Source organism: Lathyrus oleraceus, chromosome 3 (assembly GCF_024323335.1).
Source record: "Lathyrus oleraceus cultivar Zhongwan6 chromosome 3, CAAS_Psat_ZW6_1.0, whole genome shotgun sequence".
Taxonomy (NCBI): domain Eukaryota; kingdom Viridiplantae; phylum Streptophyta; class Magnoliopsida; order Fabales; family Fabaceae; genus Lathyrus; species Lathyrus oleraceus.
Window position 1 is genome coordinate 7,912,028 of NC_066581.1, and position 72,089 is coordinate 7,984,116.

The following is a 72,089-nucleotide window of genomic DNA, read 5'->3' on the forward strand; positions in this document are numbered from 1 at the left end:
GCTCTGGGCAGCCATGAGTGACTCCATTAGGGCAGTCAATCTGGCCACTTCCTCTTTCAGCTCGCGGTTCTCTTGCTCTAAGTGATCCATCAGTCTTGAAATGTTGGCTCTAGTGTAGTACCGGTGAGTCAGCTTGTCTTCAAAATAAATGAAGGACACAGAGTTAGACCACAGGGCAAGGGACCGGAAACAAAACCTGCTTATGCATATGATGCATGCAATGTTTGTGCATATGATTTGTTTTTTATTTCAAAGGAACTTTAGAGTTTTATTTGCAAATTTTGGAAATATTAAGCATTTTATCACATATGGAAATATCTCATCAAATAATATCATGGAAAAGAAGTGCGGCATCGTCAATCATATACAAGAGAAAAGGAAAATAATCATCCTATGGATCCATAGAAACAATCATCCAAAGCTCGGGACACAGGAAGATAAGATGCGCGAAGCCTTTTCACCTCCCTCTCGTAGGCTGCCTCCATATCTGCCTTCTCTTTGGCGAGTCGATCATACCTCCTCTTCCAGAACTTAGAAGAATGAGGAAGTAGAGAAGTCCATACATCATCAGGGTCATCAATAACCTGATGCTCAAGAAACTCAATCAACGCATCCTTCTCCTTAATCTGCTGAAGCAACTCTTCACGTTCACGGATCCAGGCACGTGAACGGTCTTCGTCTCTCAACTCCTCTACTCCTTGATTAGGGAGGGTTGAAGGCCCAGCCATAATCATAGGTGTAGGTCTCGGATACTCGTAAGGCATGAGGTACTCAGACGCCCTCTTCCTAACCCAAACAGTGTAAGGCTCCAAAGTGATGCAATTCTTAGGACCCAACTCTTTCCTTCCTTTCCTATAAATCTTGCGCCAAGCACGGACCATCCTAGCTTTCAAGCCTTGAGGATCTTTACCATCCTGAAAGAATACACCCTCTAACAGAATGTTATTGGGTTTATCCTTTAAGGGGAACCCAAGCTGCCGACGTGGCAAAACAGGATTGTAGTTAATCCCACCACATGTACCAAGAAGAGGTACATTGGAGAATTCGCCACAAGAGTCAATAATCCGCACACCATAATACACATGGTTATACAAGGAGATATCACCATTAGTGAGAGACATAAGTCTCGTGGACCACCGTAGACATTCCTTGTTCTCCTTGAAAGCGACCGTCTGAGGTAAGTGAGAAATAAACCACTTATACAACAGAGGCAAACAACACACAATGGCGCCACCACCCTTTGCATTCCTCATATGCAAAGAGAAGTAGGTATCGCCCAACAGAGTCGGAACGGGATTAAGAGTAGAGAAAATCCTAATAGCGTTCACATCCACAAACTTGTCGATGTTGGGGAATAACACTAGCCCATAGATGGGAAGTACAAATATGGCCTCAAAGGCGTCCTCACTCATGGCCTTCCCATACATAGTAGCTTGAGCAATGAGGAACTCAGAAGGGAGACCTTGAATTCCTCCTTTGGTAGTTATATGAGCATCAACCAGAGATTCATCTATGTGTAACATGTCTGCTATCTCTTGAGAAGTAGGAATACTCTCCAAGCCACTGAACGACAATTGGTCTAGAATAGGTATACCCACAAGGTAAGCATACTCCTCAAGGGTAGGCAAAAGCTGGAAATCCGGAAACGTGAAGCAACGGTACAAGGGATCATAAAACTGCACCAATACACTCATCAATCCTTCATCCACCTGGGTGGTCAGAAGAGGAAGAAGCTTCCCGAAACGAGTCTTGAAACCCAAGGGATCTAATACATAAGATGTCAAATTCCTTAACTCTTTCAAGTCTGGTTGTCTGAAACTGTACTTCTTTGTATTCCTTCTTTGTCTTTCCATGTCTAAATTTTTTGCAAATAAACCCCTTAAGTTCCTTGAAAATTTTCTCATTATTTTGATGATATGGATGCAAACGGGTGCATGAATGCATGAATGCAACAATCACACTCAAGGATCAAGCAAAGCACACCAAACAAAGGTCATGGGATGGATCATGTTATCCTTAATATCAATCATCCATTTTGGTGGATTATGGTTTACACCTTATCAACACCCAAGTTCCATTGATATTAAGGATTCATGAACGGATCAACCATGAATCAAGGGTTTGTTGTAAGTCACGAGCATGGAGTTAGGTTAAGAACCACCCAAAAGGGAGTATACTAGGGTTTAAACCTGCTAAACATGTTCTACAAAAGGTTCCCATAGTCATCATCCCATCTTTTGGATATTATCGGATAAACGACTACTCGTATTCCAAAAATATTCTCAAGAGAGACTCTTATGAGTGTAGTATCGTGTAACAATCGTATCAAATCTTACACTTGAACAACTTTCGCACTACATTCTAAGAATAGGCCAAGATGGGCTTGGTAAACTAAGGTCCTTGGCTTCTAAGGTCTATATTGGAAAGAGTAATGTCTAACCACAACTTACTTGTGTGACATTATTGATCCCAACATGACCTCCACCAAGTGAATGGGCTTGCAAGTCAACTTGCTAAGGAATAACTCCACACAAGTCAACAAGACTACGCCATTCTCCTATCCTAAGTGCACTCGAGTCCGGGTATAGAACTCATCTCACAAAGATCACCAAGCATACAAGGAATTAATATTCAAACAATTCAATCATTACATACAATACAGTAATCCCAAATTGCACAAAAATATGTCACATAAAGAAAAAAATATACAATACAATACAACAAATATGAAAAGTCGGCAAAACCCACTAGGCAAATACATATCCCCAGTGGAGTCGCCACTTTTCTGTAGCGGGGTATTCGTTACCATTAGAGATATTGACTAAATCCAAGGTAAATCATACAAGTCGAGTCGCCACCGCACTTCTATTTATCCAAAGGAATGGTTAGAAAGCGAACAAAAACCTAAAAGTTTTATCGAATCAAAAACTAGTAAAAATGTCAGAGATTTGGGTAAGGGGGTTGGTTATGCAATGGGAAGGTGTTAGGCACCCAAAACATCCTAGGTACTCCTAGGGAGCCCTTTTCACATTTGTTGCAAAGGTTGTTGTTTTTTTTTTGTGAAAATCTATTTGTGCAAACATGATTGAAGGAATGGAAAAGTGTGTATGTTTATCTAATGTACTACTTACTAAAAGAGGGGTCAAAAGAAAATGACTCACACGGATGTCGCATCCACTGCATACGTATCTCATCTGAATAGGAGAATCAGAGTCTTCGTAGCTCGGCTACCTATGGGTTAAAGAGGAGTGTGCTCGCTAAGACATCGCATCTTATGCCTACGTATCTCATCTGGAATGAGAATCATAGTAAAATGTAGTTCGGCTAACTACGAGGTAAGGGTTGTGTTTTGGGGTGAATGACGTTACTATGCAATCTACCGGATGCTCGACCTTTGGAGACTTACTCGCCTGTAGTAGAAGGAGATAACGTGTTCTTAGGAGAAGAAAAATCAATGAGTTTGGGGTGTTTAGGGATGCTCATGCAAAAAGGAAGTCCTAGATGAAGGAACCGCGCTACCTTAAATGACATGCCACGAGAGGCTATACGAAACCTAAGAAATCGGTAACATGCGAGAAAAGTAAAGGGATCGAGAGATCTACCGTACGGATAAAGATCCGAAGTAACAACAATTAGATAAATAAGAAACCCAAAGACTCTTCCAAGCTTAACACCATCAAAGAAAGCGAGTCAGTACAGATAATCGGAATAAACCTCCAGGTGGTATCCCACAAATAAAGTGGAACACCAGGCAAGCCATCTCTGCAAGAGTCATATGAGCCCTCACAAAATAAAACTCAACAAACAGGTTAGAGAAACAAGATAGGGTAATCAAGAGTTGCCCTTAAATCAAAATGTAACCACATGAATCATGCCATTAAAATTCACAAAAAGCTCACAAAAAGCAACCAAGGGTAGGAGGCCTAAACCTCTTGTCAAACACATGCATCAAAAGGGTATCAAATTCACCCATAATACCTCATACATTCAGAGCATTCAAATTAAAAGCATAAAGTAATGGGAATAAGGCAAACCTGACTGGAGAGATCGAATGAAATTGAATTGCCCGGTTGGGTTTGCAAAGCAATCTGAGGGTTTATATGAGAGGGAATTGGTTCTTTGCCGATGAGTTCCCTTCAGTCTCTGGAGGTTGCTTTGAACTCTGTTAGCTCCTCTCTCACTATCTTTTTCCCTGCCAGGGTAATAGGAATAGAATGGCCTTTTGTTTCACTAAAACTCTGAATTTATAACCTGATTTTTGTGGACCTGTGGGCTCAAATGAGAGAGGCCCAAGTCCAAAAAATTTTTGTTATATTTTATTTATTTATTTATTTATTTATTTATTTTCGTTTTTCGTTTTTTTTAAACACGTGGGCTTCGCCTAGCGAGCATGACAGTTCAAGAAATTCCTCTGAGCGTAGGTGATTCTGGTGGCTTTTCTTGGGACTCGCTAGGCGACCCATTCTGCTCGCCTAGCGAGCATGACAGCTCATGAACAAACTTTTGCTCCTTCAAGATTAACGTTTTGACTGACGAATAGACCCCATTTGAACCTGTTGGAAGTATCTCAAGCCATTCCCTTGTGTTGACTGGTCATCTAAATAGAACCCACAAAGTGTCTTGGATGATACTCAAGCTTCAAACAAAAGATGTTAGTGACACATTTTTGTGCTTTTGGTTAGTAACCAAAAGTAAAAGAAACAATGATGTATAATTCAAGCATGCTTGGTGATCTCAAACCAATCACAAGGAGTCCCACCCAAAGGCAAAGGGAACCAAGATGCTAAAGATCTTTGAGGCAATGCAAATGCAATGTTATGATGCCATGAGGGATCTTAGGGTCAAAATTGGGGTCTTACACATATTACTTTTCAAGTAATGGATATCCACCCGACCTATAGCTGTTTATTGGAAGACCATGGATTCATGAGGCTGGAGTTGTAATGTCCACTCTGCACCAGAAGTTGAAATTTGTGAAGAACAGCAAGCTTGTCGTTGTTAGTGGAGAGAAAGCGCTTTTGGTGAGCCATCTGTCATCTTTTACGTATGTTGAATCTGAGGAAGAGGTTGGAACTCCGTTCCAAGCCTTGTCTATTGTTGAAGTGAAGAAAATTGGGGCACCCATGTCTTCTTTCAAAGATGCTCAGAAAGCTATTGAGGCAGACAATACATATCAGTGGGGTCGAAAGGTAGAAGTTGCAGAGAACCAGAACGGGGTCGGATTGGGATTTCAGCAAGGGTCGTTTAATGTCAAAGTTGAAGAAATGCAACCGAGTTTCCGTAGCGGAGGGTTCATCCATGGTAATGAGCAACACTCAACTGTTGTAATTGAGGGTGAGGAAGATGAAGACTGCGCCAACTTTGTGACGCATGGCAAGACTTGCAACAATTGGGTTTTTGTTGATGTTCCCGTTATTGTCCATCACTCTAAGTAATTTTCTTTTTCATTGTTTTAAGAAAAGTCCTTCTCCTATGCCTAAGTAAGAAGTGAACATTGTTAGGCATTTCAATTATCATAAATAAAATGCAATTCTATTCATCCACATCTATGATGTTTTATTTTTACTTTTCGCTTTTCTGAAAATGGTAATCACAAAAAACATAAATAAATAAATAATAATTGTCCATCTGCATAATATTTGGTCACAATTCACTTCTCTAAAAACAAAATATCAAATCACTAAGCAGGTTGGTTCCCAAACCCACTGAATACAATGATCCTACTCACTCTCCAAACTTTGATTTCCCTGTGTTTGAGGCCGAGGAAGAGATTGATAAAAAAGTATCTGATGAATTATCTCGTCTACTTGAGCATGAAGAAAAAGCCGTTCATCCATTCGAAGAGCAGATTGAGCTAGTCAACTTGGGTTCTGAAGATGATGTGAAAGAAGTCAAGATTGGATCTCAACTGTGTCCAGAGGCTAAGAAGGGGTTGATTGATCTTCTTCGAGAATATTCAGATGTGTTTGCTTGGTTCTATCAAGACATGCCTGGTTTGGATTCTGAGATTGTGGAACATAGATTGCCGTTGAAGCCAGAATGCCCGCCAGTCAAGCAGAAGTTAAGGAGGACTCATCCTGATATGGCAGTAAAGATCAAAGAGGAAGTGCAAAAACAAATTGATGATGGTCTTCTTGTTACCGCTGAATATCCGTAATGGGTGGCCAATATTGTGCCTGTTTAGGAGAAGGATGGAAAAGTCCGTATGTGCGTTGATTATAGAGATTTGAACAAAGCTAGTTTGAAAGATGATTTCCTTCTGCCACACATTGATATGTTGGTAGAAAATACAACTAAATTCAAAGTCTTTTCATTTATGGACGGATTTTCCGGATATAATCAGATAAAGATGGCACCCGAAGATATGGAGAAGACCATATTCATTACGCCCTGGGGAACATTCTGTTATAGAGTGATGCCTTTCGGTTTAAAGAATGCTGGTGCAACATACCAGAGAGCTATGACCATTCTTTTTCATGATACGATGCATAAAGAGATCGAGGTTTATGTTGATGATATGATTGTCAAATCAAGTGATTAATAAGAACATGTTGACCATTTGTTGAAGTTATTCCAGCGTTTGAGGAAGTACAAACTCCGCTTGAATCCCAATAAGTGTACTTTTGGTGTTCGTTCTGGTAAGTTGCTGGGCTTTATCGTCAGTGAGAAGGGTATTGAAGTTGATCCTACCAAGGTCAAAGCAATAAAAGAAATGCATGCACCCAAAATTGAGAAGCAAGTCAGAGATTTTCTAGGCCGCTTGAATTACATCTCAAGATTTATATCGCATATGACTGCCACATGTGCACCTATATTCAAGCTTCTTTAGAAAGATCAATCTTGTGATTGGACCGAAGATTGCCAGAAAGCTTTTGACAATATTAAAGAGTATCTGCTTGAGCCTCTGATTTTGTCTCCACCTGTTGAAGGAAGATCGTTGATAATGTATTTGATTGTGCTTGATGAAATTATGGGTTGTGTTCTTGGTCAGCAAGATGAAACTGGAAAGAAAAATATGCAATTTACTACCTTAGTAACAAATTCACCGACTGTGAGACTCGGTATTCTATGCTAGAAAAAACTTGTTGCGCATTGGCTTGGGCTGCTAAGCGTCTGCGTCAGTATATGTTGAATCATACTACTTGGTTGATATCCAAAATGGATCCAATCAAGTATATTTTTGAGAATCCTGGTTTAATTGGGAGGATTGCCCATTGGCAGATGCTGTTATCTGAGTATGATATCGAATACCGATCTCAAAAAGCTATCAAAGGTAGTGTCTTGGCTGACCATTTGGCTCACCAACCGATTGAAGACTATCAGTCAGTGCAGTATGATTTTCCTGATGAAGAGATCTTGTATCTGAAAATGAAAGATTGTGATGAACCATTGCTTGAAGAAGGGCCATAACCTGGTTCTCGTTGGGGCATGGTATTTGATGGAGCTGTTAATCAATATGATAATGGCATTGGGACAATGATTATTACCCCTCACGACACTCATTTTCCATTTACAACTAGATTGACTTTCAAGTGTACGAACAATATGGCCGAGTATGAAGCTTGCATTATGGGGCTTGAAGAGGCCATTGATCTCAGAACCAAGTATTTGGATGTCTATGGAGATACATCTTTGGTTGTGAATCAGATCAAAGGTGAATGGGAGACTAATCAACCCGGTTTGATACCATATAGAGATTATGCGAGGAGGATATCATCTTTCTTTACAAAGGTTGAGTTTCATCATATCCCTCGAGATGAAAACCGGATGGCAGATGCTCTTGCAACGTTGGCTTCAATGATTATGGTAAAATTTTGGAATGAAGTTCCTAATTTGACTGTGATGTGTCTTGATAGGCCAGCTCATGTGTTTGTTGTTGAAGAAGTCAAAGATGAAAAGCCTTGGTATTTTGATATCCAATGTTTCCTCCAAAGTCAAATTTATCCGCCTGGGGCATCTTTGAAAGATAAGAAGACTTTGAGAAGATTAACTGGAAACTTCTACCTGAATGATGATGTGCTTTACAAGAGAAACTTCGATATGGTTTTGCTCAGATGCGTGGATAGACACGAAGCAGACTTATTGATGACTGAAGTCCATGAAGGTTCCTTTGGTACTCATTCCAATGGAGATGTTATGGCTAAGAAGATGTTGAAAGCAGATTACTATTGGCTGACAATGAAATCTGACTGTTGCAAGTTTGTGAAGAAATGCCACAAGTGTCAAATTTATGCAGATAAGATTCATGTTCCTCCGACACTATTGAATGTCATTTCCTCTCCATGGCCCTTCTCCATGTGGGGAATTGATATGATTGGCATGATTGAGCCCAAAGCTTCGAACGAACATTGTTTCATTCTGGTGGCTATTGACTACTTAATAAAGTGGGTTGAAGCGACATCATAGGCGAATGTAACCAAGCAAGCTATTGTAAGGTTTATCAACAATCAGATTATATGCCGGTATGGTGTGCCAAGTAAGATCATTACTGATAATGGATCTAACTTAAACAATAATATGGTAGAATCCCTTTGCAAAGACTTCAAGATTGCACACCATAATTCTTCTCCCTACAGACCTAAGATGAATGGGGTTGTTGAAGCTGCAAACAAGAACATCAAGAAGATCATTCAGAAGATGGTTGTGACATGCAAAGATTGGCATGAGATGCTCCCATTTGCTTTGCATGGGTACCGTACATCTATCCGCACTTCAACAGGGGCAACCCTGTAACACCTCAAAATTTGCCCTCCTCTTCTGGAGACTAGTTTGACACATTGCATTTCATAGTGTAGAGCATTAGGCATTGCATTTTGCATATCATATGGAAATGAGAAGGTCATCCTCCAAGGTCTTTTCAAAAGATGGAGAAGTTACGTGCTTCAAGCCTGAGGGTCTCTATGAATTGATGATCAACCATCTGAGGGCATGGGCTTCAGTTAGGGTTTCTTGATTCTTCAAAGGTCTTGAGCAATCATCTCACCTGCAAAGATATATTACCATTATCATGGTTCTATCATCATCAAGGGTTTCAGAGTTCTTCCTCAAGTTCCTCTGAATAAGGGTTGTGACCTTTGGTCAACCCTAATCAATGTCATTCTTCCAACTAGGGTTTCTCAAAGAGATGAGGTATTTTCTGGGTATGAGGATCACATGATTGTTATGAAGAGCTTACATGAGCTAGGGTTTCATTTTGAAGCAATTTCCCTAAGTGGTAGAGGCTCAAGCTGATCAGGGCATTTCAAGGTCATCTGAGGACCAAAAAGTCAACTGTGCAGTCAACTGAGGGCTATGAGGTGGGGAAATTAGTTGAGACACCTCAATCATGTTCAAAGGAGGTTCATTCATCATTCTAAGCATCCATCTTGAATATTCAAAGGTCATGGCAAAAGTTATCAAAAATGGAAAGTGATCTATAATTCAAAGTTTCCAAATTTGGCAAGTTTTTGGTCCACATTCAACTTGACTTTTCAATATCAAGGATGTTTCAAATGGATTTTTGGTGAACATGAAAGTTGTATATCTTTGTCTTCCCTTTCTAAAAAGTCCTAATTCATGTCCATATGATGAATGATTGAGGAGTTATGGTCATTTGATCACAAGGTGTGCATGGAAATTCAAAATGGCATAACTTTTGATACAAAGCTCCAATTTGGTCCATTCTTGTTGCAAAATGCTTCTCATGATCAAGACATCTCAAAATATCCTTTGCCATGCATGGGAAAAGTGTGTATGCTCATCATTTCTCATGTGTTCATTTTGGAGGGAATTTCCATAATTCAAATTTGACTTATGATACAAGCAAAATACCAATTCCATCATGACCATAGATCATATTTGAGTGAATTGAAAGCCTTGCATGGGAAACTATACGTGCATTATGGCCATGAAGTGTCACTTTAATTTTTTTGCAAATTGCTTGAAATCTCACTAATCATGATTAAATAAAGGCAAATGTGATTATCATTGTGATTAGCATGGAGTATATAAGCCAAACCCTAGCCATAACCACCATAACTAACTTTTGAGATCAAAATTCAAGAAATTCTCCAAATTTTCTCTCTCTTCGATTCTTCAATTTCTCCACACAAACACCAAATATTTTGTAGATTCTTGATCCTCATGCAATTCTGAGCAAGAATCAACCATTGTTTTGATCAATTAAGCCATAATTCAAGCTAGTCAAGCACAATCTCATGAAGATGGAAGTTGGAAGTTGAGGTAGATTCAAGTGGTTTCATCTCATTCTTTTTGCACAAAGCTTCAAGACAAGTTCATAGAAGTGGATCTGGAGCTTATGAGTACTTGAAAGCACGATTTTAGCAAGCTTCACTTCAAGGTGAGTTGAAATTCATCATCACCTTTTGCTGTTTTATGTACATAAACGTGTAGATCTTATTAAATAGGTTATGGAGATATGTTTAGAATTGATTTTGGTGAAGTATTTAAGCTGTTATGTTGAATGTAAGTTTGGATCTACAAACTTATTGTCTTCGATCTAGAAAATCTAGGGAGAGTTAGAGTGAATTGATAGGAGATTTGAGATCCTCGTGAGAAACCGCGTCGAATGATATATGCCTTGTTGAATTCTGCAAATTTGCACGGCGGCGCCGCCGCCTGGTTCGTCGGAGAAGACGACCGGAGACTGTAGCTCTGGCATCTGGTATTTGCTAAAGTTTAGTCCACGTGTGTGCCATGTGTTGCTGAGTATGCGCTTACGTGTGTGTTCAATTGGTTGTGTTTGCTTTGACTAATCATGCGTGTGCGTTTGACTGCTGAGTGGCGTGCTGACTCATAAATGAAGCGCTGCGTTTTGATGCTTCAAATGTGAACCATTGGATTGCCATGCGCGCCAAGATCAACGGTTCCTGATTTTTCTGAATTGATTCAAATTATTTGTTTTCCCTCCATTTTATTTTGTTTTATTTCATTTCTTTAGTCATTTTGTAAAATTCATAAAAAATTGAAAAATGATCCAAATTAACTCCAATTTTTTTTCATAGATTTGTTTTGATGTCTAGTTTTTTTTAGTATTATTTTCATGAATTGTTGATGTCTGATTTTTAATGTGTGAATTTTTTGATCCATACCATGCTATTTTGATATGTTGCATTCAATGCTTTGTGAAATCTTCATCTTTGATCCAATTGATCTGATTTTTTGTATGCTTGATCTTCACTCATGATATGATTTCTTGAGCACTGGTTTGAATTTTTTCTCATATGCTATCATTGTTTTTGACACATGAAGATATAATGTGACAATTTGTGTCACATTTTTGGCATTCAATTTGTGTATTTTTGTTCACCTATCATTTGAACTTTTCTGGATTTGATCTTTTGTATATTGTTTGTTCATGACATGAGAAACTCATATAAAAAAATTCAAGGTCATTGCATGCATTTCTGTTTTGATTTGGATTTTCTAAATTGGAAGTTCACTTTGTGCACATTTGGTGATCATTGCATAGCATAGGCCATTTGAGATATTTGCTTATTGAATTGATGTTGGTCCTTTTGAGGACATTTTGTGACATGTTTGAATGTGCATTATGTGGAAGATTGAGTTCTGTTTTGATCATTTGGTTTGGTTTTGAACTTAGTCTTAATGCTAGTGTTTTGTGCATAAACTAACTGTGCTTTGTGTTTCAGGTTTGGACATTTAGCATTAATGGTTGAGTTTGTTCTCACTTTGTGAGATACAAATGCTTTGAATGCTAACCTTTGTTTGTTTTGTAGGATTTTAAGTGATGTGCTTGAGCTCATGAGTTCATTTGAGTGCTTGAGCATTGTTCATTGAGTTGTGTAACTGTGAATGGTTTCACTGTTTGTCTGTTAGTTTTCTGACTGAAATATTAACTGTTTAGTTTTTGTACAGGTACCTTAGTTGCTTGATTTTAGCTCTTGCTTGAGCTTTGGATTGTGGTTGATACACCACTTAGGTAGTTATCTTCTTACTTCATGTAGTCTGGAAGTCCTGTCACCTTTTTGGCAGGCATTTTGCTGGCAAGTCCTCCTTCAGAGGCTCTGTTTGTGTTTGTTTACATTTGTGCCAAAGACCTCCAAGATGAGGCATGGGTTATCTGATAAGACCTCTAAGAGTAGAGGCAATTGACGGATAAAAGGGATTAGTAGCCAATCCCCCGTTATTCAGTGAGTCGTTCTTTATGCTCGCACTACGTGCTGATGCTTTTGAACATGTACCCAAGATCTTTGTCCAGAGTCTGTCAAGTGGAATAGGGTCCCTCTTTCTGGATCCCCACGCTTTCTTTGTTTTGAGCTCACCCCGGCCAGGGTTAAGAGCATGAGGTTTCATCCTCATTTACCATTTTGATCTGCTCACCCTAACGTTCAATGTTAGTGGTTAAGAGCTACAAATTACCCATTACAGTTTGGCTTGTTTGCCGAGGTTGATATGACCCCTCTTGACTAAAGCCTACCCATTGTTTGGGCCCCTTGTATAGATATAGTGTGTAATGCTTGTTCACTTGTGCTGGTGTGTTTATCCGTTTTCCTCTTCTCATCTCCATTTCTGTAGGAGTTGTATGATTGATTTCTGAGGAAGTAGGATTCTTGTTAGAGACCTCAATTTAGGGACATTGATGGCATGACAACTATTAGGCTCGAGTCTTAGTCTCCCTATTAGTTTGTTGTTTCCCTGGTCTCTGGTTAGGAGAGTGTTGTACCCCTGTTAAGGGGAACTACGTCGCCCTGATTCTCATACCAGATGAGATACGTAGGCAGGAGGTTGCGAGCAATCTCTCCGGGCACCCTTTTTCTTTTTTGCTGTGTTGTTTTCGTGTGTGTGTTCACACTTTTCTGTGAGTCTCTGTTTGTTCACCCTTTTCTTTGTTTTGGTGTGAGTACTTGTTTGTCCAGCGTGGGCGTGTGTGGTATGTTTATACCTTATGGGGTTCATCTTTGAGATTCATTGGGGTTCATCCTTGAGATTCATTGGGGTTCATTTGTGACGGTTACCACTCACTTGGGGTTCATCTTGGGGTTCATTTATGACGATGGTCATTTATATTGGGGTTCATCCTTGGGATTCATTTGTGACGTTTGTGATGATTATTCACTTGGGGTTCATCTTTGGATATTTGGTTACTTTGTTGGGGTAATCTGATAACCTTTTTCTTTGGTGTTCGCTGGTTAGCATTTGCTATTGTTGGGAGTCGGATATAAGTCCATGTATTGGCATTCTGTTTCCTTGTTTGTTGTTGTTGGGAGTCAGGCGTAAGTCCATGTATTGGCATTCTGTTTCCTTTTGTTTTGTTGTTAGGAGTCGGATATAAGTCCATGTATTGGCATTCTGTTTCCTTGTTTGTTGTTGTTGGGAGTCAGGCGTAAGTCCATGTATTGGCATTCTGTTTCCTTTTGAGTGTTTCTTTTGACGTCTCAGCGTCTCTTTTTGTGTCTTGATTTGGCGTGCGTTAGCCGAGCTACGAGTGCTCTGATTCTCCTCTGGATAGAGAAGATACGTAGGCATAGGACGCGATGTCCTAGCGAGCATGTCTCCCTTTCCCCGAACTACGTTGACTCTGATGTTTGTTTCTGACAAACTACGTAGGCCCAGGATGCGACATCCTGCCGAGTCCACTTCCTCCGTTTTCTTTCTTCATCCACCTATTTATTATTCCAGTTTGTGCAATTTCTTTGAGCAGTTTTATTAGCAACCTTTTCCTATTCTTTGAGCTATCTTTTGAGCGTGGATCCCGTCGAGTACGACGGACGTGATGGGTGCTAATACTTTCCCCTTGCGTAACCGACTCCCGTGCCTTGTAATCTCTGGTCGAAAGACCGTCCCTTTCCCTTTCTTAGGTTAGTCCTGCGCTCCCTTTCCGTCATAGGATGAATAACGTCGGTGGCGGCTCTGTAAACTGTATTTTTCCGCCGGTTGTTTTCTGCGTTGCCCCTTTCTCACTTGTTTGTGGCATGGAAGTTGTGCTCCCAGTAGAGGTTGAGATCCCATCATTGCGTGTCTTGATGGAAGTCAAGTTGACTGAAGCTGAATGGTGTTAGACCAGATATGATCAGCTAAATTTGATTGAAGAGAAGAGGTTGACTGCCATGTGTCATGGTCAGTTATATCAGCAGAGAATGAAGAAAGCATTTGACAAGAAGGTCAAGCCTCGTGTGTTCAGAGAAGGTGACCTTGTGCTCAAGAAGATTTTATCTTTCAAACCAGATGCTAGAGACAAATGGACTCCTAACTATGAAGGCCCATATGTTGTTAAGAGAGCCTTTTCAGGCGGTGCTTTGATTCTTACAACTATGGATGGTGAGGAGTTCACACATCCTGTGAATGCTGATGCAGTCAAGAAATACTTCGCCTAAAAAGAAAAAGAACAACTCACTAAGTTGAAAACCTGAAAGGGCGACTTAGGCAAAAATGAGCGTCTCGGTGGATTGAAAACCCGAAAGGGAGATCCAGACAAAAATTAGAGACATAAAACAGAAAATTTTATCCTGATAGATTGAGTACCCAACCTTGGGAAAATTTATGCAAAAATTAGGGATCATGGCAAGTAACTGCACTCGGTTGATCTCCAGTCTTGAGCAAGTCAGTCAACCCAGATTCACCATTTTCAACCAAAGCCAAAAGCACAGTGGATATTGAAGTTGATAGAAGGATTATTGATCATTGTATTCAATATAGCCCTTTTCCATGTAAATTACCATTTTTCAACTTTGTAAAGATCTATGGAGTCTTGTCATTTACAGGCTACCATTCTATTAAATAAAGTTGAGCTTTTTATCCACTTGTTTCTACTCTTATTTATTTTTCAGCTGAATAAAATTGAATTTTTATGATGATAATTTTGGAATATTTAAATCAATAAAAATAAAAACCATTTTTTCTTAAAATAATAAAAGTAATTACTTCTAAAAAGAAATCAACTTCATTCAAGAAATATCAACAGCAACCTGAGAACAGGTAAGTCTTAAAAAATGCGGAACATTATTGGTCTTCCCCAAGCAGTTGGTTTAATCACTTTTTCCTCCCCAACGACAATTCAGTTTCTCCAGTTGAGTTTTGTGATCACCTTCCCAGCCGAGCTGTAGGCGCGTATTCTCAATAGGTTCACTTGATTCAACGCAAGATTTTTATTCCCCTCAGGTCGCCAGTGAAGTTCACTCCTGAACCCCGCCAACACTGATTCTTGAACAGTATTTCTGGTCCTCTGCAAGGTTATCTCCCATGTGGCATGGTGTGGACGTAAATTCCCCGTAGAGTTGATGATTCAGATCCTCAACAGATCTTTTCTATCTCCTCAGTCAGGGTCGAGTGGTTTGTGATGGATGGTTTATGTTCATCCCTAGCTTTTTCTCCAGTTGATGCCTCCATCCTGTCGAGATTAGTCGAGTGTTGTAGCGTTGAGTCAGATCAGTGACATCTGTATCCTTTGTGATTGTTTTGTCGGCATAATCATCAATCATATATACATATACATATACATTCGTACATCAGATATTTCATTACGCATTATTATTGCATTTGACTCCTTATTTTTTCGATCCTCTGCTATGGTGATATCTTTTCCCCACGCAGATTTGGTGCGTCTGTCCTCCCTCAACTATAGAGTGTCAGCCCCTTAAGCAGAGAGAATTTAACCTTTCTCATTGCCCACTGAGTTATTTCCTTGTGGATGATTATTACTTTAGTTTCCTCCCCAGTTGATTATCTAGATGGAACCATTCCCCTTGACATATATCCTTAGTGGGTAGAGTCATTTGTTTGACCGTTTCTTTCTAGCTCTTACCTAAATAGATTTCTTTTGTCCCCTCGAAAGTTCGTTACCCAGTAACTGGTAATATTCTTCTCAATTTGCGAGTACCTTATTGTTATCCAATACCCGGTAACAGTAATCTACTTCCTTTTGTTTTTCCCCAGCGAATTCATTTTTACGTTTCCCCAGGTAGTCTATCCTTGATATGTTCATCCTAACCGATGACAGATATTCTTCCTTTGAGTCTATCCTTGATGTGTTTATCTTAACCGGTGACAAATATTCTCTTTATGGCTATGTATCAAATGTTATCTTGATTATCAATCTATTTTGTCCTTAATCTATGTTTGTAAGTGTTTCCTCATATTTGTACCATGTCCTTAATCTATGTTTATACCATGTCCTTAATCTAACTTTGACCAACACACCAATCTTTGTTCTTTCAAAACAACACAACTCTCAAGTGATGTTAAGTGTCTCATCATCTAACCAGGTGATATGTCACCTCTCATCACTGATTTATTTAGTGTTTTCAATCATAACTTTTCTATATAAAAAAAACCTAGAAAAAACATTAAAAACTGCCTCAAAGATTGTTTGGTTTTGAGTCTTCAACCCGACTTAACATTACACCCTAAATATTGAATTCTTTAACAAATTAATAAATTATTCTCTCTACGCCATTGACATCTTTATCAATATCCATGGTGATTTTTATTATGGACAAATTATCACTAACATATTGTTTTACTCTTTGGACAAATGACATGAGTGTTCTTAAACATATTTTCCATTACAAGTTGATTTTTTTCATTTTTCATGTAATATGCACTAAAAAGACATAGTTTAATAACGAATATACAATTTTACGCATTTTTATGGAAACATGCATACATTTTTATAAAAAATACAGAGTAATTTTTTTATTTAATATATTTTTTCATTTGTGGGAGTTTTTTATTCCCAGAGATGGATTTCTATAATTTAAATGTGATATGGAGGGAAATTGTAAGAATCTAAGGGTAGGAGGTAGATTTTTTCAAAAGTTTTTGAAGCATACTCTTAAAGATAATTGAGATTTTTACAATTTTTTTTTCCAAAATTCGTGTACCAACTCTTTTTTATTTAAAATATTAATAATGCATTTGTGACTAAATCGAATCAAGTAGATGTGTCAAACTTTGTTTTTCTTCTTTTTACCTTGTAAATAAAAAAAAAATCAAACCAAGCTGCGATACCTCAAATTTTCTTGAATTTAAAGGTTTGATTTTACAATCGATATATCATTAAGTATAATTAATATTGATGATATATTTACAAAAATTAATTCGGTTTGATTCTTACATCTTGTTGCAAGATAAATATGTCGTCGCATAGTCTATTTATAGAATATCAATATGAATCTTTATTAGTTTCAAATATTCATATTTTGCTCAAATAATTTTTTATAAAAAATAAATGTATTAAATATTAAATATACAAAAATTTAAAACAGATGATATCAACACGCTTTCTTTAAAATGAGTTCACCTAGTTAATACACTTTCCTTTTTTTTCCTTCATTTCCTTAATCCTTAAATTTGGTGTTCATACACCTCTAATAAGAGTAATAGTTTATAAATTAAAATTAATTTTAAGTTAAATATTTTTAATTAAATTTTTAATTAAGAAATAATTCAAACAACAAGTTATCTGAATTAAATAAGTAAAATAAAATAAATTATAGCTATATATGACTATGCTTTTACTAAAAAAAGTAAGTACATTATTTATTTTATTTACTGAAGATATTTTTCCGTTTGAATGTTACTACGAAATAATTGAAAATCAATCATTTTAATTATTTTCATTTCTGTATTTTGTCATCATACTTTGGAAGGCTCTTACTAGATTGTCATATTTTAGTAAATCTCATATCTTCTTTACTTTGAGAGAAATTTATAATTTCTTGACAAATAAATTTTCCAGTGTTAATGGGTTGAATAGTTGTTATGCAGTGAAGCTAACACTAATCTAACTTTTTTTACACTCTTGTTATGCATAACAGGTAAGAACGAATACACATTGGATATCAGATTTGAGGTTCATGTGCAACACAATTCTTTCCTCTAAAATGTTATCCTCTATCTAATTTGTTGCACTCATGTGCAATAATTCCACAACTAAATCGTTGAATTAGGTTCATTAATCAAATGATCTGAATATGAGAGAAAAAAAAACTATGTTCGTTAACTAAACGTGTTGACTTGAACAATCAACTCGATTATATATGATAAATATTATATTCACATAGTTCGACTTCAAATTTGCAGGTTGTCCCTTCGGTACTAGTTATGACAATAAAGCTAACCATTGTATTTAGAGTAATCCTTGTTAGAGGCATTCTGCTATTTTCTAAAATAATATGTGTAATGAAGATAGCAAGTGGTGTGATCATTATGCGATGAGAATCTATCAATTTCTAATATTTTTTGGTACTATTTCATGAAAATATTTAGATGAAATTGTAGATTTTTGAAACAAAGTTAAACCATAATTGAGTAGTTTTTGAATTAAACATTCAAATCTTTTGAAATTTACATAGTTTTTGAATTAGACTTTCAAATATATCTTTTGAAACTTGTGTAGTTTTTGAAGTAGAAGAGTTTTGAGACAAAGTTAAATTTCAATCTTATAATTTTTATTTATTTCAATATTTTCCTTTAAAAAAATATAAATTTAAAATGTCAAATATAAAAATAATAGACTTTAAAAAAATGATTTTTAAATTCGTGAAGCAAGTTAGTTGAATTTAACAAGTTAAACCGAGTTGTTCTTAAACTTAAAACAAATTGAGTTTGAGCTTAAAAAAAGTATGTGTCAAATTCGAGTTGAATTTTGAGAAGAACCAATTTTTAGCGAGTCGATCCGATCTGAGGCGAGTTTGACTCAACTCAACTCATTTCTAATCCTAATAGACATCTTTATCAATATTTATGGTGATTTTATTATGGACAAATTATCACCAATATATTGTTTTACTCTTTCGACAAATATGATATAAGTATTCTTAAACATGTTTTCAGCTACACGTTAATTTTTTCATTTTTCATGTAATACAGAGTACAATCACATATTCTAAAAACATATACGCAATTTTTTACATATTTTGATGTAAACATGCATAACTTTTTTATAAAAATATAGAGTTTGTTTTTTTAAATTTTATATTTAACACTTTTTTTCTTTCTATTTGTGGGAGTTTTTTTATTCCCGAAGATGATTTTTTATAATTTTTATGTGATATGCAAGAAAATTGTAAGAATGTAAAGGTGTCCGATAAACTTTTTAAAAAGTTTTTGAATTTACTTTTAAAAATAATTGAGGGTTTTCCAATTTTTTATTTAAAACATGTGTATCAATTTTTTTTATTTAAAATATTAATAATGGTATGTGATTCCATTGAATCAAATAGATGTGTTATACTTTGTTTTTCTTCTTTTTATCGTGTAAACAAAAAAATCAAATCAAATTATCATATCTCAATTTTTTATTCAGTTTGCAATTTTAATTTGTATTCGATAGATCATTCAAGTATAATAAATATTATATTCTTATCAATATGAAGTGTAGAAACCTATAACTTCTGTGTGTGATTATAAACATTAGTTCTTCGAATCAGATAAAAAAATAATTGATGACAAAATTCTCTCTTAAAAAAATTTGAAATTTCTACATGTCAAAGGTGAGTTTGAATTCAAAACCTTTGATTATGATAAAGTTGAAAGAAATCTCTTACATTCTAATCCAAATATTCTTAAGTCAATATAAATCCTTACTAATTTTAAATATTAACATTTTGCTAAAATACTTTTATAAGAAGATAAATATATTAAATATTAAATACACAAAAAGAAAAGAATTTAAATTCATCCTTAAATTTGGTGTTCATAAACTTCTAATAAAGGTAATAGTTTACAAATAAAAATAAATTTTAAATTAAGAAATAGTACTTTTTTTGTCAAATTTTATTAATTTAAGAAAAAATTTAAACAAATTATCTAAATTATTTAATAAAATAAAATAAATCACATCATGTATGACTATATTTTACTAAAAAGTAAATAAATGATTTAACATTATTTATTTCTTTACTGAAAATATTTTCTCGTTTGGTATTATTACCAAATAATTGAAAATTAATCTCATTTAAATTATTTCTATATTTTTATTTTGTCGTCCTATTTTTGGAAGGTTCGGAACAGGTTATGTTGTGTTTTTATTATTACTGCAATTTCGTCAGCTCTGATTCCATCGAATCATGTTTTATTTTTATCCTCTACTACTACCTTCCACCCTAAAACCTCTTCATTTTTAACCCATATCTATGCCCCACCAAACACATCACAAATCATTTAATTACTTCATTCACAAACAAACCCAACAACTACACCAATATTAAATAAAAATAGAAAAATATTTATATTCAAGTTTTTTCCTTCTAAATTATAATAAATAAATAAAATTAAACATTTAATTATTAATATTATTATAGTATTTTTTAAAAACATACATACATATATAATTTAATTATTTTTTTTTTGAAAAGGTAAATTAATTTTACAACAATGTTTAAGAATAATATATTTGGTAATTATTTAAAAAATAATGTATATGCAATATGATAATCTTTTATTAGACGTAATTTACATTATTGATATTTAATTAAATTTTATATTTATTAATAAAAAATATGATTTTAAGATTTAAATATGTATTTATGTTAATTTATTTTGTAGAATATTGTAAATTTTTATAACTCGACGCGACATATAAGTCTCTATATTTTCTTTTAAAAAAGATTTGATTTAATATAATTTTTTTTTCATTTAATCATGAAAAAAATTTATATTAATAGTTTTGACAGTATGATTATGTAAAAAAATACTAGTCTGTCTATTTAGATATTATAAAACGAATATATAAAGATGGAGCGGAAAGAGCGAAATAGAATATAAATATTATTTTATTATTTGAACATTTTATAAAATGATGGAATGAGATAAAATATATTTTATTCTATAAATTTAGTTCCATTTAATTTTGTTTCATTTAATCATTTTTCTTTTTAAATTAATCATTAATAAAACTTAAAATGTTCCATTAATTCAAACCTATCCTTATACTATTTTAAAAAAATATTTCAATTTTCAATAAACTAAAATGAGAAACTTTCATAAATTTTTCTATTTTAAAAACCAAGAAAAATGGTTTTAGAATATTTATTACTACCATTTTTTATAAATTACTAATACTTGGACAAACTTGGTACGAAATAAAGAGAAATGAGAAAGTAATGAACGGCTGAGATCATGCGAACCCGCATAGATCAAAGGTCGTCATAGTTTTAGAAACGTAGACTGCGAAGCTGGTTATATTTGTGAATTCACTGACCCCAATATGTAGTTTTGTGTTTGTTATTACTTGCAACAACACTCAAGTCTCTTCTGCTTTACATTTTACTATTTTGTTTCTCTCTCTCTCTCTGAGTCTTTCTGTCTCTGTCTTTCTCTTTCTCTCTCTAACTCTCTCTCTTACTCTACTACCTGACTCAAAATTCTCTTGTTTTATCGTTTTCCTTTAGCAGATCTCACTCTTTTCCTGCGGATCGGACTACAATATGTCTCCACTCTGATCACACCAAACTAACTACCTCCGCCGCGATGGGTCAGTGTTACGGCAAGACTATTCCCGGCGCCGGTAACGATAACGATAACGATAACCACCATGGCCAAAACACAACCACTATAATTGCCAACACCGACTTTCATCACTCTCCGTTACCGTCTTCCGCCAACGGGGTTCCGTCTGTGAAAACTACTCCAGCTCGGTCCTCCTCGCACGCTAGTCCGTGGCCTAGTCCTTATCCTCATGGCGTGAACCCGAGTCCTTCGCCAGCTAGAGCGTCCACGCCGAGGAGATTCTTCCGGCGGCCGTTTCCACCACCTTCTCCGGCGAAGCATATAAGGGAGTCGTTGGCGAAGAGGCTGGGGAAGGGGAAGCCGAAGGAGGGACCGATACCGGAGGAGCGTGGCGTGGAAGTGGATTCGCAGTCGCTTGATAAGAGCTTTGGGTATAGTAAGAATTTTGGAGCTAAGTATGAGTTAGGGAAAGAAGTGGGACGAGGGCATTTTGGTCATACTTGTTCTGCTAGGGCAAAGAAAGGTGATCTCAAAGACCAACCCGTTGCTGTTAAGATCATTTCCAAGTCCAAGGTAAACCATTTGCTTCAATTCAATTTCAATTTCTCTTGATGTTAGGTTTTTTTGATTCTCTTTGATTCTCTATCTGTATGTATATTGATTGCATGAAAAGTTGATTGTGATTACTCTGTATTACTGTGATGGCATTTGGAAAATTCCGGTTGATCTTTGCCCGGTTTGTTTCAAGGAATCTATGAGATTCTTAGGCTATTGCTATTTGCCATGTAGTTTTGATATGTATTGTTCTTAACATGATTTGTTTGTACGTGGTAATTGAATTATGTGAACGGATTGTAAAATTGTTTGACATCGCGTTATGAAGTTTCCTGCCACATTGGAGTTCTGATATTTGTAACCCATATTATATCAGCAGCATATTCTAAAATTTATTGATTTTGCCGGTTGCTGTCAAGCGTAGAATATCAATATCATCAAGGAACGGACATAGAAATATATGGAACATCCTATAGTAGTGTGCTTCAGAAAATTTGTCTGTGATCGAGTATGTTTTAGCTGTCTTCCAGTCTCGATTCGGTAGACCACACTTGGTCTGTAGTGGCGCAAATGATAACGGTAATCTCACGTGCAAAGTCCCGAGCTACAACTCTATGAAAACAAAACCACACGTGAAGTTGAAAACTTGAATTGACGTCGTGATGTATTGACAAGTTTCTTCTTTTCTTCACATCATATTTCTCTCTTTGCATCACACTCACAACTAATCTTTAACGAGAAGAGTGTGAAGCATATTTTTTGCCGTCAATGGAACACGTTTCCTTATTGGATTTGCAAAAATATCAATTTAGTCTTTTCACGTTTACTAACATATAGAATGTTTTATTATCAAATGAAACCACGGTTTATTTTTCTGGTTTTTACTTTTATGAAAACACAAAAGAACTGTTTAATGCAGAGACTCAAAACAGAGAAAATTTTAATAGGGATCCGAATCAAAACTTACCACTTTTACAAGATGAGAAATCAAAACTGGTTTTTGATTTTACATATATGTATTATGGCTGTCAATATTTGCATGCTATTTTGTCGTTTGCATATTACTCATATTACTCATCTTCCGAATATCTTCAATTAATTCCTAGAACCGTTAGGGGAATGTATATTTTGTCGTTTGCATAGTACTCATCTTCCAAAGATCTTCATTTAATTTCTAGAACTGTTAGGGAAATGTATGTTTTGTCGTTTGAATATTACTCATATTCCAAATATCTAGGATCGTTAAGGGAATGTATATTTTGTCGTTTGCATATTACTCATCTTCCAAAGATCTTCATTTAATTTCTAGAACCGTTAGGGGAATGTATGTGTTGTCGTTTGCATATTACTCGTATTCCGAATATGTAGGACCGTTAAGGGAATGTATATTTTGTCGTTTGCATATTACTCATCTTCCAAAGATCTTCATTTAATTTCGAGAACCGTTAGGAGGATGTATGTTTTGTCGTTTTCATATTACTCATCTTCCAAATATCTAGGACCGTTAAGATAATGTATATTTTGTCGTTTGTGTATTACACATCTTCCAAAGATCTTCAGTTAATTTCTAGAACTGTTTGACGAATGCATGTTTTGTTGTTTGCATATACTGATCTACCGAATATCTAGACCCATTATGTGAATGTATATTTTGTCGTTTGCATGTTACTCTTCTGAGTATCTTCATTTAAAATCGTTAGCGGAATTTATATTTTGTCGTTTGCATGGTTTCTTTCTATTTTACCTCCACGTACAGAGACACAATGGTTAAACACATTTATGCATGTAACGGGTTACAGAATCGATTCCTGCAGGAGTATTCTTTTTAAAATATCCACTGTTTAGGCATTCCCTCGAAAATAGCAAAGTGCCTCTTGCTGGAATCGTACTCGGTCTCGCATGTCTTGTTTCCAAGAGGATCATTACCGTTGCGCCACAACTAACATTAACAATACTATCACACAAATTGTATTATAAACTAAATAATTTACGCAGTTTGAGCATATTACTTACCTTTTTTGCCCCCTCATAGAATTTGTTTGAGAATATTACTTACCTAGTTTGTCCATCTTGTACATTACGAAACATATGTTTGAGAATGTCTTTAATCACAATGGCTATTTGGTCCTAATTCGTCTTATGATATATGCAACTGTAATCACTATCATATCGCATAATAATTCAGGAAGTCAGACTTTATAAACTATATTAATTCTTAATATTTATGATATGTTAAATAAAGTTTTTGCCGGATCTTAATTAGCTTGATTTGGCAGATGACCACAGCAATAGCAATTGAAGATGTTCGAAGGGAAGTGAAGTTGTTGAAGGCTCTGTCAGGCCATAAGCATCTTATCAAATTTCACGATGCTTGTGAGGATGCCAATAATGTCTACATAGTTATGGAGTATGTCATTTTTATCTTATTTTCAGAATCAGCTATAATTAATGAGACTTTGGTGCAGGATTAGCGAACTGAACCATTCTTATGTTTCTGTTGTACATTTTTTGACAGAGGATACTTTAGGTGTAGTTCTAGTTGAACATGCGTTTTCTAATTGTGGTATCCTCATATAAATGATGTTCATAATTTTATTTTCTTATCAGATTGTGTGAAGGTGGGGAGCTTCTTGACCGAATTTTGTCAAGGTTAGTTTTTCCTAGGATACTTGTGATTTTAACTCAATATACACTCTTTTAGTTTGATTGAAAAACGTTCTTTTCTCTTCCAGAGGAGGAAGGTATACCGAGGAGGATGCAAAAGCTATTGTTTTGCAGATTCTAAGTGTAGCTGCCTTTTGTCATCTTCAAGGTGTCGTGCATCGTGACCTGAAGCCTGAGGTTTGTTAATTAAATCTTCTTACCTATAACAACATGTAGCATCTAGCTCTCATTTAAATGTTGGTGCTTAATTATATCTGAATAATAATGTAGGAAAATTTTGATAATTCATTTGTCCGGTTTCGATTTTACAGAATTTCCTCTTCACTTCAAGAAGTGAAGATGCTGATATGAAGCTTATTGATTTTGGTCTGTCTGACTTCATTAGGCCAGGTTATAAATAAAGGGATTCTCAATTTTCATTTCCATGCGAGTTTAAATTATCTACTCTTCCTCTAAATAGGTTATTGGAGAATGCTGCTTCTTTTCATGCATACTTGATTAGTTGTCTGTGGATATAAATAAACTGAATTTTTTTGTTTGTCCATACAGAGGAGCGGTTGAATGACATTGTTGGGAGTGCATATTATGTTGCACCTGAGGTCCTTCACAGGTCTTACAGTGTGGAAGCAGATATATGGAGTATTGGTGTTATCACCTTCATCTTGTTATGTGGAAGTCGTCCATTCTGGGCGCGAACAGAATCTGGAATCTTTCGTACAGTTCTCAGAGCTGATCCTAACTTCGATGATTTACCTTGGCCATCTGTGTCTCCAGAAGCCAAGGACTTTGTTAAAAGGCTCCTTAACAAGGACTATCGAAAAAGAATGACGGCTGCTCAAGCTCTAAGTAAGTTTTCCTATCAATTTAAAAGACTAGTAAAGCCGATGTTATATGCCGCATAATGCTTCTTATTGATCATCAAAGAATAACATCTTAGATTATTGTTATAATTGTTATAAACTCAATAAATGCACCCATCTTGTTGGTTGCGGAGATTTATGTTATGGTAGGTGGATCAATATTACTCACTAGGTTCTATTAGTAATAGGTATTGTTGTGGTAAGTGGTAAAAATATCATTGCAAATTGAATTTTTAAAGCTAATTAATGCACACTTGTGTGGTTGCAGCTCACCCTTGGTTGAGGGATGAAAGCCGTCCCATCCCTTTAGATATACTGATTTATAAGTTGGTGAAATCTTATCTTCATGCAACACCATTTAAACGAGCAGCAGTGAAGGTATTATTTATTTCATTTCCTGGAAGAATAATATGCTTACACTGATATGAATTAATTTGCTATTATTCACTGTTTACAATATTTGAATATCGGAAAAAATAATAAAGCGATATCTTTTATTTTAAAGTGAAGATGTAACCGACCCTACCACCATAATGTGTGCACATTTATTTCGTGACAGTTAGTTGATGTTGATTTATTTATTTACTGCACTAGATTCTTACTCAACTTTTCACTTAATTTATCCAGGCTCTTTCAAAAGCATTGACAGAGGATCAGCTAGTGTATCTTCGAGCACAGTTCAGATTGTTGGAACCAAATAGAGACGGGCATGTCTCCCTCGACAACTTTAAAATGGTTAGTTTCTGCTTCACTGTTAAATTTTCTGGTCTTGTAATGGTGAACAAAAAGTTAAAATTTTCTGTGCTGTCTGAGTCAGAAGATTTTCATTCATAAGCAGAACTTGTTCATTATGCATACATTTTTTTTTCCTTCAATTTGTACCTACGTGTAACTTTTGACCATTCATCATTATGAAATAGTTTAATATTGAGCTTTGTACAGGCTCTTGCACGCCATGCAACTGAAGCCATGAGGGAATCAAGGGTTCTTGACATCATACATACGGTGAGTCGTTACTCTTACATCGTATGCATGGACATATTTCACTCTTGATTTGACCAAACATACTTATCTCTTGCTTTGTTAATTAATTTTATAGATGGAACCGCTTGCCTATAGAAAGATGGATTTCGAAGAATTTTGTGCAGCTGCAACGAGTACATATCAGCTGGAGGCACTTGATAGGTGGGAAGATATTGCCTGCACTGCATTTGAGCATTTCGAGAGTGAGGGAAACCGTGTGATATCGATCGAAGAATTAGCAAGAGTAAGTTCTCTAATTTCTCTTCCTAACATAATAATGGACGCCATCATTTTTCGGTTTGACTAGGGTATACAGTTATGCGGTTATTAATTATATTGCTAATATGGCTGCAGGAGCTAAATCTTGGTCCTTCGGCGTATTCAGTTCTGAGAGATTGGATTCGAAATACTGACGGAAAGCTTAGTTTACTTGGATATACAAAATTTTTGCATGGAGTGACTCTGCGGAGTTCTGTACCAAGACCTCGTCAGTCTTGAGCTCTTTATTTATTTAGCACATAAAGATGGGAGAAAAAGATTTATAGGTTCATTTATAGATTTATAAGGATTATTTTTTACTTTGGATTTCTCTTTCGGGTGGTGAAAAGTGGAATGTGTATAAATGAATGATGTGTTGGAAATATGAGAAATGTTGAGTAAATTTCATGTTACAGTCCCATCCTGGTGCCATATTTTGCAGATAACGTGTTCCATAGGTTTGAGCCCATACATATTTGCATGTGTTTGTTTTTGCGTTGAAAACCACCTCAAGACCTCAACACACGACGAAGATGAAGCTGCATGTGCTTGTTTTTGCGTTAGACGCACAACAAAGTTGAAGCTGCAATTTCCAGCTTCTCACATGGCGAAACTTTGGGACACACTATCAAACATAATATTCATTTGTTTGAGAATTTTAAAAATGAATAACAACTCCAAGTTAAATTGTTCGGTATCAATATTGTTTTTCATTACAATTTTTTGAAAATTAAAACTACATGACTTAACTAGGGTGACCCTTTTGGGAAGTTTGCATCTTATGGCACCATATTTTTTAGTAGCAAATTAGTATACATTGAAGTCTATTTAGGTGTTAGTGACACACTAACCATCATTTAACAACCATTAAGCTTTTTAATGGTAGTATTAGTGAAAGGATAAGATTGATTGAGGTTTTATGATAAAGATGTTGGCAATTAACACGGCTCAACATCAACAATTGGTTGTTGAAGTGTCAAGAAGAAATGCTAGTTCACTATAGTTATTGACTGCACCATTTTCAAAGACTTGAAATAGTGGGATAGAACAACATGGTTTCATCAAGGGATTTTTTTTGACCCTATCCATAGACATGAAGGATTTGTAAGGTTTGCAATATAGTAATATTTGAATCATTCGATTAAGATTAGAAGTTTGTAGAATTCAATATAGGTTATGATGATCTTAACCAAATCATTTAGATGAAGCTGATCGTGTGCAGTCAGCTTTAGAGTGATTGTACCGTCCATAAACTTAGAAGTTACAAAATTTCATATAAATTTTAAGAAGTATGCTATTTTTACCATTTTTTTCCATACACCATATTTACACAAAAATAAATAAATAAAACATCTACATTATATGTATTTATTGTAAATTTATCATTTCCCAAATTTCAATGATAACACGCTATCAATCATATTTGAATCATTCGATTAAGATTAGACATGTTTCAGAATTTAATCATTTTGATCAACTAATTTAGATGGAGTTGATTGTGTGCGGTCAACTTAGAGTGATTGTATTATTTGTAGACTTGAACGTTCTAACTTAGAGTGATTGCATTGTCTATAGAAAAATAATATAGATTTTGATGATCTTGATGAAGTTGATTGTGTGCGATAAACTTAGAGTGATTGCATTGTTTATAGACAAATAATGTAGATTTTGATAATCATGATAAATAATTTTGATGAAATTGATTGTGTGCGATAAATTTAGAGAGATTGTATTGTCTATAAAAAAAAATATAGATTTTGATAATCTTGATTAGATAATCCAGATGATGCCGATGGTTTGCAATCACTTTAGAGCGATTGCAATTCATAGACTACGTAAGGAAATTGAATTGAATGACTAAAAAAAAAGGAAGAAACTTTGTTTGGCCCTACATTTATGTGATTTCCTTCTTTTCAATTATTTCATTTTTCCAAAATGAGTAGTGCACCAATTAGTCCAATTCCATCAAATGGCAACAAATTCTTCCAAAAAGAAAAAAAAAAGGAAAAGAGAAAGCATCTATTTTTACTTTCATTCATTGCTTAACTATTATTACAATTTCCTAACAAGTTACAATAGCAACAACTAATTAACATTTCTGTCGTCATCATCTTCATCATCATCCCTCAACTAACAATTAAGAAGAATTTACATCACCACCACCACCACCTAATCAAAAGTTAATCGAGTCTCAAAAGCCAAAGCATCCACCATGATGAAGAGACTTTTCTCTATCAATCAAACCTCTAATGTTTCTGAACTCTTCAACATGACAAGGAATTGTTATCGTCCCTTTCTGATCAAATCCATATTCTTCCTCAGCTTCTTTCAGAAGCTGCATGAAAAGTGGATGATTGAAGTAAATCACAGGCACAACGAATCTCTGTTGATCTTCTTCACCTTGACCCACTTTGATCGCAAGAAACCCTTTCGGCACACCTTGCTTCTTCCCATGCAGAAGAAACCCTTTCACGCTTTTCTCACCGCTTCCCATCTCTGCAACAAAAAGAACCAAGTTTTATGTTTCTGTCTGTGTTGGGTTTGGGTGTTTAAGTAGAAAATCTCAGAGGAAAACGAGGTAATAGAGCCAAGGTTTTTGCATATCATAATAATAACTGAGACAAAAACAAAAACATAAACATGGGAAATGTATTTGAAACGCGAAGGGTTTGTAGGGATATATACGACAACTGTGTTGTGTTATTTGTTGACACTGATTACTTTGATGGATTCTACACCGTTGGATCTTAATCACATTTTTTTGTGTTTTTGTGGATGCACTATTTATGTTAGTGGGTTGGAATCTGATGCAACCTTGACCTTTATAATGTCACTTTATTACACCCGTACGATCAAGGACAGATGTGGTAATCACGTGGCTCTCTTTCTCTTTCTCTTTCTCTTACTCTTTCTTTAAAGAGTATTGTATGTATATTATTCAATTTGCGTGCCCAAATTTCATACGTTAAAAAGTGAGTAAATAATAAGCGACTAGAGTTCCAACAATAAATATTTAATTAATTTATCATTCTATGTTTTAATAATATATTTATTAGTTTACTTTAATCTAAATTTTACTATTTCATATGTTTCCAACATAAATATTATTTTCATTCCATAATATTTATTTTGATAAACCATATGTTTTATTTTACATAAATTAATCACTATATTTTATTTTTATGTAATAATAATAAAGTCATACTAAATTAGATTGATTTAAATTAGATTTTTTTTATATGAGTTGTCCAAATTGAATTAAACCACAAATCGATCAATATTACACAATAAACACCTTTAATTCAGGTTATCAACTAAGCAAATTTAACAGAATTATTAATATATTTTTTAATCTATATAAAGTAATTAACTAGTTCACATATGAATATGAATTTAATTACACCGATCTAGTATATAAATTAATTTTTTATATATTTTTGGTTTCCAATTAAATTTATATTTTATTATGTTATTGTTAATTTATAGAATAGGTTCTTTATCAAAGAATACATTGTATGTAGTCATGGTCGAAACTCAAAACAAGACTAAAAAAATCTTTCACTAATTTTTATATAAAAATATAACATTTTTTTTTATATATTTAAAATTTTAAGATCAAATTATATATATATATATATATATATATATATATATATATATATATATATATATATATATATATATATATATATATATATATATATATATTAATTAGATATTATGTTGGATTCTACGGCTCATCATGAAGACAAACTTTGAGGAATTTATAAATTATTTATTAAAGAGATTATTTCATTTTGACATTGAAAGCTATACTTAATATTACGTGGAATATCAAATGATTCTAACACCCTAGATTTAAAGTATAATTTATTAAATATTAGAAAAATACGAAGATAAAAATTAGGGTGTCACGTTGTCAAAACACTCAATTTTAATTTTAAGGTAGGATTTTAATTCAAAAATATAACATAAGTAATTAGTTCAAAACAACTTAGAAGACATAGAAAAAAGTATTCTTATCCCGATGTTACAATATCATAACAAAATCGAAATGAATACTAAAAAGTTGACAAAAGTTACGACGAACATAAAACATAAATAAACTATTAAAGAGGCCAACCACACCATCCTTCCTAGAACAACAACTATCACTCCTCAGTCTCAATTTGAGAAATATCTGCATAAAGGTATAAATATAGAAAAATAAAGACAAGAAAGGAGTGATAATACATTCTATAAATTAAATGGTATATAAACAACAAAGATAGTACATAACAAACATATTTAGTCAACACAAATGTACGATATGCATATCACCACAATTGTTATGCATAAAAGTATAAAAGTTACACCTTCATACTTTTCACCACAATTGTTATTAAGGATCATAATGGAAAATATATTAATAAAATAAAATAAAATAAAATACAGACTCCTAAATATCACCTATTACTTCGGTTGATTGAGTATCCAAGATAATACCATGATACGAAAGGTATATTTTATAGTAGTGACTCTAATTGCCAACACTGACGATTAAGGCTAACTCTGGTCATTTCGAACCTAAGATATATCATACACCGGTTCTTCGAACCTAAACATAATTCACATTAATCACTGCCTCAACGAAATCAATCTGTGAGTTTTATTAATAATGATAAGAGTATAAATATAGTTAAAATTGGTAAAGTCGAACCTTGGAGAGTAATTGCAAATAATTGTAAATAATTGCAAATATAATTACAGAGAATCAAACTTAATTACAAAGAGAATATTATATTCTATCACATCTCCACAGTCAAAGCGGGAGGTTCACGGACACTTAGACTGATTCTAAAATCATCAAAAAGAACTTGAGGTAGACCTTTGGTGAAAATGTTAGCACTCTAGTGACAAGAAGGAACACGAAGAACGTGTGCTTGGCCCTGCACAACCTTTTCCCGAACAAAGTGAATATCCATCTCAATATGTTTTATACGTTGACGCTGCAAGGGTTGTCAAAAAGGTAGATGGAACTAACATTATCACAGTACATCAAAGTCGCTTGAGAAAGTGGGTAATGAAGCTCCAAGAGAAGGATGTGAAGCCAACAAGATTCAAAAACTACATTAGCAACACCCATGTACTCAACTTCTGTAATGGAGTGAGAAAGTGTGGGTTGTCGTTTGGAAGAGCTGGAAATGAGAGATTGTCACAAAGAAACACACAATAGCCAGAGGTGGAACGACATGTGTCAGGACATCCACCCCAATCAACATGAGTATAGGAGATACAATTTTCAAAAGGGGACGAATATAGATGCAAACCATACTTTAGGGTGTCTTGAACTTACCGCAAGATGCGTTTAAGGGAAAACATGTGGTCGGTGTGTAAGACCCTAATTTTGATCCTAAGATCCCTCATACCATCTCATCAATTTGCATTGGCTTTGGGATCACAACTTGGTATCATCCTCACCCCTCATTCATTGGATTTTAATTGGGAGATATCACCAAGCACATTTGTAATTGTATCATACTTTTACTAACCAAAATACCAAAAGTATGTCTAGTATAATGTTGTTTCTTTTGTAGGTAGTGTGTGCATCCACCCGTGCCTCATCAAGCTCATATATAGGGTTTGAGACCCTCAGTGCAAAAGATCAAGTTATAAAAGGTTCATATTGGTTCTAAGCATCATATATGGATCCCATTGTTCTTTATTTGTCATTTTGGTCAAGATTTCATCAAGAGTTTGAAGCTTGCTTGTCATGGAAGCCCTAATTCATCTGGGTATCTTGTGTCCCTTCCTCAACAAGTTTCTTCAATATCTGGTCAAAGATATCAACTTATACTCCATTTTACTTCATCATAAACATATATGATCCTCTATGAGTCTCTAAGAGCAAAGGAACTTCAAGTTTGCAAGTTGGTTCAAGGAGGTTGACCAGAAAAGTCAACTGGTCAAATCTAGGGTTCCCTAGACCCTATCTCCTACAATTTTTGTCTTATGAAAATGATTCAAAGAGAAACTTTACTCTTTATGACATTCCAAACAAACTTAATGTTGGCATCAAGGGCTAATTGTGCTTGGAAAGTCATTTGTTATGGTGAATGATTATAGGTCATTTTGTCTGTGCCCTAGATAGAAGGCCAACTTCCAAGAATCATAACTTGCTTAATTTGTATGATATGAATACCATCCAAGTTTCATGATCAATTTCAAGATGTCTTATACAACTTTTATTCTTTTAGAAAGGTCAAATTTCACTTACAATGGCATGTACCAAGAGGAAACATTATAGGTCATTTTGGACCATCATCATTGAACAAGCAATTTTCCTCAACTTCTAAAATCCATAACTCCCTCATGAAAGATTCAAATGGTGTAAAATGTGTGACCAAATTGAATAATATTTAAATATTTACAACTTTGAAGAAGGAACCAAAGTCATTTGAAGCTCATAGCAAAAGTTATTTAAGGTGGAAAAAAGGGTCATTTGTCTTTTAACTTAGAAAATTTTCAACTATGTTTGATTCCTCCAACTTCCACACCAAAATTCATCATGATCCAAGCTCCAAATGAAAACAGTTTCAACATCAATCTTGTTCCCCTTCATGCTAGCTTTCTAAAGAGTCCAAGATCATGACATTTGGATAAAATTTGAGGGACTTGCACATGGGTACATTGCACGACCCTATTTGGAAAACTTTGTACTCAACTTTGAACCAATATTGCATGGATTCATGAAATGATTTCATCATCAAATGTGCACGAATTTGGTCCTTTTGCAATCATCATTTGGGCCTTAATGCATTCCTATGCACCCATTCACACAAGTTACTATTTTTGACCAATTTTTGAATTGGTGTGGAAATGAACTCACAAGGCTATAAATACATGCCCATTGCCTCAGAATTGAGGACCCTTGCCCAAGATTTGATCTGTAAATCCCCCAAACCTCCATTGATATAATACCTTGAGGATTTCATTTGAAATCAAGCTTTGGATCTCATTCTATTTTGGAACTGAAACGCCAAGGATTCATAGCCTTTTGCATTCAAATCATCTCCTGCAAGCAAGTAGAAGCAAGGCCAAGTGAATTGAAATTGAGGTTGAGCTTCATCATTGCAAACAGAAGATGAAATTTCTCAAACTTTCCTTCTTCGATTCTCCCTCAATTCTACATCATTTCACTTAATTTTTGGTTGGATAAAGTCCTACCAATGTAGGCACAAGATTGAGTTGCTTTGAGGTCAAATCGAAGCATCTTAGTTCATCCACCTCATTTTTCAATTCCACATATCTCTTTTTTGTATAGTGAGAATTGGAAGAAATGGAGGTAAGATTCGTGCTCCCCTTGATTTTCTCTTTAAAACCATATGTGGATCTTTAATTTTGGTGAACTTTTTGGTTGGACCAATTCGGTGGAGGTCACCGGAGAAGATGATCGAAGCTAGGGCTCCGGTGGTGTGCTGGTAGTACCCAAACCATCTGATCCTTGCCCACGTTCTAATCCTGACCCTTGGTTCTGATTACCATCCATGTGCACGCTTTGACTTTGGTCCATTGTGGAATGCATGCGCGTGGCCATCAGATCTGCCACCTCAATTAATGAGGGAGATCTGATGACCCTTGTTTTTTCTATTTTCTTTATTTTTCTGATTAATAGTATAATTAACTCATTTTTATAAAATTCATAGTAATTTCATTTTTAATCCAAAAAATATGAGACTTTCACCAAAAATCTTTAAATAATTCTCTTCTCCATATTTTGAATTAAAATAATTTGTTTGGATTAGATTTGATATTTTTTGTGAATTTATTAGTTTTTGACTTGTTTTTAATTAATTTTAAATCTTTATGACTTTTCAAAAATTCCCAAATTTTTTGTCTAAGGTTCTTTGACCTTGTTTGACCTAGGATAAATCCCTTGGTCATTTATTTGGTGATTTGAAGGGATTTGAGGTTTTTCCCCTTTTAAAATGCATTTTTATTCATTTAAAATTGATTTTAATTTGATTAATTGTGAAATAATGTGTTGAGCTATTTGGTTGACTTTGTGTTGTTTCATCTTCTGTTTAGCCTTGATCATGGTTGATTTGAACTTCCATTTGATCAATACTATTGGATTTAAGGGGTTAATGAAGTATAAACTTCATCCCTCAAAATGAATGGACAATATTGATCAGATGAAATTCCTCCCTTGGTCAATTTGGGTTTCCATTTCCCTTTACCTTCATCTCCATCTCTCTTCTTCCCCAATCCTTTATTGACCAATGACTTCTCAAATAATCAAAGGCTAGTTGATTCACCAATGACCTTGTGTCAGATGAATCAACATGAGCTTGATTGAGATAGGTCCATCCCTTTTTATTATTATTTTTGTGTGTGGTATGGTTTAGGAGTTTGGTTCTTTGTACCATACCTCAAGCATGCATTAACATAAATATTTTTATTGCCCGACCTCAGATAGTTGTGACTTCTACATAAGTCCAATTACGATTGCTTAACATAGAGCTAAATTTTGACCCAAAGACAACATTTTTGTAAGTGAGTTTGTAAGTCTCCCATTTCTTATGGCATTGTGTGAAGACTTAACCTTTTTTCCATTTATGAGAGCTAATGGCATACTTGTTAATTTATCCAAGTTGGAGCCCTTCTCATAGATGATGTCTTGGTTCATGTTTTAATGCTTGAGAGTTTATGGTTGAGTGTTCTCCAAAGAATGACTTAAACAACGGTTTCCTTCACTAACATCTGACTAACATTTCTTTATTGTTGCTTTATATTTAATGTCATTTACTTAATGCAATTTAAAATTTAGTACTTTTATCATTCATTGCCATTTACATTTCATGCAAGATTTTTATGTTTCAGTCATTTTTATTTTGCTCACTTGAGCCATATCTTTGTGCCTGTATATATTGTGTGCTTGTAATTTTGTTATTTTTGTGGTCTTATGACCTTAAAATACCTAATAATAACAAAAACCCTAAAAATATGTTGTTGGACCTCTGCCCTTAACTTGATCTGAAATTTTGGACTTAGAGTAGGCAACATCCATATGCTTTGAAGGACTTGGCCAATGCCATTATTTGAGACTAATTTATCTTAGCCAATGCCATTCATCTGAGACAAGTCTTGAGAGCCTCACTGGTTTATCTGTTATTTTGTCTCTGTACTTATGCTGTTATCTTGATCTTATTTTTCATATCTAATGATTGTTTCTATGAGTTTGCCACAAGGAATATTTCATCTGATACATTTGAAGACACTAGAGATTGCTTGCTTATGGAGTGATTGCTTGGATCTTGGCGATCTTTATTTGATGCCTTTGATATTCATATTAATTGCTTGGATGCTTATGCTTGTTTCTTGCTCAAAAGTTCAAAGGAAATGGGTTTCTATCTGACATTCTTATCTTGTGGATTGCATCCAATTGGTCAGATCTTTTCAACTCTAAACTTTTAAATTTTTGTCTAGGATAGTCCTTTCATCTCCTCTTTTCCTTCTTTAATTTTAAAATCTCTCCCACATTTCAAAACCTTCTTTGTTTGTGTTTTCAACTTAGACTTATTTTAATAAATAGAAACTTTGGCCTTATGCCATTGACTTTTAAAACATTTTCTTAATCAAACTTGTGAATAAACTTAATCATATTGACTTAACTTTCAAAAAGAACTAAAAACCTAATCTAATTCTTTGACCATTTTGTGCCTTTTTCTTTTAAACTTCTCAGAAGAAAGTATTTAGATTTGAGTTATCTTTGAGCAATGGGAGAAGAAGTATGGGAATGTTTGTAAGGAAAATGATTCTCATAAAACAAAACATCCTGATAATTAAAATAACCTATAGTATAAATGTCATAATCTCCACCCTTTATTTCCACAAGGATATCTAATAAATATGCATTTCTACTGTGTGGAGCAAATTTATTTATGTTACTAGGAACTTTGGAGGCAAAATAGAGACATCCAGAGGTCTTAATGTGATTATAGATGGGGTTTGGTAAAAAAATTATATAATATTGAGCTTTTCCTTGTAGAGCATATGTAGGATTACAATTCATAATATAACATTCCGTAAGAATACATTCACCCCAAAACTCAATAGGTAAATTAGCTTGAAATTGAAGAGCATAAGCCACATTAAGAATATGAATATGTTTTCGTTCTACTCGCCCATTTTGTTGATGGGTACCAATACATGATGTTTAAAACAAAATATCTCGTGTAGCAAAGTAATTTCCCAAGGATGTAAATTCAGACCCATTATCACTTCGAATATGATTCACATTCTTATTAAATTGAGTTTGAATCATTACACAAAAAATCTTAATGAGTTTTGCTACCTCTGTCTTATTAACCAGTAAATATATCCAAATCCCTATTGAATAATCATCGACAATTGTTAAGAAATAAGAGGCACAATATGAAGAGAGAACACTATATGGATCCCATACATCACATCACAATGAATCAATTCAAATAAATCATCTGCTTTATTATAACTAATAGGAAATGAACTATGAGTTTGTTTTGCTTTAAATAATACATCACATAGTTCATATTTGTTTCTATGAAAATCATTATTACTAACACCAGGTAGAAGACCAAATATTTGTGAAGACATGTGTCCAGGGTGTTAATACCATGCTTGATAAGAATATGCATCATTTGCATGACATAATCGAGTTGTTAGTGTCATCGAGCGAAGCCAAAAGATTTCATCTCTCTCTTCACCCACCAATCACCATCCTTAAAGTGAGGTCTTTTTTCACACATAGCTTGCCAGTTAATCTTACTACATAATTTAAATCGTTGATCAATTAGGAAAAAGAGGTCAAATTGTAGGTTAGTCTAAGAAAATATAGAACATGTTGAATAGTATAATTTTTACTAAGAGTTGATGTCCATTCATGGATAACATTAGCATGTGCTCCATCAGACATTATAATAGGAGAAGGAAAAATATCTGAGAGATCCATAAGCAAGCGTTTATCTCGAGTCATATGATATGATGCCATCGTATATAATATCCAAGAATAGATATACTTACATGTTAATTTTTAATGGGAGAAATTTTTATTCTTTAAAGATATAAGCATATTCAAGTTGGTGTTGTATTGATCCTCTGTTAAATCAGGACCAACAACACTTTATTGGGTTGTCAAAACAGGTGAGGCAGAAAATGATGTTGTTCCAAATTGAGAAACATTAGCAACACCAAGAGTACCTTTTCTAGCATCAACAATACCTTTGCCTTTTCCGGCCCTCTTTCCATTTCCACGTCCAATATTCCACCATTCTGGATAGCCAATAATTTTGAAGTAAGAAGCAGTTCCAAGGCATGACATCCTAAACGGGTGCTAACAACCTTCTAAAAACTTACTTTATATCTACTATGATTAGACGAACCACCACAGACTACAAAGACAACAACCTACTTCCGTGCCTCACGCCTCTTCGGTATGGTTTTGTGGCGCTCTTCTTGGACCACCAGAGAATACACCCGATTTAAGGAAGGAAGTAGATCTTGAGCGATAATGTTAGAAAGAAGTATTCCATTCAGATCATCATTCAAGCCCATCAAAAACTGGTGAACTCGCTCATCCTCACATTCTTTGCTCAAAATCATTGCCCATTTGCAAACACATTTTTCACATGTACATGTTATCTTCGTGATATATGTGGATAACTCATTCCAAATTTTCTTTAGATGCCTAGAGTAAGAAACAAACCTCTGACCATTTAAATTTAAACGTGCCAGTTTAGATCGCAGTTGAAGAATATGAATATGTCTTCATTCTACTCGCCCATTTTTGTTGAGGGGTACCAATACATGATGTTTCAAACAAAACATCTTGTGTTTCGAAGTAATTTCCCAAGGATGTAAATTCAGACCCAGTATCACTTCGAATATGTTTCACAGTCTTATTAAATTGAGTTTGAATCATTACACAAAAATTCTTAATGAGATTTTCTACCCCTGTCTTATTAACCATTAAATATATCCAAACCCCTATTGAATAATCATCGGCAATCATTAAGGAATAAGAGGCAGAATATGAAGAGAAAACATTATTTGGACCCCATACATCACATCACAATGAATCAATTCAAATAAATCATCTGCTTTATTATACCTAATAGAAAATGAACTATGAGTTTGTTTTACTTTAAAGAATACATCACATGGTTCATATTTGTTTCTCTGAAAATCATTATTACTAACACCATGTAGAATACCAACTATTTTTAAAGACATGTGTCCAAGGTGTTGATGCCACGCTTGATAAGAATATCCATTTGTTGCATGACATACTCAAGTTGTTAGTGTCATCGAGCGAAGCCAATAGACTTCATCTCTCTCTTCACCCACTCCAATCACCATCCTTAAAGTGCGGTCCTGTACCACACATAACTTGCCAGTTAATGTGACTACATGATTTAAATCTTTGATCATTTGGGAAAAAGAGGTCAAAATGTAGGTTAGTCTAAGAACATATAGAACATGTTGAATAATCTAATTTTTACCAAGAGTTGATGTCCCTCCATGAACAAAATTAGCACGTGCTCCATCAGACATTATAATAGGAGAAGGAAATCTATTTGAGAGATCCATAAGCAAGCATTTATCTCGAGTCATATGATATGATGCCATCGTATATCATATCTAAGAAGAGAAATACTTACCTGTCAATTTTTAATTGGAGAAAGGTTTACTGTTTAAATATTTAAGCTTATTCAAGTTGGTGTTCTATTGATCCACTGTTAAATCAAGACCAACAACACTTCTATATTGGGTTGTCAAAACAGGTGAGGCAGAAAATGATGTTGTTCCAGATAGAGAAACATTAGCAACACCAAGAGTACCTTTTCCAGCACCAACAATACCTTTTCCTTTTCTGGCGCTCTATTCATTTCCATGTCCAGTATTCCACCATTCTGGATAGCCAATAATTTTGAAGTATGAAGCAGTTCTATGGCCTGACCGCCCAAACGGGTGCTCATAACCTTCTAAAGCCGTACTTTATATCCACTATGATTCGATGAACCACCACAGACTACAATGACAAGAACCTAATTTCGTGCCTCACGCCTCTTCGTCATGGTTTTGTGGCGCTCTTCTCGGACCATCAGAGAATACACCCGATTTAAGGAAGGAAGTAGATCTTGAGCGATAATGTTAGAAATAAGTATTCCATTGAGATCATCATTCAAGCCCGTCAAAAACTGGTGAACTCGCTCATCCTCACATTCCTTGCTCAAATTCATTGCCCATTTGCAAACACATTTTTCACATGTACACGTTATCTTCATGAGATATGTGGATAACTCATCCCAAATTTTCTTTAGATACCTATAGTAAGCAACAAAATTCTGACCATTTAAGTTTAAACGTCCTAGTTTAGATCGCAGTTGAAGAATATGAATATGTTTTCGTTCTACTCGCCCATTTTTGTTGAGGGGTACCAATACATGATGTTTCAAACAAAATATCTTGTGTAGCAAAGTAATTTCCCAAGGATGTAAGTTCAGACCCATTATCACTTCGAATATGTTTCACAGTCTTATTAAATTGAGATTTGAATCATTACACAAAAATTCTTAATGAGTTTTGCTACCTTTGTCTTATTGACCATTATATATATCCAAACCCCTATTGAATAATCATAGACAATTATTAAGAAATAAGGGGCACAATATGAAGAGAGAATGCTATATGGACCCCATACATCACATCACAATGAATCAATTCAAATAAATCATCTACTTTATTATAACTAATAGGAAATGAACTATGAGTTTGTTTTGCTTTAAAGAATACAACACATGGTTCATATTTGTTTCTATGAAAATCATTATTACTAACACCAGGTAGAAGACCAAATATTTGTGAAGACATGTGTCCAAGGTGTTAATGCCATGCTTGATAAGAATATGCATCATTTGCATGACATAATCGAGTTGTTAGTGTCATCGAGCGAAGCCAATAGATTTCATCTCTCTCTTCACCCACTCCAATCACCATCGTTAAAGTGAGGTCCTGTATCACACATAGCTTGCCAGTTAATGTGACTACGTAATTTAAAGCTGTGATCAATTGGGAAAAAGAGGTCAAATTGTAGGTTAGTCTAAGAACATATAGAACATGTCGAATAGTCTAATTTCTACCAAGAGTTGACGTCCATTCATGGATAACATTAACATGTTCTCCATCATACATTATAGTAGGAGAAGGTAAAATATCTGAGAGATTCATAAGCAAGCGTTTATCTCGAGTCATACGATATGATGCCATTGTATATAATATCTAAGAAGAGAAATACTTACCTGTCAATTTTTAATTGGAGAAAGGTTTATTGTTGAAAGATTTAAGCATATTCAAGTTGGTGTTCTATTGATCCTCTGTGAAATTAGGACCAATAACACTTCTATATTGGGTAGTCAAAACAGGTGAGGCAGAAAATGATGTTGTTCCAGATTTTGAAACATTAGCAACACCAAGAGTACCTTTTCTAGCACCAACAATACCTTTGCCTTTTCCGGCGCTCTTTTCATTTCCACGTCCAGTATTCCACCATTCAGGATAGCCAATAATTTTGAAGTAAGAAGCAGGTTCCATGGCCTGACCTCCCAAACGGGTGATAACAACCTTCTAAAGACATACTTTATATCCACAATGATTAGACGAACCACCACAAACTACAAAGACAACAACCTAATTTCGTGCCTCACGCCTCTTCGTCATTGTTTTGTGGCGCTCTTCTTTGACCACCAGAGAATACACCCGATATAAGGAAGGAAGTAGATTGTGAGCGATAATGTTAGAAAGAAGTATTCCATTCAGATCATCATCCAATCCCATCAAAAACTGGTGAAATCTCTCATCCTCACATTCCTTGCTCAAATTCATTGCCCATTTGCAAACACATTTTTCACATGTACATGTTATCTTCGGGAGAGATGTGGATAACTCATCCCAAATTTTATTTAGATGCCCATAGTAAGCAACAAAACTCTGACCATTTAAATTTAAATGTGCCAGTTTAGATCGCAGTTGAAGAATATGAATATGTTTTCGTTCTACTCGCCCATTTTTGTTGAGGGGTACCAATACATGATGTTTCAAACAAAACATCTTGTGTAGCAAAGTAATTTCCCAAGGATGTAAATTTTGACCCATTATCACTTCGAATATGCTTCATATTCTTATTAAATTGAATTTTAATCATTACACAAAAAATCTTAATGAGTTTTGCTACCTCTGTCTTATTAACCATTAAATATATCCAAACCCCTATTGAAAAATCATCGACAATTGTTAAGAAATAAGAGGCACAATATGAAGAGAGAACACTATATGGACCCCATACATCACATCACAATGAATCAATTCAAATAAATCATCTGCTTTATTATAACTAATAGGAAATGAACTATGAGTTTGTTTTTCTTTAAAGAATACATCACATGGTTCATATTTGTTTCTATGAATATCATTATTACTAACACCAGGTAGAAGACCAACTGTTTGTGAAGACATGTGTCCAAGGTGTTGATGCCACGCTTGATAAGAGTATATATCAATTGCATGACATAAGCGAGTTGTTAGTGTCATCGAGCGAAGCCAATAGACTTCATCTCTCTCTTCACCCACTCCAATCACCATACTTAAAGTGTGATCCTATATTACACATAGCTTGCCAGTTAATGTGACTACATAATTTAAATCCTTGATCAATTGGGAAAGAGAGGTCAAATTGTAGGTTAGGCTAAGAACATATAGAACATATTGAATAGTCTAATTTTTACCAAGAGTTGTTGTCCCTTCAGGGACAACATTAGCATGTGCTCCATCAGAAATTATAATAGGAGAAGGAAAAATATCTGAGAGATCCATAAGCAAACGTTTATCTCGAGTCTTACGATATGATGCCATCGTATATAATATCCAAGAAGAGAAATACTTACCTGTCAATTTTTAATTGGAGAAAGGTTTATTATTTAAAGATTTAAGCATATTCAAGTTGGTGTTCTATTGATCCTCTGTTAAATCAGGACCAACAACATTTCTATATTGGGTTGTCAAAATAGGTGAGGCAGAAAATGATGTTGTTCCAGATTGAGAAACATTAGCAACACCAAGAGTAACTTTTCCAGCACCAATAATACCTTTGCCTTTTCCGGCGCTCTTTCCATATCCACGTCTAGTATTCCACCATTCTGGATAACCAATAATTTTAAAGTAAGAAGCAGCTCCATGGCCTGACCTCCCAAACGGGTGCTAACAACCTTCTAAAAACATACTTTATATCCACTATGATTATATGAACCACCACAGACTACAAAGACAACAACCTAATTTCGTGCCTTGCGCCTCTACGTCATGGTTTTGTGGCGCTCTTCTTGGACCACCAGAGAATGCACCCGATTTAAGGAAGGAAGTAAATCTTGAGCGATAATGTTAGAAAGAAGTATTCCATTCATACCATCATTCAAGCCCAACAAAAACTGGGGTACTCGCTCATCCTCACATTCTTTCCTCAAATTCATTGCCCATTTGCAAACACACTTTTCACATGTACACGTTATATTCGTGAGATATGTGGATAACACATCCCAAAGTTTCTTTAGATGCACGTAGTAAGCAACAAAACTCTGACCATTTAAACTTAAACGTGCCACTTTAGATCACAGTTGAAGAATATGAATATGTTTTCGTTCTACTCTCCCATTTTTGTTGAGGGGTACCAATACATGATATTTCAAACAAAACATCTTGTGTGGAAAAGTAATTTCCCAAGGATGTAAACTCAGACCCATTATCACTTTGAATATGTTTCACAGTCTTATTAAATTGAGTTTGAATCATTACACAAAAATTCTTAATGAGTTTTGCTACCTCTGTCTTATTAACCATTAAATATATTCAAACCCCGATTGCATAATCATCGATAATTGTTAAGAAATAAGAGGCATAATATGAAGAGAGAACACTATATGGACCCCATATATCACATCACAATGAATCAATTCAAATAAATCATCTGCTTTATTATCACTAATAGGAAATGAACTATAAGTTTGTTTTGCTTTAAAGAATACATCACATGGTTCATATTTGATTCTATGAAAATCATTATTACTAACACCAGGTAGAAGACCAACTATTTGTGAAGACATGTGTCCAAGGTGTTGATGCCACGCTTGATAAGAGTATGCATCAATTGCATGACATAATCGAGTTGTTAATATCATCGAGCGAAGCCAATAGACTTCATCTCTCTCTTCACCCACTCCAATCACCATCCTTAAAGCGTGGTCCTATATTACACATAGCTTGCCAATTAATGTGACTACATAATTTAAATCCTTGATCAATTGGGAAAAAGAGGTCAAATTGTAGGTTAGGCTAAGAACATATAGAACATACTGAATAGTCTAATTTTTACCAAGAGTTGTTGTCCCTTCAGGGACAACATTAGCATGTGCTCCATTAGACATTATAATAGGAGAAGGAAAAATATATGAGAGATCCATAAGCAAGCGTTTATCTCGAGTCATACGATATGATGCCATCGTATATAATATCCAAGAAGAGAAATACTTACCTGTCAATTTTTAATTGGAGAAAGGTTTATTGTTTAAAGATTTAAGCATATTCAAGTTGGTGTTTTATTGATCCTCTGTTAAATCAGGACCAACAACATTTCTATATTGGGTTGTCAAAACAGGTGAGGCAGAAAATGATGTTGTTCCAGATTGAGAAACATTAACAACACCAAGAGTACCTTTTCCAGCATCAACAATACCTTTGCCTTTTCCGGCCCTCTTTCCATTTCCACATCCAGTATTCCCCCATTCTGGATAGCCAATAATTTTGAAGTAAGAAGCAGTTCCATGGCCTGACCTCCCAAACGGGTGCTAACAACCTTCTAAAAATGTACTTTATATCCACTATGATTAGACGAACCACCACAGACTACAAAGGCAACAACCTAATTTTGTGCCTCGCGCCTCTCCATCACGGTTTTGTGACGCTCTTCTCTGACCACCAGAGAATACACCCGATTTAAGGAAGGAAGTAGATCTTGAGCGATAATGTTAGAAAGAAGTATTCCATTCAGATCATTATTCAAGCCCATCAAAAACTGGTGAACTCGCTCATCCTCACATTCTTTGCTCAAATTCGTTGCCCATTTGCAAACACATTTTTCACATGTACACGTTATCTTCGTGAGATATTGGATAACTCATCCCAAATTTTCTTTAGATGCTTGGAGTAAGCAATTAAACTCTGACCATTTAAATTTAAACTTGCCACTTTATATCGAAGTTGAAGAATATGAATATGTTTTCGTTCTACTCGCCCATTTTTATTGAGGGGTACTAATACATGATGTTTCAAACAAAACATCTTGTGTAGCAAAGTAATTTCCCAAGGATGTAAATTCAGACCCCTTATCACTTCGAATATGTTTCACAGTCTTATTAAATTGAGTTTGAATCATTACACAAAAATTTTTAATGAGCTTTGCTACCTCTGTCTTATTAACCATTAAATATATCCAAACCCCTATTGAATAATTATCGACAATTGTTAAGAAATAAGAGGCACAATATGAAGAGAGAACACTATATGGACCCCATACATCACATCACAATGAATCAATTCAAATAAATCATATGCTTTATTATAACTAATAGGAAATGAACTATGAGTTTGTTTTGCTTTAAAGAATACATCACATGGTTCATATTTGTTTCTATGAAAATCATTATTACTAACACCAGGTAGAATACCAACTATTTGTGAAGACATGTGTCAAAGGTGTTGATGCCACGCTTGATAAGAATATGCATCAATTGCATGACATAATCGATTTGTTAGTGTCATCGAGCAAAGCCAATAGACTTCATCTCTCTCTTCACCCACTCCAATCACCATCCTTAAAGTGCGGTCCTATATTACACATAGCTTTCCAGTTAATGTGACTACATAATTTAAATCCTTGATCAATTGGGCAAAAGAGGTCAAATTATAGGTTAGGCTAAGAACATATAGAACATGTTGAATCGTCTAATTTTTACCAAGAGTTGATGTCCCTTCTTGGACAAGATTAGCATGTGCTCCATCAGACATTATAATAGGAGAAGTAAAAATATTTGAGAGATCCATAAGCAATCGTTTATCTCGAGTGATATGATATGATGCCATCGTATATAATATCCAAGAAGAGAAATACTTACCTGTCAATTTTTAATTAGAGAAAGGTTTATTATTTAAAGATTTAAGCATATTCAAGTTTGTGTTCTATTGATCCTCTATTAAATCAGGACCAACAACACTTCTATATAGGGTTGTCAAAATAGGTGAGGCAGAAAATGATGATGTTCCAGATTGAGAAACATTAGCAATACCAAGAGTACCTTTTCCAGCACCAACAATACCTTTGCTTTTTCCGACGCTCTTTCCATTTCCACGTCCAATATTCCACCATTCTGGATAGCCAATAATTTTGAAGTCAGAACAAGTTCCATGGTCTGACCTCCCAAACGGGTGCTAACAACCTTCTAAAAACGTACTTTATATCCACTATGATTAGGCGAACCACTACAGACTACAAAGACAACAACCTAATTTCTTGCCTCACGCCTCTTCGTCATGGTTTTGTGGAGCTCTTCTTGGAACACCAGAGAATACACCCGATTTAAGGAAGGAAGTAGATCTTGAGCGATAATGTTAGAAAGAAGTATTTCATTTAGATCATCATTCAAGCCCATCAAAAATTGGTGAACTCGCTCATCCTCACATTCCTTGCTCAAATTCATGCCCATTTGCAAAAACATTTTTCACATGTACACGTTATCTTCGAGAGATATGTGGATAACTCATCCCAAATTTTCTTTAGATGCCCGTAGTATGCAACAAAACTCTGACCATTTAAATTTAAACATGCCAGTTTATATCGCAGTTGAAGAATACGCGGCCTGGTACTAATGGAGAATCACTGATGTAGATCGTCCCACAACTCCATTAATGTATCATAATAGGTAATGATAGAACGAACATATGAGTTGATGAATCAAATAATCCAGGATCCAAGCATGGAATTTACACTCCACTAATCCTCGATCTAGCTTGCATCAACAACTGATTCTGTCACCGTGCCGTCCAAGAAACCGAGTTTGCGCTTTGCACGAAATGCATTATGCATACTGGTTTGCCATTCTTGATAATTGTCACCCTTCAAAGTTATCAGATAGATATTCATGCCTGGATGATCACAAGGATGCAAATAATACAACGACAATATCGTATTGAGAAGAATATGATAAAATACAAATATGAATTGTTATTTATTACATATTAAAATACAACTGTTAATTATTACAATATATATATATATATATATATATATATATATATATATATATATATATATATATATATATATATATATATATATATATATATATATATATATATATATATATATATATATATATATATATATATATATATATATATCCAAAATCTTAAGGTGATAGGTGTATGCATCATCTCATTTATAAAGTGCTCAACCTCCACTTTTTAAATACTATAACGGAATACATCGCTTGACCACCACATTGTCAAGAAAACTTTCGATACAAGGAGTCAATCCCTTAATTGAACCATCATCTCTAATACCATTGTTAGGTCATAATGAGGGGCATTCATATTGGATCAAGAGTAACATACAAGGGAAAGAGACATCATATATTCATCCAAAATTTTAAGATGATAGGTGTATGGGTCATCTTATTTATAAAGTGTTCAATTTCTATTTTTCTATACAAGAGTAACATACTTCTAAGTCAATTTAAAAGTATGAGGGCCAAAATCAGTCCAAAAATAACATCATAGCACAGAATCTCCAAATTAAAAATTAAAAAAGCAAGTAGAATTAAAAATAAAATAAAGTCTAATAAGAATCACTCAACTAAAAGAGCAAAAAGGGAAAAGAAATAGGCAATCCGAAAATGTAGTAAGTGAGAATTAGATACAGCCTCGACTTCCATTATAATTTTTGCTTTAAATTTTAATTAATTACGTTCAAAAATTTAGCACCTGTCAACAATTGAGGGTATATAAGTGTACATTTTTGTAAAAAGAAAAGCATATTTTTAGTCAAAAAAAAAGAAGAAAGAAAAAGAAAAAGCATGCATATATCTAATATGAATAAATGGAATAGAGATATCCTACAAGATATTCTTGTTTAGAAACTTCTTAGCATTTCCATCATTTGTGAAGAGATGGGTTCTCGTTTAAGAAGGAACGCCAGTTTAGGAATCATTTGAAGGAAGGACTAAGGAGGGTGTGTACCTTTGACCAATTTGTAAGACTTAGTTAATAGATTCTTAATCAACTAAAATTAGTCACTCGTTATGCTTTCATACAAAAATGTTTACTTGTTAGGTATGGAGAATATTTTTGCAGTAGTTTGAAGTATAAGTTTAATTTTAATTTAGAATTTAGTTGGTGTTCCATTACGACAGAAGAGTCTCAAATTATTCAATAATATTTATGATATAAGATATTTTTTAATTTTAATTAAAAGTTTAGAGTTCGAATTCAATCCTAGATACACACCACTCTTAAGTTTTCTCTAAAGAGAATTTTGCGATCTATTGTAATCTTTCCTATATTGAAGAATTAGTTTATGTATTTACGAACAGATGATACATGATTTTTTTATTGAAAAAGAATCTTATTATTTGAGAGTTTTTTTCTTAAATAGCGGCTATATATTAAAAAACAAGAGATGATACACAAAAATGAGAGGGAGACTAGGTCAATACCCTTAAAAGGAAACAAATCTAAAGTAAAGGTAATCCAAATTTATTCTTTACAAAATCACTTCTAATTGTCAAAGGAATGGAGTCAAAAAAAAGATTGAGAAGGAGATGTCAAAGGAAAAGTTAGCAAAAAAATTTGCACAAAAATTGCTTTCAGTATAAATGTGAGAAAACAAAAGACATATTTGCATGATATTTTTATAGGTTTCCTACGAAAACCCATATCCCTTCATATGTAAGTTTTAAGGCTTTATGAAGGTTCTTATAGTCACGGATCCTAGTATAAGAATACCGTTATCAACGCAAATGATTTGCGGGTCAACGATACCCTCAAGAGGATCTACTCTAAGTGAGGTCAACCCTCGACTTTGAAAGCCACATGTTTACTAAAGGTCCTTAGAGTCACAGATCCCTCCTTGAAAGTATTGTCGTCATCACAAAATAACTTAGGAGTCAACAATACTTCCTGAGGAATCTACTCTAGACGGGGTTTTCGCACCAATTCATCAAGACAACTACGTCCGATAAGTCAGTACTATGCAACCACCATTCTATCTTAGGTGTTCTCTCAAATCGTGGATAGTGGGCTTATCACTCAATGGTATCAGGAAACCCAATCCACAATAGAGAATACATCATATATATCCAGAATATATGAAATATAAAAGGAAATAAATACAATAAAAGAAAGCAAGTAAAACAATAGAGATAACACCCAAAGAAAACAAAGAAAACAAACAAAACTCGACTTGACTCGCTTAGGAATGAGTCCCCAGTTATCGCATCGTGAAAAATACATAGTTGACACCAAACTTTATTTATTCAAAAGGAAAGGAAAAAATATTGATAAAACCTTTAAAAGAAAAGAAGATGGTCGTTGCAATCAATTTCGGATTCGGAAGTCGAGTATGCAAGGGGGAGATATTAGCACACCTCACATCCGTTGTACTCAACAAAAACCGTTTTGATTGTTTTGCATGTATGAATGTTATTATCTAAATGTTACTTGCAATTGGTTTTATTTAAGGAGAAAAATAAGATTTTAATTAATATGCTTGCCAAGATTTTGAAATCCTGTGTCTACGTATTCTCATAGTGCAATGAGAAAATCAGAGTTCTGTAGTTTGTGGGGTAGAAAATGAGTATTTGTTTATTGTTTTTATTGAACGAATATAACGTTCATGTTCTAGCAGTTAAACATTGCTTGTATACTCACACATGAGAGGTTTAAGAGTTGTTTGTATTGCGGTAGAACATAAATAACATGTCTTTTATGAAAAGCTTTTGAATGTCCTAAGGCAGAAAATTTTAATTTTGATTAGTTGTGATTGATTTTAAGTGGGAGACAAGTATCATTCCAAAAGCTAGGTATGACCGACAATCCAAGTACTCGGGAGCTGGAAGCATAAATGCATCTTGACCTCTCTTTTTTATCCCATGAGGATCGAATTAAACTCGTTTATTTTTAAGTGTTTTTAATGGAAGACAATTATTGGGCCACAAGTTAAGCACGACCAACAACCCGAGTACTTGAGAAATGGTATCGACAAGTACATACACCTCATTCTTTTTCATTTGGTATATTGTAAAAATGTTTTTGAAAATGACTTAATGTTGGATCAAGTGTTTGAAGTTGACTATGATAATTGTGTGAATTAAATGGAAGAGGCACTTGACGTAGGATCAAGCACACATGTTGCGTTCAATTAAATTTGATTTGGAAAACACTTGACGTTGGATCAAATTTATTTTTGTTCTTTCGGAAAAGGTTCTTTTTAGGTCATTATTTATTATTAGGACGAATATGGAAAGCTATAAGAACGGAAAGCGATAAAACTATTACACGTTTATGGGAGTGGGGTACATTTTGTCCAAATGGGGGCTAAAGTATAATGTTGTCATGCATTGATTTTTACCCTATTTTCTAGGGCTTTTAATGTGAAAGGATTTAGGATTGACTTAATGGATCAAGTATGGGTTCAAGTTTTAAGATCTAATTCAAATCAAGTAATCAAGGAATTTGTACTTAATTGAATAAAAACCTAAGAGAGCATGCAATTTATTGATCATATTGAATATTTTGTCCAAGCAAACAATTCAAGAAATAACTGTAAGACCCTAATTTTGGCCATAAGATCCCTCATGACATCATAACATTGCATTTTGCCAAGACTCAAGGATCATGAGCATCTTGGCTTCTTCCCTTTGGGTGGGACCCCTTGTGAGTGGTTTGAGATCACCAAGCATGCTTGAATTGTATATTTGCTTTTCTCATTTTTTTATTTGCTAACCAAAAGCACAAAAATATGTCACTAACATCTTTTGTTTGTAGCTTGAGCAGTCACAAGATCTAAAAGCTTCTAGGTGATCCTTTGTGCAATGATATGACCAAGAGAAGATGAAGGCAAGCATGGCAATGGTTCCCAAAGCTCTCATCCATCAAATATGCCTCCCTAGTATCTCAATTCATCATTTTGATCTAAGCAAGTCAAAGGGTTTGAGGTTTGTTTCTCAAGGAAACCCTAATTCATTTGTTCATCAACTGTGCCTTGCTCATGAAGCAACCTCAACCCATGGTCAAATGCAATCAAGGGAAGTTATTTAATTCATCATTCCATGCATATTTGAACTTATTTGAGTATCATCAATCATCAATTCATCAAGATATGAGTTGTGGACTTGAGAAGTTGATCAGTCAATTCATCTAACTATTTTGAAATGCACTGAGACCTAACGTTTCATGTGTTGGTCAAATGGAGATGACCCCAAGAGAAAAGATGTTATTAAGGACAATATGAACAAATTTCATGTTCATAAAAATTGGATTTGAAGCTTGGAAGGTCATCATCCATTCCAAGACATTATAGGTCATTTTGACTGAAACCCTAATTTTGGGTCAACTTCCCAAGAACATAACTCATTCATTTTTTATGATTTGGAGGTGGAACCGAATGCATTGGAAATATTATTATGTCTAATTCAAATGTTATGTTGAACAAAATTTCAAAATCTCAAAAGAAATACATGTGATAATGCAACACATTATAGGTCACTTTGGGCCAAATGCATTGAAATGTCAAAAAGTCCAACTTCAAGTGCCCATAACTTCTTCATAAAAAATCCAAATGATGTAAAATTTAACTCCAAATTTATTTTCTTGAAAAGATCTACAACTTTGATGTTGGAGATTTTTCCATTTGAAGATTGTATCATCAAAACAGAAGGGCTTGAAGTTGGTTCATTTTGACAAATTTCTCAAAGGCATATTTTGTGCATTGAACTTCATGGTCTGTTTTCATAAATTTCCACACTCCAAATGAGTTTTTGTTCAACATAACCTTTATTCCTCATGTCAAGACCTTTCCAACCATTACCCACATGCCTATGTTTCAATTTTTCAAGTGGCATTTTCGAAGAGGTGAAGTTTTGTGACCAATTATGCATTTCATGTTAAATTTCCATGCACAAGCCAATGCCTTGCAAACTGCATGTCCATTTCAATTTGTTTGATCATCAGCACGCAAATGCAATTGAGTTTGGGCCTCACATGCGCCTGTACAGGCCCATGCATAGAGGACCCAACTTCATGCACATGAGTTTGATCACCCTTGCCTTGCATTTCCATCTATAAATAGAAGCACCATTTCATTCAATTGGCAACCTGAAGGCGCCTGAAATGCTGCAAGATTGAAATCCATAACCACACTCAAAGAAATTTTCACTTTCTTCTTAAAAATTCAGATCTGAATTTCAACTACCTTGGTTGATTTTCAGACCTACAATTCCTTGGCCTTGCTTCATCTTCATCACTAGATCCTACTGCAAGCATTAGTTGAGGAGAATCGTGCTCTCAAGATCTGCATTTCAAAGGTGGATATCAGAACTTATTTGCTTCGAAACTCTTCGTTTATAGCTTGTTTCTTGTGTCCTTTTGCTTGGCTGAAGTCCTCTCATCAGAGGCAACTTGATTGTGCTTTTAATTTCACAAATCCATTAAGTTCCAGTTGAACACCATATTTTTCAACCTCTGATTTCTCTTACCATGGAGATCTAGAGTAAAATAGATGGTACAGGGGTTATGTACATCACCTCAGCTTTCCAATGATATGAGGATCGTCCCCTTTGGTTGAGATTTTATGACCTGCAACTTTGGCCGGAAAATGCAAGCTCGCTGGAGAAGATGGTGGTGTACACCACCGTCCGTTTGCCAGGTTGAATATGGGCCCTTGGATCTGATTCCCAAATCTAATCTCCACCCTCCAATGATATGACTTATTTTAATTCAGTGTGTGGTTGCATTGACTTGAGCCTATGGTACGCGCGCGCTTCATGACCATCAGATTAGACACGTCAATTAATGAGGTTTCATCCAAGCGCTGTGGTTTTTTTTCTGATTTTTATAATTTCCATTTTATTTCTTTTATTTCATTTCCCTTCAAAAATTCATAACTCTTTCATTTTAATTCCAAAAAATATGGGACCAATTGCATTATTTCTCTTTTTAATTCTAGTTTTTAAAAATGATTTTTAATATTTTTTATTTTATCATTTGATATTTTTTGTGAATTTTCTCTTTCTGGTTATTTTTAATTCATTTTAATTAGTTTTTGATATTCAAAAAATACAAAAATATTTTCCTAACCTCTTTGAATGATGATGGATCTATGAAAATATTCTCATCAATTTACTAATTGATTTGAGATTTATTTGAAATTTTAGTTCAATTAGGTTATTTTTTATTCATTTTTAATTGATTAAAAATAGTTTCTGACTTTTAAAAATGCTGAAATTTTTTGTCAAACTTTGTTTGACCTTGTTGAACTTGGGATAATTCACTTGGACTTTTCAAAGTTGATTTGAAGTGAATTTGAAGTTTGACCTTTCTTTAATATTTTAATTCAAGTTTATTTTCAAATATTAAAAATGCCAAAAATATTTTGTTTATTTCTTGACTTCCAATCTTCATCCCACTTCTGTTTTTGATTGTTTGACCATGATCCTCAATAGCTTTGGTCAACTCTTAATAGATTGGTACATTCCATTTCATTTTGTGCACTTTAATTCTTCATCTCCATTATTCATCATCTTCTTCTTCTTCTTCTTTTCTTTTGGATCAATGAGTTAAAGGTTGATAAGTTAACATTGATTAGGGAGGCTTAATCTTCCTTGATTCAAATCTAATTCATCTTGATCAATTGATCAAGTGAATGGCTTTGCATTAAGAATAGATTGCTTCCTAAATCATGCAAAGGACTTAAACCAATACAAGATCATTTCTCTTCTTCTTTTTTGGCATGGCAAGTTGTTGGAACTTGGTTCACTAATCAAGACTTCTAACTTGTGTTGTTGCCTACATTATTATTGACCGGCCTCAGATAGTTGTGACTTCTACATAAGTCCAATTACGATTGCTTAACATATCGCTAAATTTGCCTTATGGCACACTAACTACTAACATTAACCATTGACTATTAACATTAAATTCTTGCTCTTTACTTTTATGCAATTTACTATTCTTGCATATATTATTCATTTGCTTTTCCCTTTGTTCACTTGAGCACATGTTTATGTTAATGCAATTTGCCTTTTGCTCACTTGAGCACATAATTGTGTATATATTATTGTGCTTGTGTTTTGTTTTGGTTGTTGTGAACCAATTGCAAAAATGGACAAAAGGACTTAGATGATTAGGACCTTACCCAAGCTAATGGAGTTTGAAGAGCAACTAGGCCTCATGCCTTTAGAGTGCTTAAAATGTCAAAGAGCAACTAGGCCTCATGCCTTTAGAATGCTTAAAGCTTGAAGATGAACATTGAAAGGATTAAATTCTAAACTCCCTCTTGTCCATTCTTTGATTGCATTATGGAACTTTTTAATGTGTGTGTTCTTGTGCTAGGGATTCCAACATTGAGTCAAATTGAGGAACCATTTCCATGAGTTTTTAAGAGAGAGAGAGATCTAAAAGCCATTGGAAGATTCCTAGAAGCTTGTTGTGATTGTATGCTTGATTGCTTGAATGTTTATTTATCTTGCTTGCGCATTCCAAAGGATGGGAGCTACTTGGATCATCAATATGATCTCAAGAAAGGAACTCCATTTGTGGTCTTGTTCTCTTTTCCCTTATCTCTTGTATGATTAGGACTTTAACCCTTCTTCTTCTTCCCTCCACTCTAACCCAAGCCAAAACTTTTGTGCAAACATTTAACCTTTGTTTTCAAACATTAGAAACCTAAGCCTTATGCTTTTGATTTTCAAATTTTCTTTTCATAACACTTATTTTGAATTGAACTTTTAAGTCAACTTTGACCATATTTTGTAAATACTTTTCATTGGTAAATATAACTTATTCAAATACTTTTGTGGTTTCAATGGCCACTTCCTTAATCAAAACCTTTCATAACCTTTAGCTATTAGGTTTGAGTTATCCTTGAGGTAGATGTAATACTCACCTATATCCTTAGTGATGGACAATGAGTCTTCCATGCTTATTATAGGGTTAACCCCTCACTAGCATGTTGAAGCTATCCTCACATGGTGGATTTGTGGTTTTAGGTTGAGTTTTCTCCCTTGGATAACAAAAGACCTTAAGGCTTTTGGACCAACCAATTCACCAACTCATTTTGAGATTTTTTCCCCGAACTACGAGGTTTTGATCCTAATCTTTTTTAAGATGGTACGTAGGCAATGGGTTTATCCATCCAAACACAAAATGTAAATAAACTTATATATTCTCTTCTCACCTCTTCAATCATGTTTGCACAAACAAATTTTCACCAAGTACCAACCTTACAACAAATGTGAAAAGGGCTCCCTAGGAGTACCTAGGATGTTTTGGGTGCTTAAAACCTTCCCATTGCATAACCAACCCCCTTACCCAGATCTCTGACATTTTTACTAGTTTTTGATTTGATAAAACTTTTAGGGTTTTGTTCGCTTTCTAACCATTCCTTTGGATAAATAGAAGTGCGGTGGCGACTCGACTTATATGATTTACCTTGGGTTTAGTCAATATCTCTAATGGTAACGAATACCCCGCTACAATACTGACCTGTAATTATTAGATTTTAGAAACTAGGGTTTCATTTGGAAAGGGTTATATTTGTAGATTTATTGTTTGCTTGGTTAAATTGGATGCAGATTCGGGTTTAAGAGGGGATTTTAGTCTAGGTTAGTGTTGATGGTTGGGACATTTGTTTTTCTTTTTTTTATGGTTTATGGGTTTAGACATATGAACACCACCGTGATGTTCATACATGTTATTGGCGACCATCATGTTTAATCTATTTTTGGTGATAGTTGTGTAAACGTTATTTGCATGGTGGCTTAAGGATAAGAGAGAGAGAGAGAGAGAGAGAGAGAGAGAGAGAGAGAGAGAGAGAGAGAGAGAGAGAGACGTGAGAGAGAAAAGAAAGTGAGAATGAGCGCTCCCCCACGTGCTCAGTCTATTTTATGCCATCCACCCTTTGATTGCCTGGCCAAACATGGAAAACTTCAAAGCCTTTAGATGCATTGACTTAACCCTATATTGCCCGACGCCATTTATGTGCGCCATTGATCATGATGTGTGCCTAGATTTTGCTCCACCCTTTGGTTTGCATACACCTTAATCATGAGGCCGAGGTTCAGTCAACCTAGTTGACTCCCTTAGACCTCTCTCTTGGGCCAACGCACGCCTGAGCCTCTTTGCGACTTATTGCTAGTTACATGCCTCTTGTGCTTTCATTATAACTTTTTTTATTTGTTTTTTATTTTGATTGTGTTTGGGCCTTTGGTCCATGTTTGTTTATCTTTACTATTTTCTTCATCCCATCATACTTTACTTTGCCCCAATCGTTTTAATATTTTCTTCTATCATTTTATTTATTTTATTAATTATTTTAATAAATTAAATAAGTAACCGGTAATTAAACTGAATATTTTCAATATTAAAAATCCTAGATTCAAAGTCAAGTGGCATTTTTAAGACTTATCATTTATCGATCGATTTCGATTAATGCAAATCAAACCTCGACCCATACCGAGTATATTTTCTAAATCAAAATCAAATACCTAATCGTTTTGGAATATCTTTTCTTCAAATAAATCAGATGAAAATGGATTAATTGGGTTTAGACCTTGTTCCTTCCTGAGTATTTAAACATTGGTTGTAGAGCTTGATGTTCAAAGACTCGTCATCCGCATTAAAACACAATAATTAACTGAATTTGGTTCATATTATATAGAGGATAACTGATTAATTAGGTGTAAACCTTATTCTTTCTCGAGTATTTGGACACTGATTATAGAGGTTGTTGTGCGAATACTCGTATTCTGTTAAAGAACCATTAGTCAGTTTGCCTCATATCATTTACAATAAATTAGGAAGAAAAGGGATTATTTAGGTTTAAACCTCTTTTCTCCTCGAGTATTCGTACATTAGTTGTAGAGCTCACTGGGTGAATGCTCTCCTTCCACTCAAAAAAACACCCAACCAATCCAACTGATATGTTCTTGCCTCTATGCAATCGAAAACCTTTTTTTAAAAGAACATTGTTTAGCCCGCTTTACCGTGATACAAACAAACGCTTAAGCCTCAAATCGCGAGCATACAACTAACGTTTAACCGCTAGGAAGCGATTTATACACTCGTTCAACAAAATCAACCAACCAACACATAGTTTTCTTCTAATAAGTATGTAGCTTTGAATACCTCATCGTACTTAAGGATAAGTATTAATAAGACCCATAATCTTGTCAAGACCCATAATCTTGTCAAGTCCCCTAATAAAAACCTTCTTGCGACCCCTTTTCTTTTCCTTTTAATTTTTTTAATCACTCAGAAAACAAACAAAATAAGATAACATTCTAATCACAAATCTAACTAAATGGTTCCCGTTGAGTACAACAGATGTGAGAGGTGCTAATACCTTCCCCTTGCATAATCAACTCCCAAACTTGAAATTGGTTGCGAACACCATTTTATTTTTTGTTTAAGGGTTTTATCTATATTTTCTCTTTCCTTATGGATTAAATAAAGTACGATGGTGACTCTATTATCATCTTGAATATGCAAGCGCTCGTGGTCATTTTTCGCACCACGATAATTGGCAACTTTGTTAGGGACACACTTTAGCTAGAGAGTAAAGCCTAATTTGGTTAACATTGCGATTAAAATTATGGCTTTATTTAATTTCTTTCTTCTATCTCTTTTATTATGTGTTATTGTTGTTATTTGTTCATATGACATGAGTGGGACCCTCTAGTTATTGGCAATGTATGAGATAGGCTTTATACTCGAGTTTGAGAAAACACCTAAGCATAAGATGGTGGTTATGTAGTGTCCGACTTTTAAGACGTAGGACTCATTTGGTTGGCATGAAAACCCCACCTAGAATAGATCATGTTGAGAATATTGTTGTTTAACGAGTAGTCATTATGGCGATAATATTTCCAGTTAGGATCCGTGACTCTAGGAACCTTTTTAAAACCTTGGAGTCGATTGTGTAGTATGGACCTGCGAGACTTAGGGATCATTGGGTTGATACAAACAACTTACCTAAAGTATATTCTCTTGGAGATATGGTTTTCTAATGAGTAGTTATTGTGGTGACAATATTTCTAAGAAGGATCTATGACTTTGGGAACCTACAACCACAGAGCCTACCTTTAGGATTCCACTAATTAGAGATATATGTATATTCTTCCACTATTACCCTGATTGACTTGAACATGATATACATGTGATTGACTTAATGGATATTCAAGCTGCTATGAGAGAAGAAATTGACGTGATGAAAGGGAAGATAGACCAACTATTGGAAGCCATGATGGACACTGCGAGAAAAGAGGATATTCCAGAACTGGTAGTTGATGCCAAAAAAATTGCCTCTCAATTAGGCTTTCCTCACTCCGTATTCCTGAGCTAACCAATCTTGAATTTGGGCTGCCCAAGGGATACACCCCTTCTGAGGGAGTGACAACTCTTCCACCTATTAGAATTCTTGTGGTAAATTTGGCTGCCCAAGACCATTCTTTTTCCTTAGCAAGGCAAGGATCTTAGTTCGATGAAGAAGATCCCCGCTACGCCTACTTCATGCCTCCTTAGGTACCTCATATGATACGTTTTGTTGGTCCTTCGCTTGATCCTATTGTCAAGAGGATTTATGATCTTGAGGAAAAATTCCAAGCAATAGAGGTTGATAACACTAAAACACACTGCGTATTTGACTCGGATTGCACATGCTTATTAGGTTTTTATTGTCATTTTCTTGTGTTATGTTTTCCTTTTGTCCTATTTTCAGATATTTTGCCTCACAGGAGCCTTTTGTGAAGAAATGAAGCCAAACGAGCAAGAAATCAAAGTTTTTGTGGAAATTTGTTCACATGGCGTCCAGGATGGCGGCCGCCAAGGAGGGTGCCATGACGTGTAAGCTGTCAACCGGTGGTAACTGCCACATTTCCCATGATATTTCCATGTTGTACACATGGTGGGCGCGTTGGTGGGGATGGCGGGCGCCACCTTTGCTGGCACGATCCCACTAAGGGAAGTTGGAGGATAGTTTTATCTTTGGCTAGCTTTTTAGAACTTCTATAAATAGGCGTTTTTACTTCACGAAAAGGCATCGAACTTAGTTCACAACACTAAGCCTAAAGTTCACCATTATAGAAGCGATAATCCGTCACATCGGGGGGTTATCGCACTTGAGTTGTAGTTAGGTTGGAGCACTGTACAAACAATCTTGCCGCCATTTTACTTTCCAGTGAAGTTTTCTTTTCAAGTGTACCAGATTAAAGTCTCCGATTTGGAGCAGGTTTCTTATTCAAGTTATTCGCATTTACCTTTTATTTATCTTACTTCCTTTACTTTATTTATTTGCATGTCTTGCTTTTACATACTCGATTATTTAACTTGCACATTTTATTTACTCGGCCTTTTTAAACATGATTAATTCCGCTATGTTGTTTTCTATTTCCATGTCTGGATAAATCTTTAAACGTTAGGATGTAAGGATCATCGTTAATGATACTCCATTATATGTATCTATAGAAATGCTTTAGGGGCTGTTTTGATTTCGACACAAGTTTTCAGTACTTATTTTGTTCGGTAACTACGAAAGTAGAGCCAAAGTATAGTTGGGTAAGATCGAAAGTTGTACAACTCTTAAAGATAAACTTAGTTAGTTTTAACTGGTCAAAAGTAGCGGAAGCATTTTGTCCGGTTAATCGAGAATTCTTAACACTATTAGAAAATGATTTTGAAACTGTTTTCGGGCGCGTTTGTAGGTTTAAAATCCGGATGCTTGAGAGATTTAACTAATTCAAGGATTTAATTTCTTAAAAATAGGTTTACTACTTTAACGCGACAAGCACCCTTCATCTGTGACAATGGAGGACATTAGTTATAGAGTAAATTGGGTTCTGAATATGCGAAAGTGACAGTTCTTGTTAAATTGATTCTTTGCTAAGTAGAAATTATTGCCCCATAAGTAGATCTATTTAGAAACTATTGGAGTATTTCCTAACTGATGTGTGTTACGTCTGAGCCTGCATTTTATCTGGATTTATTTACTTCATTATTTTCACTTCACTGTACTTGAACCTACTTATTCGACTACCTTAAATAAGCACCGTCACAATAGAAATCGATAGATTGACAATTTGGTCTATGTGGGAACGATAATCTTTTGTATTACTTTGACGTGTTCCGTATACTTACGGATAGCATATTGCACAACACCCATCAAGTTTTTGGCACCGTTGCCGGGGACCAATTACGTCAAATTTTTGTACCCTGTTGTTACACCGTCTAGACTAAGTCCCTATTAGCTAGTAAATGTGAAAAACTCGCAGTACCGGAAGTTTAGAAGATCCAATATCTGAACCGGAGCGATACGCTCACGCACGTCGTTTGCTCCAAAGAATTAGGAGAGCAATGGCCGAAGATCATAATCGAAGACCACTTAAGGAATTTGCCCAACCTTCTAACGAAGAACCTAGTTCTAGTATAGTAAACCCGACTATTCCTGCTAACAATTTCGAATTAAAACCCTCTTTATTACAACTAGTACAAGAAAATCAATACGCGGGTCTCACTACAAAGAACCCAAATCAATATTTAAAAGTTTTTATCCAACTAGCTGATACATTCAAGACCAACAGTGCTTCACCTGAGGCAATTTGTCTAAGACTATTCCCGTTTTCACTCAGAGATAGAGCACGATCTTTGTTAGACTCCCTTCCGGATAACTCGATAACTACTTGGGACGACCTTAGGAGAGTGTTCCTTGCAATATATTTTCCCCCAAGTAAGACCGTTGTCCTTCGAAACCAAATAACTCGATTCACTCAAAATCAGGGTGAATCACTTTTTAAAGCTTGGGAAAGATATAAAGAACTACTAAGAGCTTGTCCATACCATGGCCTAGAACAATGGATGATTATTCACACCTTCTATAATGGACTTTACTATAACACAAAGATGTCCATCGAAGTTGCCGCCGGTGGTGTTCTGATGAACAAACCTTACCCTGACACTTGCGCTCTCTTCAAATAGATGGCACAAAACCATTACCAATAGGAGTCGGAACAAGCATCAGTGGAGAAAAGGGAGACCAAAGGAGGAATACATGAGGTCAATTGTATGGACATGATGAAAGCTAAAACGGATGCTTTAGCCCTGAAGGTCGAACACATGTCTGCAAACCCTAAAACCGCAGTAGTTGTAGATTGTGAAATCTATGGAACCAAAGGACATCTTGCACCAGAATGCAATTTGTTAACTGAATCAAACTCAGACCAGGTCAATTATGCCCAAGGAAACCCATTTTCAAACACTTACGACTCGGGATGGAGGAATCATCCAAACTTCTCTTATAAAAATAATAACCCTATTCAAAACTATACCCTTCAAATGCCACCAGGTTTTCAAGCTCAAAGACAAATCCAACCTATTCAAGTCGTTCCTCAAAAGCCGAACCTAGAGAAAATCATGGAAAGTTTCATTTCGGCCCAGACTAAACAAAACAAAGAGTTCTTAACCAAGATATTCATATAAATGAACTTATCACACAATTAGGAACTAAGGTTGATTCGATAATCACTAACAATAAGATGCTTGAAACCCAAATCTCACAAATAGCACAACAACAAGCCCCCCAGGCCACACCTGGAGGGTAATTTCCTGGACAACCTCAACGAAACCCCCGAGGGAAAGCTAACGTTGTTACCCTACGCAGTGGTACCACCTATGACGAACCTGTAAAACCAGTCATGAGTGAACCAAGGGCTTCTAAGAAAAATGTTGTATTTATAGATGAAGTAGAGAGACAAAAAGACCACAAAATGAAGGATAAGGGAGAAGATAAAGATAAAGTGTATGTTCCACCCTCTCCTTATAAACCATCAATTCCATACCTGTAAAGACTTAAACAGACAAAAATTGATAACCAATATAAAAAGTTTATAAAAGTGATCGAGAAACTCCACGTAGAAATGCCTTTCACCGAAGCCATCACCCAGATACCATCTTATGCTAAATTCCTTAAGGACATCTTGACCAACAAACGTAGGTTGGATGATCCCAAACCTTTAAAATGCAACTCCAATGCTGAGAATAAAGTTGCTAAGAAGGAGAAAGATCCTGGGAGCTTTTCCATAGCTGCTAATATCATACCCCCCGAACTTAACTACCAACAAAAGAAGAAATTATTTAGTGATGTAAGGTACTTTTATTGGGACGAACCTCTCCTTTTCAAAAGAGGGACAAACGAAATTTTCCGTTGATGTGTTCCTGGAGAAGAGGTAGAAAATATCATAAAACATTGTTACTCCGCACCTTATGGTGGACACGCAGGCACATCTAAAACATGTGCTAAAATTCTCCAAGTCGGCCTTTACTAGCCAATATTATGGCGCGATGTTCATGCTTACATTACCATATGTGATCAGTGCCAACACACAGGGAACATCTCAAGGCGTGACAAAATGCCATTAAGAAATATCCAAGAAGTAGAAATATTAGATGTATGGGAGATTGATTTTATGGGACCTTTTCCATCATCAATGGGAAATAAGTATATCTTAGTAGTTATAGACTACATGTCTAAATGGATTGAGGCTATAGCCTCACCTACAAATGACACTCAAGTAGTGATTAAATTATTCAAAAACAACATATTCCCTAGATTTGAAGTACCATACCTTGTTATAAGTGATAGTGGATCACATTTCATATCCAGAACTTTTTATAAACTTTTAGATAAATATGGAGTTAAGCACAGAGTAGCAACACCATATCACCCGCAGACTAGTGGACAAGTGGAAGTGTCAAATAGGGAGATTAAAGGAATCTTAGAGAAAATGGTTTCAACATATAGAAGAGATTGGTTTGAGAAGCTTAAAGAAGCATTATGGGCCTATAGAACCGCTTATAAAACCCCTATAAGAACCTCCCCATACCAATTAGTTTACGGAAAATCTTGTCACTTACCGTTTGAGCTAGAACACAAAGCCTATTGGGCCATTGAAACCCTGAATTTGGATTACCTAGCAGCTGGTGAAAAGTGCATTCTAGACATTCATAAATTAGAGGAACTACGTCGCAGTGCTTATGAAAATGCCATAATATATAAAGAAAGAACCAAAGCGTGGCATGATAAGAGAATTGTAAAATAAGATTTCAACATAGGCAATCCTGTTATCCTATTTAACTCCAGGTTGTGAATTTTTCCTAGTAAGCTGCGCTCAACATGAACTGGCCCTTACGAGGTCTCAAAGATCCTAAAGTCTGAAGCAGTTGAAATCAAGAACTACTCTTGAAATCCCTTCGCAGTAAATGGGCAAAGGCTAAAGCACTACCAAGGAGGTGACATCCCTAGAAATTACTCTTTCCACACTCTGATCGATCAACCTGTCCCTTTTTCTCAAATATGAGTCTCTAGTCGTCAAGCTAAAGGCGTTAAACAAGCGCTGCGTGGGAGGCAACCCATGATTTTTCTCTATTTTTCTCGCTTTATTATTTTTGCGTTGTCTTTATTCGATGTTTTATTTATGTATTTAACTGAACTAACATTTGTAATATTTGTGTTTCAGGTTTCAGGTCTCATTACTCTCCATAGCATTCTCCGCTAACCGTATTTTTCAGGATGCAGAGTTTCGATGATATGCATGTTGTGTTCAGAGACGAAACTCAGAGAAAGTGTTATGCAATCTTATCTGAGCGTCTCATGTTGCCCACTAGGTACCCTGACCCTGATTTCATGGAAACCTTACGTCTTGAGGCAAGTGTGAGGTATATATGTAATCAACTTCAATGGGAGGAATGTTCAGGTGCAATGCATGTAACCTACAGGAACCAGACCCTGTAATTATTAAGCTACCTCAGTTATGAACCCTACATTGGAATCAGTTTTCAGAGAGGCTATATTAACTTCAGATTGTTTGGAATTGAGTACACATTCCATCGTAAGGAATTTGCAGAGTTACTTGGGTTTCAGTATTGCCCTGATGCTATGCCTGAAATTCCTTTAGGCTATTTTATGCAGGATGAGATAGACAAATTATGGAGTGATATCACAGAAGGAGGAAGCCCTGACCCTTCTACCCAGCTGTCCAATAAAATCCATAACCCAACCTTTCGCTACTTCCAGATGATCCTAGCCCACACTTTCCTTGGAAAGAGTGATATTGATACCCATGTTAGTGTTGAGGAAATCCTTTTCCTATTTTATATCACCCATTCATGCCATGTAGCCTCTGGAAATTTCCTGATTGACAACTTTAACCTTACAGTCAACTCTTTTGAAGGACTTATTCATGTAGGAGGAACTGTGTCACATATAGCATCTGCCCTAGGTCTTGACAGAAAATTAGTCCACCTGACTTCTTTCTGTGGCTACACCCTGATGGATGTTACCTTTTGTTTAGACTGTGGGTTGATGAGGAGAGACTCTTTTAACCCGAACAAATATAAGCTCCGGATCAATCATGAGACCATCCATTACTTTACTTTACCTGATCCAGCAAAGACTAATGTCCATGACAAAGCAAATTGGACATACGCCTTAGAAGGCCAGGATGAGACACTTGATGTACCTAGATCCCCTCCAGTACCAGAATACCATCCCTTGCCACCGTCAGATAGGATCGCAGTGCTTTCTAATAATTTCGATTTGCAGAGACACGACGTTCACACTGAGATTATTGAGTTACGCAGAGAACTGGCCATCCTTCGCCAGGAAGTTACTGACCTAGCCTTGCAATTAGAGGTATCTGATGCTACTCATGCCACAAAGGTTGATTTCCTATACGAGGAAATCAGTGAACTCCGTCGTCAGCTAGAAGAGGCGCGAGACTCCGGTAGCATTGGGGAACCATCGACGCACTGAGGACTATGTTGTCCAGCTTTTATCATTTTATTTATTCCGCACATTCAAACATATATCTATATCTATTTCCTAATTTCTAGATTTAGTTTATTTTAATAGAATTGTCTTTTTTAGTTTTTTTCTTATAATATTATCTCATCTTATGATATCATTTCTCTTATGTTTTATTGTTTCCTTAAATTATTTTATTTTGTTTCATTTTTATTATGTTAAAAAATGAATTATATCATGCATGTACAAAAATAAGAACATTTAGAAGATATTCTACACACCCCAAAATGACTCAAAACCATAAGGCCCAAGTCCAATTCAACAAATTCGGCCCAACTTGAATTACAAAGATGGCGGGTGCCATCTAGCCATAGCAGGCGCCATGGGGTCTAAGCACTATCTCGGGCAAAAGCGAACCAAACCTCCATTTTCACTCAAAAACTCATCTTCAACCTTTCAAAATCCCCATTTTCTTCATCCTATACCTCCATTAAAACCCACTCAATTCCCATTAAAATTCCACTCAAGCAAAAACATACTACTAATCCTACTTCCATTTCAAATTTTCACCATTAAAAACCCATTTTTCACCCTCATTCACCACCAAGAGCAAAAATGGAGCATCATAAAATCATTTTTCGCAGAGCAAAAGCCAGAGGAAGGCAAAGGAGATTATTCGAGGAGTTGCAGACAAAAGCATTTTTTCCACCAGGTATATCGATGACGACTGTCTGTATAATTTGGGAATTTATCACAGTGTTTGCTATATGTTAGACAATACAGGATTGCATGATATTTTCATTAGGAAGGAACCTACATTTGAGTACCTGACCCGGGAATTCTTGAGTTCCCTGATTTATAATGGTCATCCTAACACTGGTAGCACATCTGGTACAATACAATTTAGAATGTTTAATGTTGAATATCATTACACTACCGATGAGTTTACATGTTAATTAGAATTTCCTTATGGGGAAGGTGCCCTTTGTGAGACACCCTTCAACTCAGAATGGTCATCTGAGGCATTTGAATTTTGGAGGAAACTGACAAGTTTAGATACCGACTCTTTTGAGGGGAACCTAACCTCAAGTATTCATAACCCGACCATACGCGTTTTTCGCTATCTGTTGGCTTGCTCAATTTTTGGCCGGAAAAAAACCTAATAAAATCAATGCCAAAAACTTTTATTTTTACAGGGTAGCTGATCGGTCACCATTTACACTCAGTTTTCATCATCTATCTAGCAATATTCTTCATGAATCGGTAACTTTTTGCTTTTTATTTTAGTGATTTCTTTAGTTTATTACATTTTATGAATTTCTGTTAGTTTTATGTTGCATTAGTAGTTTTTCGCCTTTTGTCGCATTTTATGCATTTTTGTGTAGACTGTTTGGTTTCCAGGTTAGATAACAAGTCCGAAAGTTGCGTACCGGAAGAATGGAGGTCAGAGGCTTAATGAAAAGCGAAAAATAGACAAAACAGGGGGCTGACACGGGTTCCTGTGTCAGCATGTGCAGAGCCAGCCGTCCTACACCCAATAAACAATGGGCTGACACGAGTGCCCGTGTCAGCTGACACGGGTGCCCGTGTCAGCATGGAGTGCATGATTGGACTTAAAGTGGAGCCAACACGGGCAGCAGTGTCACCTGACACGGCCCGTGTTGGCCATTTCGCCCCAATTGCTAATTTTTCTTATTTTAACCCCTTTAGACGTCCAGAGGGCATTTTGGGCATTTCACAATGGTTTTAGTTGTTTGGAAGCTATTTAGTTTTAATTTGGGCACTGAGAAAAAGGACTTTTTGATCGTGAAAGAAAAGAGACAGAAAGGGGAAGCGACCTTGCAAAGTGTTCAGAGGAGGAGAGATCTTCAAGATTGGAAGAAATTGAAGATCAACCTTTATCACCAACAACTTGTAATGCCTTTAAATTGTAATCTTCTGTCTTTGAATATTATGAGAGGCTAAACTCCCCAATGCTAAGGGGTGTCCCTGAATTGCTACTGTATGAATATTTTATCCATGTTCTTATAATCATTGATGTTTTCTTAATCAAATTATTATACAACGCGCTTAATGCTTAATTTTATCGGACAAATGAAATTCTGATCTCTGATTAAGGTTTAGGTCAGACAAACCGCCTTATCACTTGTTGTATAATAAAACCCGTGTTTAATCACTTAGGAATGAGGATCAAACTGTGGTTACTGTTAATTCTTGTTAAACTAAGTATTTCATAACATCAATTTGAATAACTAAGGAATTAGGATTGAAATTTCCTGTTAATGGTTTTGGCTAAGGAATTAGAGAAAACCACACTTGAGAAACGGTTTTGAATTATAATAACATAGATGTTATATGATATGGAAGAAGTGGAATATAAAGCAATTCATACACCTGGCCCTAGCTGTAACACCTCAAAATTTGCCCTCCTCTTCCTGGGACTAGCTTATCATATTGCATCTCATTTTTAGGACATTAGTCATTGCATATTTGCATATCATGTGGAAACAATGAGCAAGTCATCCTCCTAAGTCTTTCTCAGAGGATAAAGAGGTTAAAAGATTCAAGCTTGAGGGTCTCATGAATTGATCACTGACCATCTGAGGGTGTGTGCTTCAATTAGGGTTTCTTGGTTCCTCAAGGAGATTGGGTATTATCTTGGTTGCAATGGTACATCACCATCATCATGGTCTTATCATCACCAAGAGGTTCATTGTGCTTGATCAGATTCCTTGGGATTAGGGTTTTGACCTTTGGTCAACCCTAATCAGTTGCATTATGCCAGTCAGGGTTTTTTTAAGGAGATGAGGTCTTCATTAAGATGGGGATCATCATATGGTTTTATTGAGCTTGTATAAGCTAGGGTTTCATTTTGGAGCCATTTCATCAAGAGATTGAGGCTCAAATTCATCTGTGCATGACCAAGTCATCTATCAACTACAAAAGTCAACTGCAAGTCAACTGTTGGATTTGGAGGTGGGAAGTGATTAGAAATACTTCATTCATGTTCAAACAAGTCTCATTTGACATTTCAAACATCAACATTGAAGAAAATAAAGTCAGGACAAAACTTTCCAAAAATAGAAAGTGACTTGTAATTTGAAATTGCCAAAAATGGAAAGGTTTTCAACTCAAGATTACATCATCAAGAAAGCTTCAAATGAAATTTTATTGAACCTGAAAGTTGTATATCTTTCTCTCCCATTTCCAAAAAGTCCAAGATCATCAATTTCTCATGTGTGGTTAAGGAGATATGGATCAATCATGGCCAAGTGAACATGGAACTTCAAATGGGCATAACTTCTTCACCAAAACTCCAAATCAAGTGGCTCTTTTTGCATTGTTCTTGTCTTAACCTCTAGTTTCCAAATTTGGCATTACATGACATGCATTACATTCACATAAATATTTGAAAATTCAATTGATTTTTGGAGGGAAAAATGAAATTCAAAATTGGTGAATTATTTGCACATGTGACCATCACCATTGGCTCCAAAACATCATTTTGAGTGAAATTAAATGGAAATTCGTACTGTTCATCCATGCATTTTCATGCATGAGGTGAAATCCCAATTTGACAAAACACCTCCAAACTTCCCTAATTTTCATTAGCACATTGGTTAATCTTAATTAAGCATGATTAAGAGGGAGTATATAACATGAAACCCTAACAGAATTTCACAAGAACACTTCATAATTTTCAGATCTCAAATTTTTCACACTTTTTTCTCTCAATTTTTTCTCTCAATTTCTTCAAATCAAACCATATTTCCTTGCCTAATTCATCACTCTGAAGCATCATTGATCATTATTGGACTTGAAACCAAGGCAATTCGTGCACATTGGAGCAGCTCAAGCTTGAAGCTCATCAATGGTGAAATCCAAATTCGGTTGAATCAAGGACAATTGGACCTCAAGCCTTCATCCAAACACTTGTACAAGCTTGCTAGAAGACATTTGAAGCATTGCCAGGCCTGGATTCATCGAATTTCAAAACTGCTCTTCAAGAGGTCATAAAATCGTTCCTCTTATTTCTCAATTTGCTTATGCTATACTTGTAGATCATGTTGTTGTGGTTAATCTGAGCTTTGATTCATTAAAATCCATGCCATATTCATTGAGATTCGACTGTTTAAAGTTTGATGATGAAAATTGAATTGCTCGATCCGCTTGATATAGGATGTTATTTGCTTAGCCATGCATGAATCTTTGGTCTATGATGTGTGTGCTACATGAATATATGTTCATTTTTGAAAACTGAGAAATTTGTTCTTGAGTGAGTTTGAATGCTTGCTGTTCATTCTGGCCGCGCGAAGAAGATGATGTTCAGAGCTATGGCCACGGTTTCGATCTGTATTAGGCCACGCAAATCCGTTTCCAAAGGTTCATGTTAGGGCTTGTTTTCTATTGGCTCATGCAGCGCCCCATGCTGGCCTTCTGATTGGACAGCGTTTCAATTAAATGAAACGGTGCGTATTGCACCTGGCGCCAAAGCCAATATTTCAAATTAATATTACAAATTCCAATTAATTCATTTACTTGTTCAATTTTTATTTCATTTTCATTTCCATCTTCTAAAATTCATAACAAATCCAAAAATGATCCAAAAAATGTGAGGATTTTTGCATTGATTTTATTTTTCTCTCTAGTTTTTTATCACAATGATAACATAAATTGTGCTTGGCTGGTTTATTATTTGTGCTAGGGTTTGTGTATACATATCATATCTTGACCTTGCCTTGGTTCTTCATTTGTGAAATGCTCAATTCTAATCCAATGCTCATGAAATTTTACATGTAGAAACTAGACATCTTGCTGGACATTTTGGTGTTGAGTTTGCATTTTTATCAATTGCCATTGCTGATTTATGATTTTTCTAACTTAGGTGTGACAATTTGTGTCCCACCTTGAGATGTCCAACTTGATGAATGAATTTGCCATACCAAATGATCTCCAAATGTTCTGATTTTTTGTATGGTACTTGACATGGATGTTGTGATTGCTCATGATATTTTGTGGAATTTTTGGATTGATGTCTGATTTAATTGAGATTTTTCATTTTGGATGGTCATTTTTGAGCTTTTGAAGTGTCTTGATCTTCATGTGATTGTGAAATGCTTGTGGTTTATCCAATGAATGTGAAATTTTGCACACTAATTCTAGACATGTTAAAGGTTGTCTTGGCTTTGGTTTGAGGTTTTTACCTCGATTCATTTCTGTTTTAGGCCTATGCTAAGTGGGTGTAACACTTGGTGTCCTATTTGAGCTTATTTTGTTTTCCTTAACTTATGCAATTTGATTACCATGCCTAATTTTGTCCAAATGCTCTAATTTTTTTTGTGATGATCATGTTGTATGTCCTATTTACCCATGAATTTTATTGAGATTTATTGAATCATTTTTGAATTAATGTGCATTTGTTCATTCTGTTGTCACAATGTGCTTTCAACTTGCATACCTTGACATATTTGGTTCATGAAATGAAATTGGTGATTGATATTGATATGGGACCTTTTGGATTATGTTCTTGATTGTTTGAAGTTGATTCATGTTGAATTTTATGTTCTGTTTTGAATTTTTTCTCCCTCTTTGACCCTAGGCTTTGACTTAGTGGTTTGCCTCTCATGTTTGAGCTTTGATTTCAGGTTGAGCACTCAAATCCCATAGTTGTTGATGCTCTAACACTTGAGCCTTTGGTGTTTACTTTTGACTACTAACCTTGTGTGTTTTGTAGGGTTGTTAACTCATTTGAGTTTGACTTGGTGGCTTATGCCTTTGCTCATTGGGTTTGATTGTTTGATATTCATGATTGTCTGTTTGTCTGTACAGTTGAACTGATTTGTTTGATGTTTCCACAGGTACATAAGTTGCTTAAGTTCATTTTGAACTTGCTTTTGCTTGGTTGCTTAACCATGTAGGTATAAATCTCTGACTTCATGTAGTCTGGAAGACCTGTCCTGTTACTTGGGCAGGCACCTGTCTGAAGCCCTCCTTAAGAGGCAATGCTTGTGTTTGTTTACTTTTGTGCCAAGCAGGAAAAGTCCTTTGATAAGGCAATTGGCAGATAAAAGAGATGTGCAATCCATCTCCTGCTATTCAGTGTGTCATCCACTTTGCTCACACACCTTGTGTTGATGCATTGTGGATATTAACTCAAGATCTTTGTTGTGTCAGTCATATGTGGAGAAGAGTTCCAACTTTCTGAACTCCCACTTTCATTTGTCTGAAGCTCTCCCAGGCCAGGGATAAGAGCTGTGAGGTCTTACCCTCACTTCCCATTTCATCTGCTTCACCCTAACTCTCAATGTTAGGGTTAAGAGCTAACTACACCCGATTCCAGTTGGCTTGTGTTTCACAGCCTAACCTTGTATGAGCCCATTTGTTTGCATATAGTGTGTGTGCTTGCTTTTTGTGCTTGTATGATTTTGACTGTGTTGTTTAGGATAGCTTGCTGCCTGTGCAAGTTAGATAGAAACCTCAACCTAGGACCATGGTGGATTACATGATAACTATTAGGCTCGAGTCAGTCTCCCTTTTAGTTCGTCATTTCCCAGTCTCTGGTTAGGAGAAAGTTTCTCCCCTGTTAAGGGGAACTACGTTGCCCTGATCCTCATACCAGATGAGGTACGTAGGTAGGTGATCGTGCGAGATCTCTCCGGGCACCCTTTTTCTTTTTAGTGTGTGTTTGCTTGACAGCTAGCAGGCTCGAGTACCAGACTCCCTGTTAGCTTGTTTGTTCAACTTTGTTGTTGCTTTTGACGATTCAGCGTCCGGTTAAACCCTTTGTGTGTGTAGGAGTCTGACGTAAGTCCAGCGATTGGCAGTTGGTTTCCTGTGTTTGTTTGTTGGTTCAGAGTCTGATGTAAGTCCAGCAATTGGCATTCGGTTTCCATGTTTGCCTGTTTGTGTGGAGTCTGACGTAAGCCCAGCGATTGGCAGTCGTTTTCTTATGTGTGTGCGTTTTGTTTCGGCGTGCGTGAGCCGAACTACGATAGCTCTGATTCTCATTCCAGATGAGATACTTAGGCATAGGATGCGATATCCTAGCAAGCCCATTTCCCTCTTCTCCCACCTGTGTCTTATTCCAGTGTGTGTGTGCATTCTTTTGAGCAGTGTTTAGCAACCTTTCT

General features: G+C 35.3%; 2 protein-coding genes and 1 non-coding gene across 3 annotated transcripts; 1 reads left to right on the forward strand and 2 right to left on the reverse strand.

The window, feature by feature from the left end:
* Positions 1-21,194: 21,194 nt before the first annotated feature.
* On the forward strand, positions 21,195-27,192 carry LOC127132076 (CDPK-related kinase 3). Its single transcript, XM_051060946.1, has 11 exons — positions 21,195-21,984; positions 24,243-24,373; positions 24,574-24,615; positions 24,699-24,807; positions 24,942-25,020; positions 25,180-25,476; positions 25,759-25,868; positions 26,118-26,225; positions 26,433-26,495; positions 26,590-26,757; positions 26,868-27,192. The coding sequence occupies exons 1-11, from the start codon at positions 21,433-21,435 to the stop codon at positions 27,009-27,011; spliced, it is 1,803 nt and encodes a 600-aa protein (XP_050916903.1). The 5' UTR covers positions 21,195-21,432; the 3' UTR covers positions 27,012-27,192.
* Positions 27,193-28,774: 1,582 nt separating this feature from the next.
* Positions 28,775-29,524, reverse strand: LOC127132077 (auxin-responsive protein SAUR32). Its single transcript, XM_051060947.1, has one exon. The coding sequence runs from the start codon at positions 29,263-29,265 to the stop codon at positions 28,963-28,965; it is 303 nt and encodes a 100-aa protein (XP_050916904.1). The 5' UTR covers positions 29,266-29,524; the 3' UTR covers positions 28,775-28,962.
* Positions 29,525-60,899: 31,375 nt separating this feature from the next.
* Positions 60,900-61,006, reverse strand: LOC127134171 (small nucleolar RNA R71). The gene has a single exon (XR_007807929.1). It is a non-coding gene; the product is annotated as a small nucleolar RNA R71 (small nucleolar RNA).
* Between the last annotated feature and the right edge of the window lie 11,083 nt (positions 61,007-72,089).

Coding starts and splice junctions, on each gene's coding strand:
- LOC127132076 (XM_051060946.1), top strand. CDS start 21,433: ATGGGTCAGTGTTACGGCAAGACTATTCCCGGCGCCGGTAACGATAAC. Junction 21,985..24,242: donor AGATCATTTCCAAGTCCAAG/GTAAACCATTTG, acceptor TTGATTTGGCAG/ATGACCACAGCAATAGCAAT. Junction 24,616..24,698: donor CTTGACCGAATTTTGTCAAG/GTTAGTTTTTCC, acceptor TTTCTCTTCCAG/AGGAGGAAGGTATACCGAGG.
- LOC127132077 (XM_051060947.1), bottom strand. CDS start 29,265: ATGGGAAGCGGTGAGAAAAGCGTGAAAGGGTTTCTTCTGCATGGGAAG.